This window comes from Mixophyes fleayi, chromosome 1 (assembly GCF_038048845.1).
Source record: "Mixophyes fleayi isolate aMixFle1 chromosome 1, aMixFle1.hap1, whole genome shotgun sequence".
NCBI classification, from domain to species: domain Eukaryota; kingdom Metazoa; phylum Chordata; class Amphibia; order Anura; family Limnodynastidae; genus Mixophyes; species Mixophyes fleayi.
In genome coordinates, this window is record NC_134402.1 from 396,696,218 (window position 1) to 396,768,306 (window position 72,089).

Consider the following 72,089-nt stretch of genomic DNA (forward strand, 5'->3'; position numbering starts at 1 on the left):
ATTTTTTGCAAAAATTTTTTCGGACCGCCACCGTACCACCTGCTCCCTCAAAGCGGGCCAGAAAGTGTGGCTGTCTACACGCAATATCAGGCTCAGACAGCCTTGCAAAAAACTAGGGCCTAAATTCATCGGTCCTTTCCTCATTATCAAGAAGATTAATGCTGTAGCATTCAGATTGAAAATCCCTGGTTCCTTGAGGATCCCCAACACCTTCCATTGTTCTCTGCTTAAACCTGTGTTATACCCGAATCAGTTCCAGTCTTCAAATTTTTATGTACGGAACACGAACAAATACATCATTCATAAGATCCTCGATTCTAAGAGAGTGCAGGGGCAGGTGCACTTTCTAGTTCAATGGAGGAATCGTGGGTTGGAAGAGCGGTCGTGGATTCCACAAAGACGGCTACATGCTGCTAAACATTTAAAGGAATTTTTCAAAATATTCCCTAAGAAACCTGGGTGTCGGGGTTCATTGACCCCTCCTCAAGGGGGGGGGTACTGTTATACATAAGCAATGAAGTAGGTAAGAAATAAGCCTGTTGTTAGTAATGGTGTCACTAGACCAATGCTGGAAACACAGCACTCTCCTGGTATTAGTGCTAGTAGCTTGTGTTAGACAGTCGCGGCGGCCGCGGGCACCGCCGCGACACTCATTACCTTCCTCTGACGTCCCGGCCGTCACCATGGCGACCGGGGCGTCACTTCCGGATCCTGGCCGACCTTTGCCAAGGCAACGGTCGGCAGCTCTGTGCCCTGCCGACCGTTGCCAAGGCAACGGTCGGCAGCTCTGTGCCCTGCGCTGCGTCCCGGCAACGGAGGAAGCCGGGCGCGCATGCGCAAAAGGTAGTATGTTGTAGTTAGACATCCTGGGGCTTGATTTAACAAGCCTGTGGGCTGATTAACGCCTGATACATTAATCAGGCAGGGGGCTGTGTGTGATTCAGAGCTAGGCTCTGATTGGTGGCCACTAGTATTTAAGGCAGTGAGGTCTGCAGCCTCACTGCCGGTTATAGTTCTGTATCCAGTCTGCTAGCCTGCTCCCTGCTTGTTCCTGTCTATTGGACCCTGTTACTGCTTACCCGTGTATGACCCTTGGCTTGAATTTGGACCCCGCTTGTGAATCTCGTGACCCTGACCTTTGGCTTGAATACTTACCTCCCTGTCTGCTTGTGACCTCTGACCTCAGCTTATTCCTTGATACCGTTGTCTGCTGTCGGCATCTGACCTCTGCTTGGACTCCACTCCGCTGGCTTGGGTTCTCCCTAGCCGGTGCACACTTCACGTCCTTCTGCCAGTCTGCAGCCCAGTCTGTCCCCACCATCAGGGGCTCCAGTGAATACCTGACTGGTAGAGTAGACTCCGGGTTGTGTTGTGCCGGCTAGCGGGGTTCCTAACAGCTTGTTGGCACCAGTTTTTAGGTGTACAAGCCAAACCTGCGACTGCTGCTGATGGTCTGAAGATAGTTTTGGAAAATTGAATAGTTGAACTATCAGAGTCAAATAGTTTCTGCAAGGCAGTGTTCATTTGTTGCAAAGTAAAGTACAGCAAGGTAAGAGTGACTACTGATGTTAGAGTCACACACAGCATACAAGTTATAGCTAACAGATAAGCAATCCTATAATCTATTCTAGAGCTCTTGATATTTATACTGTTTCTAAGTTATATTATTATGTTTTTATTTATAAAGTGCCGACATGTTATGTAGCGCTGTACATTGAGCGGATCATGACAGGATACAAATTATATATAATGCCATAAACAGAAGGTAAAGTTGGCCCTGCCCAAATGAGCTTACAATCTAAGAGGTATGGGGAATGATACAGTAGGAAGCAGAATAGCAATTATATTTGTTGGGGAAAGCACATGTGGCTATTGTTAAGCAGCAGTATTTTCAGCTTCCAATAATAAAGCAGTAATTGGCACCTGGAATTTCTGTGCCGCTACCAGTGATGCATTATAGTTGGAAAGAGGAGAAACAGCTGGAGGCAGACACAAAACATGAACAAGTCACTGTAGAAATCTTGAAACAGTCAGTTGCTGGCGACCATAACTGTCCTTCAACATTTATCTTAACAGAGTGTCCTTCCTCTGTGGCCCTACCATTGCACTGCAGGTACTCTTGGGGTTATCGGTCAGTGTGGAGTGACTGTGTGTAACCCCATGTTTTCATTTAGAGTCATGCATGATGCTGGAAATAGAACCAGGACAGTTGATCCCAATGTCCGGCAGCAGCTGCCGTCCCTGAGGAGGTTGTGACCATCAAAAAAGGAGGAAGAAAGATGGCAGCATGGAAATACTGCACTTGAACTTTCAAACTTATCCACAATCCAAAGAGAATGCTTTTTTTCCTGACTTCCCTGGGCTCCGTGATTGTCTCAGCCTTCCGTCCTCAGCTTTTTATTAATTCTTGCAAATCTGTCACCTGTTACGAACTCAGATCGATCAACGCGTTCCCTATTGCCCTTCTCCACTAGAAACTTTTTGTTTGCGTAGATCTTCCTCTAAGGGCCTCATCTATACTTTATATTCCATTTTAATGCCTAATAAAGAGTCACTCAAACTACTTGCGAGGAAAACATGTCTGAAACGCCTGAATTTGATGAATGGAAATCTAACCGAGAATCATCAATATGCACCTGCATAAAAAGTGAGCTTACATTCAAAATTGAAGAGGGCACAGCTGAAACAAGAAGAGCAACTGTGGTTCAGAGTGGAGATTGGGACAGTTGTGAGGGTGCGTTAGTGTGAATAGTAAAATTGGGGATAAAGAAAGCTCTAAAAAAATAAAAAAAATGGGTTTCCAGAGAGCGTCTAAAGATTTGAAGGCTGTAGGAAAGTCCAATTGGGTGTGGTAAGAAATTCCATAAGTGGGGAGCAACATGGGAGTAGTCTTGTAGACAGGTGTGAAAGGTGGTGACCAGAGACGAGACAAGGCACAGGTCAGAGGTAGATCTAAGAGGGCGATAATTTTGATGTATGAAATGGTAGAGATGTTGAGCATTTTGTAGGTAAGGGTGAGTGGGTTGGGTACCAGTGATCAGTGCTGAATATTCCGACACCAAGGACTACTCCAATTAAAAGCCGAATCTGTAAAAAAAACAATTTAAAGAGAAGCAGACTTACCTGCATACCGACATTGGAGATGTCCGATCGGCGCAAGACGCTGACTTCAAGTGACTCCGACTACTGAGGTGTCCGTCAGTAGACTAACTTCATTGCACTGTTTAAAGGGTGGTAATAGGGTAACTTAAGAGAGTTAAGTGGGTAGTTGAGGAATATTATAAGCTTCCCTTAGGAGGTGTGTACTCCGAGAATGCCTCAAGGTTTGAAGACAAGCAGGAAGCCTTATTGTGCGAAAGAGGGAATTCCACAAAATGGGTGCAGCCCTAAAAAAGTCCTGTAACACGGAATGGGAGCATGTGATGAGTGGATCAGAGAGGCAGATCTTGTGCAGGTATTGCTTTGGTAGATATTTTGAGACAAGTGAGGACATGTATGAAGGTGCGGTTTTGTTGATGACCTTGTATGTTATAAGTATTTTATATTGGTTTCGGTGAAAAACAGACAAGCAATGTAAAGAATGATACTTTATCAGCATAGATGTTTAAGAAAGGCTCTTTACTCCATAAGGCATGCCGATTTCCCACGTGACTAGCAGATGTAATTGCTACTAAAAACAATACTTTTGAATCTTTTGAAAGGAATGCCTTGCAGTGCTTCAAATGGATCCAAAAATCAAGGTAGGCATCCAAAACAATATTGAGATCCCATGTAATTTTTTCATTGCTGGAAAAAAAATGATAAGTCTTTGAGATGCCAACTTGACATCAAGAATACTGAGTGCATTTGTACTTTCAGTGTAGAGAGCCAGACAAAATCATAACATTCCAAAATAATTGGGATACTGGCCGACATAAGATCTTCTATCCCGTCTTTTGACCACAAATGAGAGAAGAATTGTTATTTCTTGCTTGAATTAGTATATTAATAACTTCCTTAGAGACAGCTTTGTGTTTTAAAAGTGACCGCTCGATCTCCATACCATCAAAGAGAGGGAGTCCAGATTTGGCTGAAGAAATGGATTTTAGAGTACTAGATCTGGTCTGCACGACAAAGGCCAAGGTTGTTCTCGAACCATTCTCCAAGTCACTACAAAAATGGGACAGCAAGGACAAACATGAAGGATTGTTACTACCTCCACCGCCTCTTTCTTGATTTTTCCAAAAATGCAAGCAATGATGGGAAAAGGAGGGAACACAAATCCTAGTTTGAAATTCCATGGTACTGATAGCGTGTGTATTCCCGGAATCCTGTTGTCTCTGTGATGGGAAAGAGATTTCAGATTTTTTTCTGACTACAGCATCAGAGCTATAATTTCTGACATCATTGTCCTGCTTTTGGTGTCTCCTTGCTTGCTGTTGAAAGCAACTCTATTGTCGGATATTTTTAGACATTTGAACTGTAGGCAGGACTAAAAATATTGATTTGCATGCCAAACTGCTCTTATTTCTAAAACATTCCCATGGAGATGGTTTTCCTTTTTTAGCCAGGTGCCTTGTATTATTTCTGTATGCAGATGAGCTCTCTAACCTGTAGAGCTGCAATCTGTTGAAAGTACTATCCACTCTGGCTTTGAAAGAGTCATGACTCAATTACTTAGTCTTGGAAATAGCAATCAGTTGAGAGACTGTTTTGTGGCCCTTGAAAGACGGAGCATAAAGTCTAGAGAATTTAAGTTTTGGTCCTACTTGTCTAGTAGATCCAATTGAAGGTTTCACATATGGCATCTTGCAAAAGGAAGAATGCCCATGATTGAAGAAAAAACCCCTAACAGTCAGAGACCGTTCATTGCTGAAACCTGCCTTTGAGACTAAACAATGGGTGACAGATCAAATCTTGACAAGTCTCTCTTTTGCAGTATCTTTCTGGACTACCATCAACAGGAGTTGCTGCGAGGGCCCAAGATGACTCTTTGCTACGTTGATCATCCAACCACGTTGCTGTAGGAAAAATAACACCCAAGATGTCATACTTGGACATGTTCTGATTTTGTCATGACCATTATATATTCTGGATACGGACACAGGGTTATGCCATGCTGAGAGCTGCCATAAAAACTACCAACACTTTGGTGAAGGTTCTTGGAGATGTTGAAAGGCCAAACGGCAGACAGATGATCTGGAAGTAATGACCTTAGAAATTGATGGTGCTGGATTGCAATACGGATGTGGAATATGTGTCCTGCAGATCTATTGTTGTAAGAAGCATCCTTTCCCTATTGCAGAGAATGACGTTGACCGACTCCATTTGGAAATGCCTAGCTTGCAGAAAACTATTGAAAATTTGTAAAGCCAGTACGGTTCCGAAACCTCCTGATGATTTTTGAACTAGAAATAGGTTTGAATAAAACCTTGTGCCTTCCTGAATTTCAGGATCAGGAATAACTTTCATTTTCAAAAGGCTCTGAAGACTCTTCTAAAGCCTGTTGCTCCAGGAGGGAAGATGGATTCTGTGACATAACAAAATTGTTCATTATTTTGAGGCAGAACAAGAAACTCTATACTGTAGCCCTTGCTGATTAGATTTGAGTGCAATGTCGGAAGAAATATGTAACTTTTTTTTGACACCATTCTCAGTCTTCCTCTCCATCAGATCTTTCAGGGAACCACCTAATGGAATTGTAGTTTATGATGCTAGACCTGCTATAACCAAACGAATTTTAGGAACCAGACTCCATTTGGACATCATTCTGAAAAGGATACATGGTTTTGCTTTCCTCTTCATATTATGTATTTATCCAAAGCTTGCCACTCTTTATAGACTAGATCCTTCAAAATTTTAGGAGTGTGAAAAACTCTGGCTTTCATCTGATTGTCTAAAAAGAGTATCCTGCAGTGTAATGGGGGCAAGGTGTATCATCCGGTGGTAGTCATTTTCCCAATGCCTACATTTCCTACATAATGTTAAACGACTAAAAAATACAGATACTTACAATCTACACGTTGTAGAGACAGACTTACCAGAAATACCCGACAGGTGTGGTAAACTGTGCAACAGCCCAAAATGCTGGCAGTGAGGCTTTGTATTACTTAACACAGCGAAAGATTGTCATTTTTAAAGCAGCAATGCCAGGATTTTGCCATTATGTCTATACATGAAAGCCTAAACTATTAGTAGCTAGAAAAATCTTATTTAGACTCCAATCCCCTGGGTGCATGTGTGCAGTCAGCTAGCATGTGTTCTGCTTTACTGCCAAGTTATGTTGATAACTCACCATCTCTGCCCATTGCCGTTTCCTCCTTGACAATTCATGAACACCATCAATGTTCTGTTGTCTGAATATACTTAAGATGTTTTTTTTTCCCCTATAATGTTATGTGCAAATTTTTTCTCTGATCATGCACCTTTCATTATTGTTTTCTTTCCAATGTGACAGAATGGACAACATATTTTAATCTATTATGATTAACAAATCCAGCTCTGAAAGGGACATTACTTGTCACTAATTTTGGGCTTCTCCACAGGTTAAGAGAACTCTTGGTTGTACCAAGAATATGCATACATAAAAAACACTCCCAACTCAAGGGCTTACCTGGAGCCAGTGTTCTTCAGAGCTTTGGAATTGGGCTCAAGCTCAATTTTGCTGAAGGACATAAGGCTGCTTACACGGTTTGAAATGTAAACAATGCACTCTCCATTTGGGCAGGGAAAACTTTTGCAGCAGTTCAGAGTCCCTACTGCCATTGACTGGTAGCGCAAGTGCTGACACCACGATAAGTCACGCTTTTCAAGTTCTATGCGCTCACTGGAGGCAACATGGCAACTCCAGTCACCATGCCCTCTTCAACTTACCCCACTGTCACTGGAATTAAAATCCAGGTAAACCCTCGAAATAAAAAATAAACTTATCTGACCTGTCTACAAGGAGTGGGAGGGCCGTTTGTTTAACCTTCCTCTACCAAACAAAACCTATAGTAAAGGCTGTCATGGAGTGAAAAAGGGGCAAACAAAAACCCCCACTGTTCAGTAAGCCCAAGAATCATTGGTATGTTTCCAACATTCCAGTTTGTACTCTAAATTAACATTGCAAACAATTAGGGAAACCTATTTGTATGCAACACATTTCTGTGGTTGATGCATCGCTTGCCCATTAGCACCCAAGCTGATTTTTCATAAGGCCAAGAACAAATCCCATCCCTCAAAATTGCCCCAGTAGTATTAATATGGATTAACACTAAATCAAGAGTATACTACTTTTCCTGGATCAGCCAAAGGCATCACACCTGAACATTTCCCAACCTGTTTAATCAAATCCGAGGATAGATAGTAGTAGTTTGTGACCACACGGTAAAACGATTATGGTGTTAGCTGGGCTGCATACACATCTCCAGTCAGCATTCATGTTGTCAATGTTTGCGTTTTACATGATCAGTTAAAACAAAGAGAACCAAGAACTTCAAAACACACCAATTCAAGATGCTCAAAGTTAACATTTTATTAAACAACTGATTTTTCTTTTAACATAATGGGGCAACATTGGCTCATAAATTAGCTAAAAATACCCCAAATCCATTTCTAGATATCTTTAATACAGCATGTATGGAACATTTGAGAAAAGTAAGTGTTTTGTGCAGGGTCACAGCCAATGTAAACTTCAGTTACTCTTTTGTATTGTATAATACAGTGTCACTTAAATAGCCCTGGAGAGACAAAATTAAGCTTACACATTCAAGGAAATACTAGGTGTGACAGCAGAATAAAGGGATCCTTCATACATTGAAACAGTTTCTCAATACCTTTCTCTGGCTGTGTTTTAAGTGGGGCAGAGATGTATTGAAAACTGCCAAGTTATTTGTTTTTCATTTTTTTTCCCCTTCTGTAAATGCAATCATCTGGTTCTAACTCTGCTTTGGCAAGGCAGCCCTGAGGAATGGAATGAGAAGCTGAACATGCGTCAAAATACAGCTGCCAGTTACAGGCGTGCCTGATGTCTGTTTGCAGGAACAAGATGTCTGCAACTCTAAATCCTGCTTCAGTTTGTGGGGCAGTTGTATGCATACCATGGATGTCTTGTGGTACATACAGGCTTCTGCTGCAGACTTAAGCTTGTAGTTCCTCTTGTCACCAAGAACCGCCAGATATGTTGAAAAGGGTCAAACAAATATTCCATTGTAATATTGAAGGCCCTTATTTTCACCAACACTATCACAAGCTATTACAATCCCATTAAGATCATTTCATAATTACATGTTCATAATACACGAAAAACATTAATGAAAGCAATTAAGTCAATCACAAACTCTGGAAAAAAAAACAAAAAACAAAAAAACGACAAGCACCCTTTATCACAGGGCGGTACATAAATGAAAGGTTTAACAGGAAAACAGCTAAAAAGGCTACAATAATTGATTGAGAAAATTGGAGAAAAACAAAATATTCCCAGTTTCAAATCAAATGTGTTCACATTTTCAACAGTCAGTGGCTATTGGTGGTTAGATATGCATAGACACATTCACCTTCTCCACAAAATAGTTGGGCCAAACACAGCTGAATTAAACAGTTAATTAAAAACTTTGTCTTTTCTAGTTGAAGACCATGGTTAAAAATAAATATTCTGCAGATAGTTCACCCATATCTGTTCAGTTAGTTTAGTAAGCTATTGGTGGTATCAATTCTGCAAAAGGTCTAAATTAGCTTGGATTGACTTGTTTAAAAAGAGGAATGTTAGATACAGCAGCCTCTACAGGACCAGAGGCAGCAATGAATATTTTTTGCTCTTTTCAAGTTCACCTGCTGCTGATAGAGGCAGCTGATTTTCTGGCTATATATCCAGGAGAATACTGCCTATATTGTCACTAGGAAGCAGTGATGAGGCATAGTCATTCAGTGATTTCACTGGTTATTAGTAAACAGATAGGCTGCATTCTGAATATTACTTCACCCCACAAAACAGCAGGAACTCTTTAAAGCCAACAACCGTGGGTTCAGCCTCATGCACAATAGATTTCAAATCAGAAGTCTTTACAGCATTAATACATTTGCCTTGTAAACCAGAAAGTCAGTGGCATAAGGAAAGTCATTAAATAGAACATGTTTTGAGATTGTTCAGAAACATGCCAGGTGGGAGAGAAGAGAATAGAGTCAAGAGTGCATAGTACTATGGCTTCTCTACATGACATCTAGGGCAAGGTCTAATAGGTTCAAAAAAATAGTACATGGCAAGTAGGACTTATCCATAGGTTTTCTGTTAATAGACCACAAAAGCTAAATTGGAAGCCATGTTTACAAAGACCGCTACAAACTTCTACAGATATGGTCAACTTTCATCACAAACAAGATACAAGACAAGCCTACTAAAGGACACTAGAGGGAACCTTTTGGTGCCTAAATAGCAGAGAGCAGACAATACCCTGGAGTGAGGTAGATAACAAAGTTACAGAAGGCCATTAAAGCCACAGATAATTGGAGCATTACATTACACAGAACTAGTAATAGACCTGTTGCACAAAGTAGTTGAAGGGAGAGGAAGGCAGTGTAGTCAGATGATACCCACAACAGTGCTCATCAAAACTTTTACAAAAAAAAAGTCCATGGAAATGTTTACAAATAAATTAATTGGATGAACTTTCATTTTAGGGTTTGTGGCACTTTACATTTAGTAAGCTTGTGACCTCTGCATACACTTAATGTGGGATGGCCATTTATGTGGCTAGTTAAGGCATTTCCACAAGCAGAGGATCCAACACAAGTGTTAATACAGTTGTTGTCCATTCTGAAATGCAGACAGGAATTGTAAAGACTTAGTGTGTTTCTTATAGACCTACATGAAATGCGGTATTCCAACCACTGCACAGCAGAGTAGTGCACTGTGATGACAAAACAAAGTTTAACAAACAGGTACATGACACTTAGTGTTACCATCACCTAATCTGAATTTAGGATTCCTCAATTGCACAAACATTCTGGTTTACAAAAGGACAAAAGCAAGCATGTTTGATGCTGGAGGCAATGTTTATTACAGATACTGACAAGCTTTTTTTTTGGCAAACATTCCAATAATCACATCTGTAAACATTATGTGTCCCTTTTTCATTGGCAGCACTTACGGGAAGGGAAAAAAATAATTTGGTTTATTCAGAATGCAAAAGGAAACCAACTATCTGTTCCCACATGAAAAATTATAATTGCAATTAAAGTAAACTGGTACATTGCATGAAATGCATCTTTGTGCTGTCTGATGATCACAGTATTTCTTAAAGTTAAATATATCTGTATTTTTAGTTAACTCCTGGTTCACAGGAGGAAGAAAAAAAAAAAATCTTTAAATATACATGTAGGTAAATAACTTTGCATATCTTAAAAATACTTTATATATATCAGTATATAAATAGGTTACCTACATGGTTACATTTCGTAATTTGTCACTCCAAAATGTTTATTGGTTAAACCCCATCACAAGTAGACCCCCTATACTGAAAGGGCTCTGCTAATTGGCCCTCCCTGCACTCCATTAATAATGCTGACAAATTCTTGAAATGAAAATGCTTTCGTTTTCCACAATAGAAATAGCAAAGTCATAGGAATATCCCTACAACACCACTCATCAGTTGTTTAAAACCTGAGCATTTGGCCTATTACATAGCAGCTTTGTGATTTCATCATGCATGCTCACACCCACGCAATCCTTGCACGCGTACAAGCACACTCCTAGACGCTGATAGGCCACAATGTGCTTCCCGTTGCTTTAGTAAGAGGGGAAGCAGTGTAGCTAATACTTAACTACACTAAATATAAACAGGCAAACACCTTAAGGCATCCTTTGAAGTTGGGGGGTATGATTTGAAAGTTAGTCAAGGACAGAAGATTTTATTTTTACATATACTTTTCTGTCCTCCTTAACCCTTTATATATTTTTCAAAGTTTTTTGTTTTTTTTTAAATACATTTTGTGCAAATTTTTTTGAACCTTCTACCAGTTAAAGGCAAAGGGTTTGCATTAAGAAAGGTCAGAAGACAGACATTTATCCAAAAGCACATCATTATGCTACATAAAACTTAGAATGCGCAGTTTGTCAAAATTATAGACACTGGAATTCCAGTAGCCATACCGATTTCCACAGATAAATATCCAAAAGGACAAGGAAGATAAAGCAGCTTTTAATTAAGCAGGATAAAGGAAGGCTGGGCACCAGGAGAAGAAAAAGGGAGAAAAAAAAAAGCTGCTAATACTGAAACTCCTGAAAGTTTCTTTGCTTTATCCTAGCGTAACACATCTGGAATTTTCAATAAATAACGTTAAGTATTCACATCTTGTAAGCAGAGCTTTAGTGCCAGGACTCTGCCCGTCGTTGGTCAAATTCTCCTATTAGTCTTTTAATGTGGGCAAGTTTGTTGTGCAGATATTCACATCTGTACTTTTCTTCATAATAGTTCGGACTTGCCTGTTAAAAGAAAATGCATGTGTCATTGTCAAGCGTTCGCAAGGCAAACCAGTGCATACATTTATATACATATACGCTTGTCCTTTGCATTAAAGTGGAAGGTTAGGATCTAGTCACCAGTATATAACCAGTGTACCAGCCCTTATTGGTGTTCTGGATTTAGCCCACATTGCAGAGACCAGAAGCAAGTTTTTTTTATACTTGTGTGGTAGTGATCTGAGGAGAACATGCAATATAATTTGTTTTTCTTCATGTTGGGTTTACTTTAAACCATGGCCCAAAGTTAATAGTCTTACTATACAACCCCACAGAAAACATAAAGGGGGAACCACATTCATGCTCTGAAACCAATGCATCAGAAGCCACAAAATCCAGCTATACTTAATGTTTAGGACACTAAGGTAAATGGGTTTACAAGGGTGTGTTACTAGACATCTTAAAAAAAACATTTAAAAAAAAGTTTGCAGTGCTCTCCCCACCACCGAATTTCTGGGTGCTCCACCCGGCTGCTTCTGCTTGCAACCAACCTCTTGGAGCCCAGCAGTCCTATTATAATAGAATAAACCATTGTTTCTCCTTTTAAAACAGATTCTATGGGGTAAATGTCTTATAGTCCGATTTTGTCCAGTCGCCGGAAATCGGTGCGTTTACAGCTAAAATTTAAAGCGGCGCTGGCTTGTAAAGGCAAGTTTGCCTTCACTGACCAATACGCATAGTATCATAGTATCACGATGAGTCATATGACCTCATTAAGAACCAGGCAAACACTAGTTGTAAGGATATATGACAGCAGGTTGTAGATAATCATTCTAAGAGTTATGTTAGATGGGGCAGTGTGTTCTTATGCAATTGAATTCTGGAGATTTTTAATAAAGCTTCCAATAAATTAAGTGACACTTAAAGACATGATACACTTACCTCTTTAAATTTTCTATACTCTTTGATAACCTCTTCATGTACAATCTAAAAAGACAGACATGGTTTGGTAAGCAGGAAAGTGGGGCCCACAACAAAACAAAATATTGTGCACCTGCAACAGTGTTAAAGGAAATAAAGCTTGCACTTTAAAAAACGGAGAGACACCCATAAAGTGGACAAAACCCAAAAAACAAACTTTCAGTCAAGTATATTGAGGTATTTCAGACATGGAACAGGCATAGCATGGAGTCGGTGATAAATAAAAATTCCACATTCTACCAAGGAAAAGAAAAAAATACAGTGGTTAGATTAAAGATTTAGTTTCAGACTTGAATGGGACAAAAGCAATACTATTACCATACCTGCTGTGAACTAATCAATGTATGGATTTCAAAAAGAGAGTATATAAATAGTGTTCAGACAAATATTGCCAAGAATAAACATACAAGACAAGGTAATAAGAGGACTTTCCAGGCAGAGCATAGCCAACAAGTAAACACTGGATGGTTTTATATAAGGGTACCACCTTTAGTACTTGACCCTAGAAAGTTACATTAAAGGTAATCTGCATTCAGCCTGCCAAATTAGATGAACTCACTATGTGACATAAAAGGAGAGAGGGGTTGTAGACTTCAGTTCATTAGAGATGGGGGTGGAGGGATAAGTAATATAAATTACAAACTATCAGCAGCTCAGCCAGATACCCTACTATAGCAGCTATTAGACACAACATATAACACATTGGTCAAAATTCTTAACTTCAGTGGGGGAGGGGAGAGATGTTGTAAGATGTAACATACCTTGTATTCTTTAGATCCAGGAGAAAGACGCTTCCTATGTGCATCAAGCTGCATAAATTTTCTAGTGACACTTTCTACTCTGGCATGTAAACTCCGGTATTCATCATATTCTGAGTTAAAGTCCTCTTTGTAACTTTGTCTCTGCTCATTAGACACAATAACAGTGTATTTTCTACAAAACAAAAAAAAACAAACATTGTATACGGCTTGTGAGGATCCCATTAAACAACATTTCAAACAACAAACGTTTGCAATGAAGATTATATGTGGCAGGGCAAATCTCTATTTCCCCAGTTCTGAAGTGGGTTGTGAAAGTATGAACAATCTACCTGAAAAAGTGACATAAATTGACAACAGTTGGCATCACCTGTGTGACCATATGGCTCTAGTCTAGTATATGGGAATGTAATGACTTTCCAAGATAAGCAGGGCACTACACTCATTGCAACAATCTGCCTTTTTTATAATCATTTAAACACTAAACACTAGTTAAAAAGGTCAACATAAAAGTTTCGGAACTTGTATCTTTCAGTTAATTTGCAATTTTCTCTGCCGACAACTTGTTAAAGACAGTATTTAATGCACATATAGTAACAATTTTCCAAGTTCAACATTGTTACAACAATGTACAGTTAGCAGTTGTCTTGGCTGCTTGACAGGTTCTTTTGTAGTGAATAGCATAGGAGTATCAAAGCTCTCAATTAGGCCTTAATTGCATACATTTTACTAGTCTTTACATGTAACTGGTGACCATTATATACACACACGCGTGTTTTTACCTGCATTACATGTCAAAAGCAATGCCAGTGGTAGCCTGCCCCTAAGTTAGCCCAAATCTGTGGCACACTGGAGTAAAAACTTTAATTGTTTTCCCTATCAGAGGATAGCAGGAATAAAGCACTGCTCCAAACTAATCCATGCCATGATTTGTACAAAGACAGCCCGTTCTCAAGGCAAGGCACACAAACCTTGTGTAGTTGGCTTTCAGAATAGGGGATATATAGATCTAGATATATCACATATATACACACACTGTACAACCAAGATCATGGTGCACTTCACATAGCTACTTACATAATGTAATCTGGTAACTCGGTGGTAGATGAAGGATCGGACGAAGTGCAGGTTACTTGAACATCTATATTAAAATAAAAAATGTATAGTTCAACTGAAATTGCCAAGACAAATCTCCCCCCCTCTTAAGTCTTTAAAATAGTACGAGTGGCGAGTCTCCTCCAAAATAAATCACTAAAATTGCAAGGAATGTCACATATGGATTGTACTGTATATAAATTCTGCTTTTCGTAAACAAGAGATCTATATCCTAGGACAGTGTGTAACAAATATTTCAGCTTGCAAAAGAAACATGACCCAACAATAAAGCTTATGGATCAGTAAGCCTGCAGTCATATTGGTCATCTGTGTGCAAGTAGGAACATTGGGGGCCTGAGTCATTAAGAAAAGGCAAGGAAAAAAAAAAAAAAATAATATAGCACACAAATGCTTGATAGCTTTATTTCTACAATGAAATATAATTATTAATCTAGGACAAGCCCTATCCCAACTATAAATCTCTCCACATTTTAAATTTAACCCCCCCTCCAATGCAACATTGTTTTGCCAAGGTGCAAAGTTACTCTTTTAGGCAGAACACTGGGCATTACTTCATACGTGACAATTGTGTTATGAAACAGCAGAAAGGCATTTGCAGTGTATATGCAATGTTGGCTTGGATTACATTTCAAGTTGCACAACTACAATACACACAAACTTCCGATTCCCATGTTTTTGGATAAAGCTTTCCCACCTAGTCCAACCCCCTGAATGTTCTGGCCATACTGAATTTATCAGCCATGTGTCAATTCGTTGCGATCCGATCAAGATTTATAAAACTATCTCAAGGCCTCTGGGAGCTCTACAAATTCAGGATGGGAAGGGTGTGTGGCTGCAAACTGCATCACTGTGCCCTTATCCCCAGCCACCATATGGGTGAATGGTCTATGGCTTCTCAGGTCCATAGTATAAAAACAAATTATGCACATGTACACAACTGACACCAAGTGATATATAAGCCAAGCAGTAACTGAAAAGATTCAGCAGAGAAGGAGCGGAGAGCAAATAAGATTTTGCAGTGTCATGCTTCGTGTAGTCTCCCTCAGTGCCAGCATCCCCATATGATGCATGAAGATAAGGCCTTTTACATGACGATGCATTTTAATTTTTCTTAAACAAAATCGTAAACTTCTGTTAGCCGTAATGTGATTAAACATTCAAGGACTTACATGGCTTAATACACAGCAGGAACCAGAGGCACCAAGTAGGAAAAAATTTAAATAAAACCCAAAACACTATTTTCAGGGATTAATACCACACCATGATTACTTCTACTGAAACAAGCACTGAAATATAATCAAAAGTTCACCTGTGACCACGGTAACAAGTCTACATATAGCAACAATATGGTGCCTCCTCCGACACGTTACAGGGACCTGTTGGACGTGACTAGGCAGATATGAAATCTACCACCTGGGGGTTAACATACCATAGCTGATTTGTAATAGAATATAAAGCTAAACATCAAGGGTGGTACATAAGAGTAATATTTGAGCAGTCAAATTGTAACCTGCATGAACTTTACATTTTCATAAACATTTAGTTGATTCTGTAAAAAAATACTGTAATATAATTTGCACCTTTCTTCTCATCTGGACTTGGACTCTGATCCATCTTTACAATCTCTTCTTTTTTTAGATGTACTGGCTTGTCTTCCTCCATGGGTTCAGGGTCCAGTTTTTTGCGGTCTTTATCCTTGTGTTTTTTTGTTTTCTTTGCCTTTTTGTGCAATGAGACGCTTTTATCATCCGTGGGATCAGAGCTTCCCAACTTAATTGGAGTTGGTAGAGAGTTATCCAGAGCAGTCCTAGAAGTATATTTTTCTTGCTGGTCCTCATAGGTGCTGCCGTTTTGACTGAAACTGTCCATGGGCAGATCTTGAGTCCCCCGACCCTCAGGGGTACTGGGAGAATTGGAGTTAGAGTTCATATTTTGGGGGTTCGAAACTGGAAGGCGCGTAGTTGGAAGTGGAGGAAGAGCTGGGGTGGCAGCAGAGGGTGGAGGGGGTGCAGGTGCTGGTTTTTCATTGGTTAAACCCAAATGGCCATTTAAAGTTGGATGCACTCTGTTTGTAAGATGAGATATCCTCTGCTTCTTATTCACTAACGGATCAATGAATTCCGTATCCAGAAAACGTTTCTAGGGAAGAATTTAATTAAAATATATTCATAGGCAACAATTGTTCCTCATTTGTTTCTCCTATGACAATGTTTGTTTGTTGTTTTTATTCAAATGTTTGCCTTTGCAAAAACAGGCATAGGTAGATAACAATGCAATGTATTAATTGTCGATTCCTGTTTGTATATATCAGTGCTGTTTTTCAAAATAGTTAAAAAAAAAAAACCCAGACCACAAACATCCCACAATTGCCACATTTGCTAAAATGGACAAGAGATTTTTAATCGGGAAGCATAGTTACAGACTTAATACATACTAGATTTTCATGTAGTATTCACTTTTCTACTCCTTGCATATACTACCTATTATTCAGCATGCCACATCATAATTTTTGTTCATGAGAGGAAGCAGATATGCTGCAACAAAATTCTGATTCAACGTACCACCAACTAAGGGGAAGAATTAAGATCGTAGCATTCACTCATTCACCATAACTTCAAAAAGGTTACAGTGGATAAAAAGGTTTTGAATATTTTTACACAAGCATCCTACTTTCAGTACGCTGAAGTACTGAACACCCTCTCTGAAAGATACACATTAAAAAGGAGGAGATGTTCCTTTTACCACAACCAATACCGATTCCCTCCTAATCAAACATAGAAGTGAGGATTAGGTGGGTGCAGGCACTTCAATGAGACAAAGTAAAGAGCCAACAAAATACCTGGAGAGTTGGAGATGTAGATGTAGCACCTCGAGAAGGAGATTCTGATTGACTGGAGCTGGTAGCATTCTGAGGCTGATTAAGTTTCCTGTTAAAAATGAAACCACTTATTTACATACATATATTTGATTACAGAGGTAAAGCAAAATTTCCCATCGCTGCAACCAATATGTTAACCCTCACCCACAAACTGTCACAATAGTCTAATACAAACATGCCATGTTAAAAACACCTACCAGTGATATTAAATAACAGAAATATAAAAAAAAATAAAAAAAAAAATTCTACCCCCACATACCTAGAAAGAACTCTGTCTAATAACTGTTTATCTCCTTCCAAGTATCCAGGCCACTCTCGCTGTATTTCTTTGTAAACAAAATCCTTAAGTGTATATGAATTGTCCTTGGTGTTCATATTGGCAACCTTAGAGAAAGAACAAAAAGATTGTTGTGTGACTACATAAAAAAAACCCAACAAAACACATTTACTCACTTTCTCCCAACACCCTTAAGGAGTTGAATGCAACACCCTGCACAATGCGTTGCCTGCTCAAATGTTACGCACAATATGAATGAATACATCATTTTTCCTGTAGAAATCTGAATGCATCTAGCACAATACAAAAAAAATACAACATGCTTAAAACATAAGACAGATACTCTACTATAGCCTTTGGGAATACTAGAAGGCTACTTGGGAAACAGCATTGTGCAATTAAGTAAATACAATAGATCAAAAAGGGGTCCCATAGATTGTAAGCTTGCAAGCAGGGCTCTCTTACCTCTTTCTATATGTATTACCCAGTATTGTTTTATTAATGTTTGTTCCCAATTGTAATACGCTAGGGAATTTGCTGGCACTCTATAAATAAATGATGAGGAAGATGGGGTGCTGGCACTAGTGTCTAAGGATCTGGGAACATACAGATGATACAGACTGTGGGCTCAACCAGTACCCAGTCTCAGTAGCATACATTTAGTATAAAAGGGTTGAATGACTATTAGTTCAGCCCACAAAATGACAACTACCTCCAATGACTGTAGTCAATGGAAAATATATTTTATATATTACCAAGTGTATATTAATAGGTACATTCAGAGGTAGTAGTACTAAATGATGACCCAAGTGCTCTACAGCTCCCAGCTCATATTAGATTACTCTGCAACACTGCCTTCTATAGTCTTCAGCTGGTCCCAGCCCTTTAAAAGGCTAGGCTAAATAAACAAAACCCCACAGTGAAACCGTATAGCCCAACAGCAAGGCATAATTCACTATGGATACATTCCAAGGTAATATTCATTTACAGTATTAGAATATCTGCAAGCAGCATGGCTGTAAGACTGCTGTTTGCAGCTGAACACCAAAAACACAAAACAAAACTGTTTATTAACACAGCATACATATTTATCAATCTGCAGGGCTTTTATAGAATTATTCTTAAATTAATCTTATATGTCTGGAATGAAACTAGGGACCAGATTTACCCTCATCACATTGTAATCTGGTTTTGCAAGAGCATTCCCTTTTCTTATACTGGGTGAATGTGTCCAGTAGTAGATGCTGTTGCAATAGTTAAATCTAACAAAACAAAATAATGTTGGGCTGTCTAACACGTTTGACAAATACAGATGCTTGACTTGAAGGAAGAGTATCATGGGTTTCAGAATGTTGCAAGTTAAGGATGCAGCGTAACCATTTCATATGACAAAGCCTATGTGCACCACTCAAACTCTCCATATATGGGCAGATCATGTTGCTTGACCTGAACAGGGCAACAAGGATGTCCGATTTAGCCGGCTATTTGGGCGACCAAAATAGTCAAAGCAACCAGATTACATTGGGTCCCAATTACTATATTGCTAACAATCCTAATCAAACTAGTTCTGGACAACAAGGGCAGGGCTTGATGATTCGTTACCAATTGGCCATCCAAATGATGGATTTTTTTAATGTCTTATGTATACATTTGGAAGAATGAAATCACAGTTTTAAACAGGACTGTCAGACTTCAAGTTCAGGACAGTGAATGAAAGGTCAACACAGGTTTGTAAACGGCATTTAATAATTTTGCAGTTATAGTTTATATTCACACACGCATATCTATATTGAGGAATAGTGGTTTCACAGATATTTACCTGAATTACCACATCAACAGTGAACAACATGTGTGTGTTCTGCAAGGCACTATTTAAGTCTGCATATTGCCTTAGAGAACTGAAGCTTGGATATTCGGAGCAGCAGTGGGCAAAAGATGGCCCGGTGAACCTTCACTGCGGCACAAATCGGCTGCTCCTGCCAGAACTGGGGCAGCAGACTTCGAAATCACATGACTTCCTCTGCACAGTGCAGGGAAGTCAATCGGCATTCCCAGCGAAGGGGGGAGTGCTCTGTGCTCTCCTGCCTTCCTCTGCAAGGCCCTTGGAGCCCGCAACCCCTCTCACGTTGCCTCTTACTGTCAAAGTATATAAAAACAGATGTCCACCCTTGCACCTTAACAATGTTACTCCATAAACACTGCACAAAGTGGTTCTTACAACACTCAGGGCAAAGATCCCAAAATATATTCAGAGTACCTCGGTGGAGTTCAAATTACAATTCTGTGTGCAGTGTATACCAGACTGATGCTGTATTTAGAAAGCAAAGGGCTACAGATGTTTGCTCTTCTGGTTTATGAAAACCGCATTACACTGCCTTTTCCTAGTGCAATGGCTCAGCGGCAGGGAAGAGTACAGGGTTGCACTGTATCATATGCTGCAGAGCACAAAGACTCAATTTATGCCATTTAACTCCTTCTGTCCAGAACCAAAATTGCATTCGTGTCAAAGATGCAAACCCTTCAGCTTTGCATTTGCAACACTCTTAAAACATTGTATCCAGTCTTTCTTGGTATTTCATTTAAGTTTTTAATTTTGTCACAAGACCAAGGTAATATTACACCATCTATGCCAGTTCCAGCTGACATGTAGCCTGTTCACCATTCAAGGTGTAGCACTGCCCAATAAGGTTGTGCATGGATTTTGTAACAAATGATCAGCTTGCTGTGGCTAAAAATAGAGCACAGCATGCCAGTTGCGTATGATGAGCTAGCACTGTACTAGAGCAGAAGCCTTGCTTGCCAACATCTGAGATGTAACAAATCATTCACCTTCCTTGTGTAAAAAGGCTTATGTTAAAGCGCTCCCAGGAAGCATTTTAAATGTTCAAAACAATATCCAGAAAAATTGTCCGTGACAGAATTAAAGTCTACATTTGTATTCTAACATTAGGTAAAATGCCAGTGGACAGGGCAGCAATGTCAGACTCTGTACATGGATATATGACAGCTGAGGCACATGGTATAGATTAAGAGCGTATGCATACAAGAAGTATTCAAAGGTATACCTTTAACATATACACAAATTTAACGCATGAAAAATTATAAACAAAAACCTGCTGCCACAAGCACACTGTTGACGTAAGAGTCTCACATATACCTGTTGCAGGATAACACCAAGGGAGTTCTTGTCTTTTTGATTAACGCCATCTTTATGTAAACGAGCGAGTATCTCTGGTTTCTTATATGGCTTCAGTGCCAGCAGATGAATCACCCTTTCCCTATATGGCCGTTGTGCAATACTGCTGCTGATATTAGTCTTCCGTATGGTGCTTGCAGGATTAATGGGCGTGGACCTTTTCCTTTCTGGTGCTGTATCTAGAATATTATTTGCTGGTTTACGAATCTGGACCCTCTTCCCTACAAGATCGAAAAAATACAAAACAAATGTCCAAAATCTGTTAGCAGCAAGGTGGTTATAGCTTTGTTTAAAAAGGAAAACGGTTCAGTGTTATGCTAGAGCATGGTACCCTCCCACATGCACTTGGCAGACATTGTGCAACAATAGAACAATAACGTTTGGAAGAAGTTTTAAAAGGTTAATTTCTTATAGTATAAGACAGCAATAGAAAACAGTGCATAATAGATGCTGCTGAGGTTACCAAATGTCATTGGCACAAATCCAGTATCAGATGAAAGAATCCTACCCAGATGCCTGAACTTTTATTATATACAGGAAGCAGCAATGCAGATTCTACAATGCAGCACTCTATAGACTGGAAGTCAGGCTAAGCCAGCAGTAAACACAGCTTTTTATTTGTGTTCTTAGTATTTATATCCTGATTTTTGGTTAATTCCCAAAAGTGTTAGATCGGTCGATCTAATAAATTACAAAATAGATTGAGGTGCACTAGGAATTCAAGAACAGCCTTACTGATGGTAAGAGGCAAGTAGCTATAAGGCTTAGGACTTCACTTAGCCTATTCTAACAAACCTTTATTGGTTGAAAATGATAATAAGACTATTTTTGTTGGTTTTTCTTCCCCACAAGCAGAAGCATAAGTGATGCACCCCTTTATAATTACCATTATATCATATTTTATTTGGTGGGGCTTATATGAATAAAATTTATTTCAGTGCTGATATAGTGACCGATTTAAGCTATTGAAGACATTTATGGATCACAATGTCTCGTAGTTGCTGTGTAAGCTACAATTTAGTCAGCCAGTACATACCTACAAATGGACCACCAGGCTTTATCACTTTTGTACTACGACTTCTAGTTTCTTCTTCTGCCTGGGTCATACGGTCTCTTGTTAGCTGGTAGGAGTCATTAGTGGCACATACTGTGATTTTATCTTGTATGACTCCCAAACAGTTCAGTTTAGACAAACCAGTGCTTTACAGAAAAGAAAAAACAACAAACTTTACATTTATACATTTTCATGCAATGGCCTTAAGGTTTAAACCAGTTACTTTCAATTGTGAAACATTTACATTAATAAACAAAATCCCCAAATGCTGCCCAAATGTATTGTTGGGTCAAGGTAAAGATTGTACCATATATAACGCACACTACACCAGTCATGGAACAGCCACTTGTACCACAGAATTTTAATGGTCTGTGCAGCGACTAAATCATTGCCCCAGACACGATTTATACTCTACAATGCAGATGAAAGCTCTACATCCTATACTTCATTACACTGCATAATATTCTGTGCAACTCAAACTTTACAGTGGAGAAACACAGCAGACTTTGCTTACCTTGACACCGTTTGCTGGATACAGTCAAAGCTGCCTTGAGGGTTATCTTTTCCCACATTTGACAGATAGAAGTTAAAGTTGTGCATTTCATTGGGGCAATCTGATTTTGGGATCTTGATACACTAAAGGGATAAAGGATAGAACTGGTGACATTATGGCAAATCCAAGTACACTACCAAACCTTAAGGTGGGTTGGGGGTGTTTTGGTGTGCAAGCCTTTTTTCCCGTATTATAAATATATAAGTATAGAATGTACCTGTAAGAAAACATGATTTGAGGGATATATAAAATTACAGGCAGTGTCACCATACATGACTTACATTTCCTTTTATAACAAGCCTTTGAGCTGATCTGAGAACACTAGTCAGAGTGGAAGGTTTTCACTGGCAAAAGGGTCAGATATCACAAGGCCTGTGACCATTTACAATGCTGCCTAGACTTGCAGACTCAGGCTACCAGTCAGGAAGAGGAGCCTTCATTTTGAGACTAAATGCATATCTACAAGACACACACTTCCTATGTAAGGAATAGTTCTTGATCCTAAGCCCCATCTACACATTAATTCAGATGTGGAATTATAGACCAAATATGGATAATTCCCTCCATTAGCCACTATTTGTGTCTTTATTTCACTTTATCAGTTGTAAGGGGTCTACTTGAAATTGGTAGGAATCTATAGAAATTTGCATAACAGATTTGTTTCTATAAATAAATATGGCATAAGACAAACAGAAAGAAAAAAAAAAACCCCAAAAAACCATTTAGTTGCCAACTACAGCAAAGTGTCCTCCTCTGAAATATTAAAAGTAGTTTTTCATTTTGCGGGAGAAAATTTAAGAACTGCTCCAAGAGACTTATAAGCACAGGCTTCAGAAATCAGGAGAGACACAAACTAAGCACCAATCTAAGATAGCAGGGTCTCTGTACAGGATTCCTGCGAGTTGTGCCTAGTGATTCAAATAAAGAACTAAATCCTAAAAACAAACAAGTGCTGTGAAACAGCACGACTCAAACACCAATGTAAATGATCTACTGGAAGATCTTGGCCAATGCTAGAATCCAAGTCGCTGCTTACGACAGATACAGCATTTGTCAATAATATCTAGACAAAGATCAACTTACAAACATGTTGCAAGGCAGGTGACATTGCTGGGGTATTATTCTGGAAAAACTTGTCCATTAAAAAACAGGACAACACTATGCATAGCAGGGCTGCACTGAGCTGTAGAGGGTACTGGTTTTATTAGAGGGTCCAGAACATGAGGTAAAAAATATATATCCACCCTACAAGTAAAATGAGACACCCTAATAAACAAATTCATATCTGTACAAAACACATGAAATGGCTACTTCACTATAAAAAAAAAAAAAAAATCCTACATGCCACAAGATTATTATTATTATCATTTATTTGTTACAAGAGCAAACTTATGCACAAAATAGAAGCAATATGATAACACAGTAATTATGTTTGTATTTAAATAGCTCAAATTATTTGCTCCAATTACTCTAGCTAATAAGATTTACTGGAAACAATAGATTTGCCCCCAACTGGGAGTCTGGCAACCTTTCATTCTGAAATACCCCAATTAGTCACTCAAACTACAGAACACCCTACATCGAACCTTTAGAGGCAGAAAAATAGAATTCAGTTCATATTAACAAGAAAGGCACTAAACACTGAAATGGTTTAGTGACAGGAACTAAAAGCCAACCATCCTTTAATAAGAATAAAACATTTTTTACAATAAAAATCAACCAGCTGTATCACACATTTTTTACCTTTAATACAAAAGTGAAGGTAATAACTAGAACAAGTATCCACTGTCATATATACAGCTTTATAATTGCGTAACCATTTCCTTTATTTATATTTGCCACATAACAAGCTCAACCATTTAATGACACGTACTTTTGGAGCAGATTGTAAAACGTGAGTGAGGGGTGCAGCAGAGGCTGGGGTCATTCACTTTTAAATATTGGATACAACAGTAATAATTTATCTTCCAGCAATGGAAAAGGCATCCTCGAAATTAAGTGCCTCCTGCTTTACTGAAAGGATCAGCTCGAAGAGAAGTGCAGGAGATAGAGGTGCATTACAACGTGGATGATGGACCATGTCCTGCTCCATCAGCCTTTGTAAAGCTCAGATCTGTCCATCAACTGAGAGACCAGTATTTGAAAGCTTATTTTACTCCTCCTTGCAACAAACAGATGGAAAGACGTATGCCACACCTCTACATTGTTGGCCCTACTGTTGGCTCTCTGGACATGCATTACACCCCTTATAACAAACAAGCCCTCAATACTAACAGTCACCTATTTTATAGTTAGAGGATTACCATATAATTAAGACTGGAAAGAGAAAAGTGAATATTTGATGAGAGGCACCATCGAAAGGTTATCTTCCACTCATCACATCCTCCCATTCTTGGTTACAGGATTTTTCAGGCTGCACCCACTTTGTGGAATTCCCTCCCTCACACAGCAAGACTTTCCTCTTATCTTCAAACCTTCAAGCGTTCTCAGAAAATTACCTATTCAGACAAGCTTATGATATTCCTCAACCACCATCTTAAATCTCCCTAGGTTACCCTATTACCACCCTCTACAAAGCTAAGACAACAACCTGCTAACCAACATTGCTGTGTGACTGAGCACACAGCCCACTCAATATATGTTTTACCTTTGCATTCTAGCTGGACCAATATGCATTATGATGTAGCACGTGCCCTTGTGTATCAAACTCCCATTGTCCCATAGATTGTAAGCTTGTGAGCAGGGCCCTCTTACCTCTGTCTGTATGCATTACCCAGTATTGTTTTATTAATGTTTGCTCCCAATTGTAAGGCGCTACAAAATTTGCTGGCGCTATGTAAATAAAGGATGATGGCCGGACATTATTTAAGCCTGTAGGCACAACACATTTGGTTCCTTATGCCCCTTCCAACCAATGAAATGGAGCGGGTTTAGTCAAAACCTTATCCCTCAGGATTAGCATTAGAATGATCAATTTAACTGGGTGTTATCAGGTAAACCTGAGCCAGACATTCCTTGTGATAAACGTCCTACACAATAAAGTAAGCATGATACATGCTTCTATAACTATGTTTCAGCGCCTCTGCAGCCAGACAGAGCTAAGGTTTGTCTTTCAAGGACAATGGATGAAAGTGTATGCTCAGATAACATTTCATTAATGTACACAGCATCACTTCAAACACTATGCTGTGTGTTATGCTGCAATAACCAGGTAGGCAATAAGCAAGACCAATGTGTTTCGCCACACACTAAACAGAAAACAGGTACCACCAGAACTGGTCTGGGAACATCACAAATATCCAGTGTATGCATGTTAAAAATATTAGTCACTTGTTTTCACAACAACTATTTTAAATATGTTACTGTACTAAACAAAACTACAGAGCACAAAGAATGAAAAAAAAACAAAACAAAGAAAAAATTAAAATACTTACTCCTTGTAGTCCCTGAAATTGAATGGATGGTCGTGCAGGTATCGAATTCTACAGGGAAGACAAATAAATAATTCAGAATTCAAATTTAATACAAATACACTCAGTGTCACAATCACCAAAATAAAGCTTTTAACATGTTTTCATTACATTCAAAGATTAAAGCTTCCAAATAACAATTGCCCAATGAACTAAGGTTCATCGGGCGATAAGAACTCACAGAACAGGAATGGTTGGCTGCCCAAGGGTTTTGTAGAATTGGAAACATGTCACAACTCTCAGCTCCTGGACATTTGCTCCACCCATCAAGGGGTTTGTCACAGATGAATGAGAAGCACTGGCCCAAGTAGATTTCTCATTTACTATAATGTTACAAGTAATTTACAATCAATACCTTTACAAAGTGGGGTTAAAGTATTGCTTTATCTACAAGTCTTTTATAACTAAACTCTATAGAAGCAGAAATACAGAAGTAGTAAACATGTGCCACGCACACCAATGTACGTTCACTGCTGAGACCAGACAGAGCCAAGTAGTAAGCAGAAAGTGGTTGGGTGAAATGATACAAGACGGAGCAATTTTTCCCATATTAAACTGCATTGAAATAACTTGGTGTACATATTACGTATTGAAAACTATGTCCTCATCCTTTAGGAAAAATGAAGACACCCACACTAAAGGAGATTTGCAATTGAAGATTTTACAATCAAACAAATAAAAAAAAAAAAAAAAAAAAGAAGTTATAGGCCTGTGCACCCTGATCTTATAGAAACAGTTGTATGGGCCTGAAGGGACCAGCAATCCAAACCAGAATCTGAAATGGAATGACAGAAAATGCCAAAAGAACACATCAACAAAATGTTTGCCAAGCCAGCTGAGCGCCATAGGATCTAGAATGGCTAGGAGTAGTGGTCCAGTTTGTAAGAACTACTGATATTCCCTTAAAGCAGTAATACCACTTTGGTTTTTTGTTTACATAGGAAGCATTTAGCCACCTTCCTACAGATTAACATATCCTGTACAATACCACTCATGGAGGGTAAACAATGGCTGCCACAGAGTCACAGCTCTCAGCACGTCATGTGACGACAGCAGGGGGAGGATGCCACAGCACGTCATGTGACAGCAGGGGGAGGATGCCACAGCACGTCATGTGACGACAGCAGGGGGAGGATGCCACAGCACGTCATGTGACGACAGCAGGGGGAGGATGCCACAGCACGTCATGTGACGACAGCAGGGGGAGGATGCCACAGCACGTCATGTGACGACAGCAGGGGGAGGATGCCACAGCACGTCATGTGACGACAGCAGGGGGAGGATGCCACAGCACGTCATGTGACGACAGCAGGGGGAGGATGCCACAGCACGTCATGTTAGTTACATAATGTGGCAGGTGTACCTAACCAGTTAATTAGGGGGGGGGGCCACTTTAAAATTAGGGCAAAATATATGAAGTACTGGGAGGAAAAAGCACTCATCTTTCATAACATTGTAGAGGTGAAGTACAGCCAACTGCCCAAGACTATTACCTTAGCATGTGAGTTGTAGTACAGACACACACTTTACTGAAGTTCCCTCACATGGAAACCCATCAGAAATGCTTTTCTGGAATAGCTGTTTTACCAGCTATAACCACCCTTTTTAGTCTTCACAACATTTTGGTTAGCAAGACTACACTTCACTTTTTGAAGTGCTCATAAAAGAAAAATATTTTTTCTTAACTAAACCCATCAACCTAGCCAGCTGGCCTATGTTTTAATTTGGCCACATGGCACAGATAATCATTCTACAATTAACTGGACCACATGCAGAGCAGTCAATGAACCCCCCCCCACCACACTTACATTTATGAACAGGTTATAGAGCCTTACAACCAATCTCCTTTCACCCTGAAGTTTAATAAGCAATCAACTATGTGGTTCATTTCTGAAGGCATCACATTTTAAAGACATTGTTCAGTGCAGCTCTATTAAAGTTGCACCACCACCTATGTAGAGGATTTTAGCAATGTGCCCCTCCATCTTGCTGGAGTCCCGAGACATACAACAATTTTCCTGTAATATTTGCTGTGTCTCTAGGAGGAATGGAGCCGCCCTGGGAAAACAGTTGTATGTAACAGCCAACAATGGCACTGGCTAATGGGAAGGGCATGTTACCAAAATATTTTCTGTAGGTGGTAGTGCAACTTTCTGCTGTTAGAGAAATATCTACATCCTATGGCTGTAATGTGATGCAGAGGGGTGAAAGACTCTTTATAGTCAAATATAAAATTATTTGATACACATTTCATCTCCGTAATGCAAGTTCTAAAGGAAAAACAAAAAAAACAAAACGCCACAAGTTCTTTTATGTCAGCAATTTGTAAATATCTTTAAAATGGAAAAGAGCATGCATACACAAGTCAAATACATGGGGGGGGTATTCAATTGACCGCAAGGTTTTTTTCCTGCAGTAAAAAAAAAAAAAATCCAGCGCGGGTTTTTACCTTCTAGAGCAACTGTTTTTAGTTAACACAGCATTAAAACTCATGCAATTCAATTGAAAAACAGGCAATGCTAGCCCCTGCGTGTTCATCATTGGTGCTTGGGAATTTTTAGGGGAGGGGAGGGTTTGATAGATAGGACTGGCATACATTAGATTGCATTACACAACCTTTCTATTTTATAATATCTACATACAGTACTTTTAGCATATTTTTTTATTTTACTATACCATGTCAAACCACATTAGTACATACATATTAGTACAAAAAGACACATTAGTGATCTGTGTTTATTTTTGTGGTTTCTTTATTTTTAAAAAAAATCAACTGTCATGTTATGCATGATCATAGTTTCTTTTTTTTTCATTACATGATTTCAAATAGTTTTCTTAGGTTTTTTTGAAGTGTTTAGCACACCCCAAAGAGGTGCGAGATAAAACAGCATATTGACCCTTTTAACGCACTGCGTTAAAAAAACAATTAAATAGCTTTTAATGCAGCTGCCTCTCACCCACCCTATACTTTCAATAGACCTTCTACTTGTGTGATCGGCCTGAGCAAAAAAAAAAGAAAAAAAAAAGAAAATTGCGCTTTAAAAATTGAATTGAATAGCGGGTAAAGTTAACACGCTTCAAAATGAAGAAAAACTGCGTTAAAATGATTTAACACGGTGTTAAAAAAATAACTCGGTCAATTGAATACCCTCCATGGAATGCCCGTTTCACTAGACTGCAGTATTTATACTTAGAAATGCTTGTGCAAGAAAGTAAAATCCCACAGCTGTCACTTCCTCCTCTAAGTCATACAGTTCTCATTGAAGAATTAGGATTCTCCTTCCTGATTTCTGGAACAAAACCTTGACATCCATGTATGATCTGATACTTCAGAACAGATCAGACAGTATTAAAGCTTACGCAAACAATCAAGGGGTTAACTCTTGTCTGATAAGACAGAACTGCATTAAGAAAATGTATCCTGAAGCTGTAATGTGTCTTCAAGCAATGTTAGGGTAATGCCATTTCACATATGCACAGAATAAAAGACTTGTTAAAGAGTTTAGAAATCAGTCACATCAGTAAGAACACACTTTCAAGCAACCAATACAATTAAAGGTTCCTGCATTGAGCATCACTGCACTCAGGTAATCCCTGCTGCAAATGGACGTCAGACAGTGATATTTTGCATCAGGTAACCAGTATCATGGAACTATCCAAAATTGCACAGACCTTTGCACATCAATGCTTAGGACCAATAAGTGACATTAAGGTCTGGTTCACACACAGGTTCTGGGAAAGTGGATAGAGACGCATGAGAACTAGTGTGCACACTACTGTACTGGTGGTAGGCACTAATACATGACAATAATGTTATGCCATAGTCTAAAAAAACAAAAAAATAAAACTCATGAAATTTCACAAAACCACTAAGTTTAATGCAAACAATTCATCAAGTTTTAATATGGTTTCAGCTGTTATTACATTTAACAAAATAACCAAGAATAAAAGCTCTTGCTTTAGATTGTACAGATTTCTAAGAACAGAATAAAATGAAAACCATGGCTGTTTACATGGGCCAGATCTCATAAGTCCACAAGAATGGTTTCAGCTTACATCTATTTTAAATAGTGTTTTGTATTAACTGTTAAATGTTGAAGAAAAATATATAAAAATAAGATTGCTAAAAGACAAGTGCACATTTCGACGACCATGGTGAAAACAGAAGGTACTGAGAATACCACACAAGGTAACAGCGACTCCTACGTGTGGCCTTACATGGGAAAATTGGGCTATTTGTAGATTCTGCTGCAAATGGGTCTTGCCAAGTCATATTTGGCACTTCAGGACAGCAGCCAAACAGCAATTTGTCTCCTTCAACAGATCCCAGACTGCTTCACATTTACGCTAGAGGGTAAGCTATAGCCTGCTGTATTGTAGACAAATGTTACTACAGGGGAGGTCAGGACTGTGGTACCAGAGTGTGTCGGGGGAGAAACCCTCCCCCCCCAGGTAGTCTGTACCATCACCATTCACCAAGCTTTTTAACCAATTGATGTAAACTAATTCCAGTGAAATTAAAAATAGAATACAGTCAAATTTATACAACTCCTGAAATTCATAAGAATATTGGAACATTTGGACAGTGACCACACACATCTGGAAAAGTACACTTGGTGGGAAACGTAGTCAGAAGTGAATTAGGATTTGCAGCCATTTTGAACCCACATACCCACAGCCATAAGGTCTAAGACTGGTGGAAGAATAGCAGTGTGACATTTAGTCACTTCCACCATTTCACAGGGTAAAAACATGTCAAGACGTTAGACTAACTAGAATATAAATATAGGGGAGTGATGCATTTGATGTCTCATTACTTTATGCTCCAAGTGCATTTGCCTCTTTCCTGCCATCTTTTCATCAGGATGTTTAATAGCAAAAAATAAACTCATTCAAGTCTTATCAGTCTGTGTGTAAGAAATGAGTCCACTCCTATTATAAACTATAATACAGGAATGCTTTTAATCTGCATAATGCACTATTACAGTTTCTCCAGTATAGGGTACTACATAATATTCATGACTTTTTAAGCTGGGATCATGATGAAGTCTTCAGACCTGATAAAGTATTAGCAAGTACATTTTCTGGTATGTGCATTGTTCGAACTAGTAGATCACCTGTTTTCATCTTCACACACAGACTGAGACCTGAGAAGCAACAGGGGCACAGAAGGCCAGTGGAGCCTTATATAGATTTACTGTTCTATAGGCCTAGGTTTTCTGCACAAACATTCAAGTGCTAAATACACAGATTTTAGACATTTTATCCACATAAAAATTTGACAAATCAGATTTGGCTGCTTTAGCAAAATATAATGGGTAAGTAAAAAATTTCATACAGAGCTCACTCACTTATTTACAGCAGTCATCACTATGGAATGCGCCAGAGTGGCACAATCTAGTCTGGTTCCCTACCAGGCTCTTCAATCTGCCCAAGCATTCATTTTCTGACAAGAACATGTTTCATGGGCAAATCAATAGAATTAGAGTACTCTAAACACATTCAGGTTCAATTGCTGGCAATGTGGCACATGCACATTGCCAGCAATTATGGTAGAAATCTCTGCTTACTCTTCCTTGCACCTCTATAGGTTTTACAGAAATCTCCGCCGCGAAACGTCTCATGGACATTTCGGAGACACTTTAGGGCCAATTGGACCCCCCCCCCCCACCCCATAGTATCCATTAGAAAGAAAGAACCCACACAATTAAATACTTTAGACTTTAAACGTAGAATTCCTTTCACCACTGTTTCCCCCTCTTTCAGGCACAGAGTTGTCCACATCTAGAATTTTCAAGACACTTCTCATACTACGCAGCCTGCTGTGCTGTTCAATCAAAGAGGCTTCACTGCTCAGACTGCACCACTGGAAACATTTATACTATAGATTCCCTACCAAATAAAGGGGAGGGGGGGGGTTTAATAAATGAACCCTGAAGTTACCATGATTTCCCTATTGCTTCAATGCAGGCTTAGGCCACTTCAGCCGTTTTGAAGCTACACACGGTACATAACAGCATATAGTACTCATTTAACAGCAAGCTCAATTCTGACTGAAGAAACCTTGATACTGTTCAATTTCAAACCTTAGCTTATGAAAAGTTGCCAAGTATACCATGATATGTAGATCACTTATACAACAGAGGCAAACATACATAATAGCAGTTAAAGGCCAACTGGTTCCACAGGCAAATGCCATTTCCCATAGTTTGAGTCAGACACTCTGCTGCACTGCATTACTTCCAAGAATAACTTAACTGAAAGCCAAATACACACCACATCAAGTCACATTTAAGAGTTAGGGCTGCACTTGAAGGGTAAACACTTAAATGTAATAAAGAATCAATGCTTCCTGAAAAATGGCTTTGTTATTTGTACACGAGAATCCATATGGAAACAAACCTAAATTAAAGTCATCATACAGATAGCTATGCAATAGCAATTCATAGCAGAACAACATGTATGCATACAGTTACCGATGTTAATCTATCAAGCCGCTGACATTTAGTATTGCTTAATATTTATAAAAAAAAAAAAACACACTGGAGCAAAAACCATCTGGATTTCCTGAACAGTTCCACTGGATGCTGAGGTGGGGGTGGAGAGCATGAAAAAAAGCAGCATTGCTAAGAGCTACTGACGCAACATCTCTAAAAAGAAAAGATAAATAAGCTTCAGCGCAGAGTGTATAAATTAAACAGATGCTTATCAGATCTAAGAGAAGTATTAGAAAACCCGCTACTATGTTATTGTGACATCTAAAGTAGCACATTACACAGCTTAAGAACTAGCTAGAGAGGAATCATCATTTTGGGCACAGTATTGTTTATCATTCAACCATCAAGGCAGACTTACATACAAGTCTCTTTGAATTGCCTTTACGCCACTGGAATCCCTGCTTGCTCCTATAAATAAGCCTGTCTGTACCCCACTCATGTTCATATTAGTGGTCCGTATAAAGAGCTTGCATGTAATCAAATCTTTAGCATTTTACTCTTAGCAGAGTGATCCAACATTCTTGATGTCTGGCACCTTTCATGTAATTAGTATTACGCCCACTGGTGACAATTGTGTCCCCATACCTTAATGGTACTAAAGCAGAGATTCCCAATTAAAGGATCAACAAAACCAGAAATACTAGTTGATTTGCCACGAAAGGGTGACCTGCTACTTCACAACTATGTTTAAAACGATCATTCAATTTCAAAGTTCCATGCAAAAGTGGTTTCAATGAATTGTGGTGTGCAAAGAAGAAGCACAAATCAAATCTTAAGTCAGAAAAGTCGTTTCAGGAATGGAACCTATTTCCACTCTTTCATGGAGAAAAAAAAACCCTGTTTAAGACTGAGGTAAATTTAAACAATTTGAAAAAGTGGAGATGTTGCCTTTAGCAACCATATTCTAGAAGGCATTTAGTACATTCTACAAAATGACAGCTTGAATCTTATTTGTTGCTATTGGCAGCCTCTCCACTTTTTCAAACCCACAGCTTGATAAATTTACCCCTTAGGATCTGCAAGCTCTATACAATATTCTCTGGATTCTCAATTTCCACATTAAAAACAAAACCAAAAAAACACAAAACTGACCATTTATGAATAATGCAGCTTTTAGCTGCATTTTGGGGCTATTACCCTCAATTTACTTTCCTTTGATTTTGAGCTTGAGGTCTCTTTTCTCCCACACTGGTGCAGCAGCAGAAATAACGCAATAGCCTGTAGTAATAGGAGCAGGAATATTGGCAGTGAAAAACTGTCTGCTGTACACAGTTATGAAATGAAGTGACATTTCTCATTCAAAAGCTCCCAAAGAAAGTTAGAGCGCCCCACTTGAAGTGACAGCCGTGTACATAACCTACGTTCAGAACTTAGAGTCAAGCAAAACAGTGGTCACCTGTACCCTATTGACATGCTCCTTAATCCATAGATTCCAGTAGCCAATAAACTCTCACCCGCAATAAAAGCTCATACTCTGCTTAGTAAGGAGGCATCTAAAGGAGAGTGGAGCAAACCCTTCTTGCACCCCAAACACAACATTAACTGCAATCACTTTTGTAAACAGATCACTGTACAAAAATGTGAGATTGCCCTAAAAGTAAAAACTGCACTAAAAAAACCAAAAAAAAAACGACACCAGTTAAAAGCAATCTCTTCTGTATTCTATATGTGGCTACCAGTATAGAAACAAATCTGCCAGGACTTTGATGCAAGACTCGTATCACACACAAACTCTGGGAAGTGATATTTCTACATATGAACCTTGCAGCATGTCTGTTTAAAATCAGATTAACCACCACAAGCACAAACTCAGATATCCGATTCTCACTAGAATAATCTCAAGACCCATTAAGTATATTATGCTGCCGAGTGTCTGCAAAACTCTATGTGCGCTTGAGAATGTTTGGGTGATATGTTCACTGACCTTTCCCTGCTGGGTAAAGTCTACATAGCATTGATAAGGGAACATATAATCAAGTGTCAAATATGCACTGACAGAAAATCTACAGCTGTAACAGCAACAAGAGAAACAAGATTTGACATCACTAGACTTTCTACAATGCAGCAGGTTGTACATGTCACAATGTATGTTTTTACAAGTTCTGGCAAGAGCCGATATACAGATACAAATACAATTCATGCAGCTCACAGCACCAAGGAAAGCGGAGACTGTAACCTGCCTAACTAGTATGCAAAACACTACTGATTAGCGAGTTTTGTTATAAGGAACAATTCGCATTTAAAAGAGATTGTTTCAGAGTGAAGCAGTCTGGGGAATCTCACTATCATGGAATTGGTGCTATCCCACAGATTGCAAGCTTGTGAGCAGGGCCTTCTCACCTCTGTTACCCAGTATTGTTTTATTTCTGCATTTGTTCCCAATTGTAAAGCACTACGGAATTTGCTGGCAATATATAAATGTTGATGAATAAATATTTTCTGTAACTAATGACAACCAAGCATTTGCCTTCCTTAGTCTTCCACTAGCCTCCAACAGCAATCTGTTTCCCAGTGTTGTCAAAATGAGCCAACATTGTCACTTATCTAAGCTTACACTACACCAATAATCTGATTGAATAAGAAGGTTATTGAGGAGGCTGTTATATAATGCATTTCAGTAGCAAATCGGGACCTGCAAATGGGTATAACAGAAATGGGACCCTTTTCAGTGAAATACCCTGACCAACATCAAAAAAACCACAAGTGAAGTGTGCACCAATTGGGAACTAATCTAAGGCCCTGTACATACTACAATTAATTTTAATGCACATTTCTTAAAGTAAAAAATAAACAAACAAAAAACGCCAAGTGAATGGACTTTCACAATCAAGTTTCCAGAAACATTAATACTTGGTCAAAAAGAATGCAGTTCTATGGGAAGGCTTGTTAAGTACATTATGCTTTAGGGAAACGTTTCTAGTACTGTTAAACAGGAGGGTGAATTACAAGGTTTTGTTTTTCAATGCCTAAGCAATAAAGGAGTGAGAGCCTATGACTGGTGTATGCATTGTCATTTACCATCAATTTTGCATAGGGTTCCAAGTTTTCACTAACACCTGGTCCCACTCTAATATTTAAGTGAAAAGGTAAAACTTAATTTTTCAGAGAGTCAAAGTCAAATGAACAAACTGACATTTCAGAAGCAGTAGGAGTTACAAACACAAGCATCTTTCAGTTTTGGATGCTATGGTATACAGAATATTTCTTTGCCATTATTCATTGGCAATAAAAAAAAAAAAGCTAAACAAAAAGGTATTTTCTCTGTATATCTGTTAACAAAGCATGACAAACATAATACCGCAAGTCAGATATAGTAGTACCCTTATTATATCTGGGTAACAAATAGTATTTATAGACTTCCCTGAGGATTTGGAAAGTGGTGGACACTATCAAATAGCATCCATACTATGACGCAATAACAGTAGTTCAATTTAAAAAGGAATGAACCAGGAGCTTTAACTTTATATACTGAAAGATGATTCCACCTACTGTTGAGGAAACCATGGGTATTCATCATTTATCTATATAGCGCTAGCAAATTGCGTAGCGCTTTACAATTGGGAACAAACATTTATAAGACAATACTGGGTAATACATACAGACAGAGATAAGAGGGCGCTGCTTACAGCTCACAACCTACGGGATTTCAAGAATGCTTAGAAACGGTGCAAAGACAACCAAGATTTACACCATTTCATAGCTCTAGATAACAAAAATGACTAACTGGATTACAGGAATTCATGTAAGAGTAAAAACATGGCATCCTCCACTATTTATTAAGTTATAACTCATGGACTTAATGCCTCCAGTGCAGGCAATGTATTTTATCAAAAGGTTATCCTGTATGGCTTCATAAAAAAATAAAAAATGGAAATCCAACATTCCCTTTAATGAGCCACATTGGTACAACTAAACCTAAACATTAACAAGTTTAGTTCTAGCCAATTAAGCGCAGTTTTACAGATTATTAAGTCACAGTCGAGACCATAAGAATATTGGATAGTAAATTATAACTCATTAAATTAGAACATATGTTCCAGTATACTCACTTTATAAGCTATAGAACACCTCCCCCACCACATGGGGGAGACTTAACTTAGACAACAACAACCTAAAAAATTGAAGTCCAAATATAAACCATGGAAGAAAATGCATTATTCCGATGGGTTTACACACGTCACAAGTTGAAAAGTTAATTTGGTCATGTGATCTGACATCACATGCCCCTGCCCCCACATACAAGCCAAACAATCCAGACAGTGTATTGGTTTACAGCTAGTCTGCAAAGCCGTCACAAACTCAAGTCCTTAAAGAAGCAGCCCCTAGGAATGGAAACAACCCAAAACACTTACACGATATAATTATAAAGATTGCTTAAGCAACTCTGCATGATATAGATATACATACACACATATACATACACACATATACATACAGTCTATAATTGATAAAAGTTAAATACTATACTCAAAGACCTGTGATTCAGCTGTCAACTTAACTTGCAGTGTATAGAACTGCCTCAGTTTAACGGTCAATGCACACCAAAGCTCAAGAACAAAATAGACATGTGTAATATGAATGTTACATGGAGAAGCTTCAATTATTGATTAACAGTGCAATTCTGCAGTAACCTCACAGCTATGTGTGCATAATCATAAAGGTAATAAAAAAACTACACTACAGTAAGATGTATAAAATACTTTAGGAAAGGCATTTGTTCTGTAGTGACACCTCAATCCAAAGTTTTTACAATTGGAAATAGTTGTTCATTTAGGAGAAGAGAAGTATTCTAAAATTTCATTACTACATTCCTGAGACCATGAATAAGTTTGAGGATGGAGAATTTTTACCAATATCTATACATAAAATATATACATATACACAATATGGAAACAGTAAGGTGCCTTACAATAAGAAAAAAAAAAAGAAAACGAAAACCCCAGGAGGTAAATGTATCATAGTGCGACTTGTACAAGTCGCCGGAAATCGGCGAGGTGACATCTTAAATTTAAAGCAGCGCTGCCTTGTAAAGGGAAACGTCGCCGCTTTAAATTTAAGCTGTCATCACGCCGATTTCCAGCGACTTGTACAACCCGCTCTATGATACATTTACCCCAGGTCTTTTTTGCATCATATTTAGCAATTGTCCTGCAACATTTTCTATTTCCTGACACGTCACCTAGAACAAAGGGTTCAAATGTTAACCAAGCCATGCAAGATCATAGTCACAACATTTACAGTGCATACAGAGAAATGTTGCAGCCTTCTTAAAGAAGCATTTTCAGAGTATGATGATAAATGCATTACTCACTCCCTATCAACCCAAACATTACTGTTGTCAGTCCAGACAATTCGGTGCATTTATCAGTGTGCCAATACCTCCGCTGATCACCTTGTTGCTGGCCAGCTGGCTGCCTAGCAGAGGAAATCTAAGGCAGCAGCGCCATTGCTTTTGATTACAGCCTCCTTGTTTAAATCTTTCCTGTTACAGAGGAAGCCAAGTGGCATCAAAAAGGTGCTCTATTGGTGCCCGCAATATGCAAGTTTAGGGGCTTTAATAAAGAAAGTGACTGGTGAGGGGCTCAAGTGGAAAGCCAAATCTGCTCGCAGTAATAGCAGTAAAAGTAGAGCTTCAAGCCCCTGAAGATAGTAATTTTTCTGTCTACACATTGAACATTCCTTGCGCTTTCCTGTTAAGGTCTCATTTTGAGAATTCTTAACATATAGATGTCCTAATTATACACCCTTCATATACTACATGACCAAAAAAAGAACGAGGAACCGAACAGCACATCCATATGCTCTTGTTTACCATCTCATTCCAAAACCATGGCCATTAGTTGTCCCCCTATGCTGCTATAACCACCTGTTCTGGGAAGACTTTCCACTAAAGTTTGGAACATGGCTGCAGATTCACATCAATTTAGGCACAAGGACATTAATGAGGTTGGGCTCGGATTTAGGGCAACAAGGCCTGACTCGCAGTCAGTATGCCAATTTGGTATGGAAGAGCTTAACAGGTCTGCCAATTTCCCCCATATGAGACTTATGAAACCATTGTTTGATGGACCTAGCTTTGTGCACAGGGGCATTGTTAACCTGACCCAGGAAAGGATCTTCACAAAGGTGAAAGTGCACAATTCTCTACAGTGTCATTGTATGCTGAAGCATTAAGATTTCACTCCACTGGAATTAAGGGGCCCAGTGCAAATCAAGAACAGCCCCAGACCATTACTCCTCCACCAAACTTTACAGTTGGCAGAACACATTCAGGTAGAAAGCGTTCTCCAGACATGCACCAAAGCCAGATTATTTAATCAGAGAGGGATTCATCACTCCAGAGAACACGTTTCCACTGCACCAATGGTGGCGAGCTTTACACCACTCCAGCCAACATTTGCCGTTGCACATGGTGATCTGAGGCTTGTATACAAGTGCTTGACCATGGAAACCCAATCCATTAAGATACACAAAACCGTTCTTGTATGGATATTGCTGCACAAGGTAGTTTGAAACTCTGTAGCAAGTGTTACAACCGAGGACAGACCATTTTCCTAGGACATACTAGCTGAGATGTTGTGCAGTGGAAATGTCTATGAACAATAGCAGCACTTGACCAGGACAGATCTAAAAGGGCAGAAAATTGACGAACTGATGTTGGAAAGATGGCATCCTATGACCGTGCTGTGCTACACTGAGTCACTGAGCGCTTCAGTACGACCTATTCTACTGCCAACGTTGGGACTATGGAGAATACTTGAAAGCAAGCAAGCTGCAAGGACAGCTATTTACTGATGTCCGATTTGCATTGAAAAGTTAAGATGCCAGTGTCATTTGCAAAATGTAATATTACTTGTGCATTGGATGCCAATGAGTACTAGGAAGTAGTGTTCAGAAAACTGCAGCACTACCTAATGAGGGTACAATGAGTGGATATGGGATCATTGAAAGCCATTTCAGAACAGTTTTGGTTCATGGTATTAGAAAGACAAGTCGGTATTAGGCTCTACATTGTAAAAAAATCAATCTATTCTAAAAAACAAATATAAGTTAAAAAATCTAAGCTGCAATTTCTTATAAAAGTGCTCTTCGGGATGAACATCTAATTTGTTTAATACATGGTGAAAATATACAGAATGTAATTCTCACAAGACTGGACAGCTTTGGCTAACTCGGTTTTTAATTGGTCATTCCAGTGAAGCAGAGGACAATTTGCCTATTCTTTGAAAGTAATCTGAGCTGCCTGTATTAAGTGGGAAAATGTGAGCTGTTAACATTGCTTTAGAAGCACTCTGGCAATATAGACAGTGTAGGAACTTAAAGACTGCCTGAATTCTTCATGCTGTTTACGTGAAGTGATTCACGCTGAATTCTCCAGGTCCCAGCTGACTGTGTAAGCAAGAGCCAAGAAGAACAAAAGTGAGCAACACAAGAGGTCACTAGGCCAACCAGAAAGTTTGATGGTATGTACTGTGTAAAGTACACAGTTGTCATACGTCAACACTGGTCATCCAATCCCATTATAGAGTTCCTATGGGAAATGAAACCAACCCAGTCTGCTATAAAAAGGCATGAAAATAAAAGGGCAGACCTATATAAATGACACCTATAACATTCAGAATCTGTAAGAGGTTTTTTTTTATGATAACTATATAAAGCAAAAATATATACACTATACTCTGGTCAGTGTAAACATGGGATCAGGAATCTTCTCGCTCACCATAGTGAGCGATGCCTACTAACTGAAGGCTAAAACCTTCAGGAATTTCAGCTCACAGTTCAGACTGACAACTCATACCAGGAACAGTAGATCCCTTTTATAGAAAACAAGAATTGCATAGTAAGCAGTTTCCTGTGTGGGATTTTTGGGGTATTAGGTCTCCTTTCTATCCAATAAAGCTTCCCTAATCAAGGCAAGCAGCAATGATTAATCCTGCCAAGCGAAACCCTGAGCACGTACTTAATTTTTATATGCAAGCCATGTGATAACACAGAAAAGGAAAACAAAAAAAATTATTTAAAGTGACAGCAAGAGGCTTCCAGGTAAGGTTTTACTGTATCATTCATAGGGAGATATATATATATATATATAAGTGTACATACAGATACATATATACTCACAAAAAAAATAAAGTAGCAAAAGTAACTCAATGTTGATAACATGGGTGGGCCTTAAAACATATGTCCCAACTAATCTGATCAGACAGGACAAAAAAAATGTTTTACAGGCCCAAGGCTAGAGAACTGAAGAGACAGCTCAGCAGAAATCCCCCATTTTCAGAGTTGGGACATAGATTCATTCAGTAAAGTGAGCCAGAGACCAGCTGGCACCGCAGAGGAAGTAAAGTAGTATGTATGTTTGTAGCTGTACTGCTATTTAAAAGCCAACGCTCTGAAACAGTACCAAATAAAGCAACATCAGCTTTCACATAAAATATAAATGGTCATTTACTTAAGTACAAGATAACACTAATGCTACTAGTACCAACTTTAAAAAAAATTTTTTTTAAAAAAATTAAAAAAAAAAGTTAACCAATTCCATTTTATATAAAGCAAAAACAAAGGTTCTCTTATGGGGGGGGGGAACGACGACCAATAAAGCGCCATCAATGTCGGAAAGCATTGTATACCACTAGTCTAAAATTCAACTGTTTATGATGAAAACACCAATGACAATTATAATTAGCAATGTAAAATATATATATATATATATATATATATTTTGTTTTAAAAGCATGACTGTTGAAGTTCCAGAACACTAACGAGGAAAGCCATCCACAGCATTTATGTGGCCAGTGGATGCAGCCATGGGAGGTGGGAAGATAATTAAAAACCGTTTAACCAGCTGTCTCCCACAAACCTAGACAGGAGGGGGATGGTTTCACTGCGACTGACAACACAGCACTATGAGCCACTACTCGGATTTTAATAGAAGCTTACTCAGCTTTTCTATACAGGTACGAGGCAAAGCATTAAGGTATAAACGCCCATGATATACCCAGCAGATACACTTACATCAACGAGATAAAACAACAAAATGACAACTGGGTAAACTTAAAAAAAAAAACTGCAAAGACCACAACCAAAAAATATAAAGTAATTCGAAAAAAAATTAGTTTATGATACATGGACATTTTAGAAGTTTGGAGCAAACTAGTCAAAGAACAAACAAAAAGGTGGAATCCTATTGAAAAACAAGGATCTGGGGGCTGACTGGGGAGTTCCAGTGCACTTTATAAAGTATGGCTGTGTCATCTGTGGGGAAAATACAACATGAAGTCAGTGTCTCCCATAGAGGCTGAGCATTAAAACTTACTTTCAGGACATCCAGATTATAGGATTATAAATAGATTGAGAAGACGGCTGATAGAAAGAGACACAACTAATAGGACGTGGTGACCCCCCCAAGTCTGTGCAGGAGGAGCACTGTGTACCTGGGAGACAAGGGACCAGCTGGTTCACATAACAGGGGTTCCAGTGCTCTCCTCACCTGCCCAGTAAGCTGTGCCTGGCCACCAGCTGACATGTATGTTACCCCCCAGCACTCAGCTACCCCCCACCTTCCACTCACACTCCGTATAACCAATTTAAGGGGTACTTTACCTGCACCCCACTTTTCACATGTCGCTTCTGACACTTACCTTAGTGTTCTGGTGGCTCTCCAGGGCTCTGAAGGCGGTCTCAGTGAGTTTAACGTGAAGCACGGTGACCTGGTCCTGTGTCCCCCTCCCGCAGGACAGCCCGTACCTCCCCTCCTCACTAAGAGCCGCCATCTTCCTCGCTCACTCCCTCTTCCCCTCCCGACTCTCACAGGAGCAGGGGGTTTTGTATATCACAGCCTAACTTGCTGCTGGGTGCACGAAACGAAACACGCGACGCTGATTGGCCAAAGGCTTCGCTCCGCCCCGCACATATAGGCCTGCCGTGCATATCTGACCCAGCTCTTTATAGCGAGTGATGAAGTTTTTTTTTTTTGTTTCGTTTCATGCGAGACGTCACCGCGTTAATTTGTAGGCGTGGCCACAAGTGACGTACACAATAGGGCTCAATATGACATAGATGGTGACGTTTACTCCCTGCTGAGCAGTGGGCTCCAGCGTGTCTGCTGTCACTGGACAGGGACTAGCAATGTAAATACCTATTGTATTGTAGTATTTTATAACCCACGGCCAGCTTCCTCCGCTTCACCCTTAAATAAGGGTGGTACATTCTTCCCCCTGTTGATTTGGGTTGCTGCACATTGCACTTTTAACCAGAGAACAGCAGGATAATGTGCATTAAAAGAAATAAGGTGGTTACTGTGAAAACAACTGAAAGTAACATTCATAATGCTTGAGAAAATACTACCTGCAAGATTTACTGGTGTATTTTCCACGAAGCATTTGTAATAGCCAAAGTTGCTCAGCATTTTAAATTTTTGCTAATTTGTTTATTAATATTTAGCTATTTAAAAAATGTGTCTTATAGTTGTATATAGAGCTAAAAGGGATCTAAACACTGAAAACATGGTGATCATAACTCTCTATAATCTAAAAGACCATGGGTGTGGGGGACAATGTATGAAATTTAGTAGTTGTGTTTTTTTTTTTCTCATAGTTACGCTTGGTACGTCTTAATTATACAGACGACACTCCGGTTAGCGCTGCCCGTACAATTTAATCAGATCAAAGCAGATTTCAGATCTGCTGTGGAGCTCATCCCACCTAAACCCAACATTGCTGCCTGCCTGTCTGTCCAACTGTACCTGTGCTCAGAGGGACTGCTCTTCTAATGCAACACAAAGGGGGGGAATTTAATTGGCCGCGTTACTTGAAAAAGTAACGCAGCCTGCACACTATAACTGTTATTACGGTAATAGTGCGTGTAAATACCGTTATTACGGTAGTTTTAACGTTGACTTTTTGCTCACAGCTCAGAGAGCCAGGTTGATATTACCGTAATAGCGGTGATACGTTTAACGCGGCGGTACTTCAGGGGGAATTATTCCCCCTGGGGGAATTCAATTGGCCACTTTACTCGTGAATGTAACGCGGCTTACGCACTATTATCGTTAGTGAGGTAATTTCAACGCTAATTTATGTTTGCAGCTCTAAAAGCCACAAGCAGAAATCTGCGTTAAAAAGTGACACACAATTGAATTCCCCCCAAAGTGTTCGAAATATTGCAACACAGGATAAACACACAAAAAACGCAAATTTGCTCAGTCTCATTTGATACAATGATAACTTTTTTCACATCTGCTTAAATGTGCTTAACTTGCATTAAAACACATATTATACACATCATTTTAATGCCAGTGGGTACATAGCCTTAAGCTTGCAGCATGCATGCAATTGTTTTTGTTTTTGAATGAACTAGTGTATTTATTTACAATGACGGCAATATACATTTAAGCAAACATGTTACAATCAAGTTATCTTTGAAATGATCACTTATATTTAGACTGTAGATCTCTAAAAAGTAAATGCTTAGCTCGCATTACATTTTCATGTGACAGACCAGAAAGACATTTGCAGTGCATGTGCAAAATAGGACAGTTGTAAGATCATTAGACATTATTTGCACTTCTTGCAATACACACTCTTCAATCAGCTTCAATCCAATCACTGTTGAATGAAAGTTTTCTACAGACAAGATCAGATTATTGATTGATCACAGGTCATTTGCACGTGTCGATTCTTTAACAATTTGATTAAAAATAAAGTAAGGTTTGATCAGCTTTACTTAGGCGCACAAATTTTTCACATCAAAATATATAACATTGATATTTCATGTTTATTGAATTGCCTGTAGACTAATATTTTATTTATAAAACCTAAACACTTTTTTTTCTCACGATAGTAGGGTTTATTTATTCAGATTGAATTTAGGTGCAAAAGTTTGCAATGAGTCATAGCAACCAATCAAGTATTTTCATTATTGTAATTTTTGAGGGGCAAAACCTCAACTTTTATGTGACATCACTCACCTACTCTTGGACAAGAGCACTTCATTTTATGGGAAAGCACATGGTTTCTGTGGGTCAATGTGACGTCTGTGATAGTGCAACAATTTGCTCCAGTTGATGGGATTAATTGTATGGAATGAAGGCATTCCTTAAGCTAGGTACACACTACAGGGTTTTTGTCCAATACGACCGCTCGTTCAAAAGTCGGGTCAGTGTGTGTAGTGACACAATGGTCGAAAGTCTGCCCAAATGGACGATTGTCGCCTCATTTGGTTGATCGTACTGTTAAATATTTTCGGTCCAATCTCATTTCCGTTGTGTAGTGTGTATAAACTTCTGACCGATCCACGACGGTGTGTACGAAATTGCAATCATTGCTCACAACAACATGGCTGTAAAAAGTCGCTAAAGGGACATCTGCTCTTCCCTTTATCGTCTGAAACAAGGCTAGTGTGTATGCAGTCCATGGACCGAGCGATCGGAACATCGATCGCATGTAAAATCGATCGGCATAAAAAGTTGGTGGAAAATTCTGTAGTGTGTACCCAGCTTTACTAAGTGCAGATCGGGGCGAACAAGTGTAGGATAATGACAAACCCAAAATCCCTCGTCCTATGATTAATTAAAGACATTAATGAAGCTAAACAATGAAGATAAAAGTTAAATTAATAAAGGTAGTGGTCGGTAACCTTTTTCTATCAGTGTGCCAGATAAATATATAAAATGCCACAGAGTAGTGGCCTCAATTCATGTTATTATACAAAGTAATGCCCCCAATTCATATTATACCACAGAATAATTCGCCCAATGCATATTATACCACACAGCACTGCCCCGAGTTCATATTATGCCATAGTAGTGCCCCCAGTTCATATTATGCCATAGTAGTGTCCCAAGTTCATATTATACCACACAGCACTGCCCCCAGTTCATATTATGCCACACAGCACTGCCCCCAGTTCATATTATGCCACACAGCACTGTCCCCATTTTATATTATGCCATGGTAGTGTCCCAAGGTCATATTATGCCACAAAGTAATGCCCCTAATTTTTATTATGCCACACAGTAAGATGGAAAGATCTGCTGCGCTGCTCTGTGTCGGCCATCTTCAGCTGCCTGAGTGAAACAGCTCAGGCGTGCCAGAATAAAGAGACCTGCATGGGACGTCTGGAACATGTGCCGTGTATAATATTGTTCATAGAATAACCAATGATACAGATGAAACTTTTTAATAGGGGGTACATCTTCCACAGCCAAGCAGCAGGCAGACAACTATAACCTTTTACACTGTCACATAAGCAATATTTCTGTCATCTGAGCAAGCTTAGTGATAAAAAAAATTTCAAGGAAATATTTTGTTAATGTATGATGTCTTGCCCGACATTCAGTGAGAACAGAGCAGGCAGGAGGGAGGAGGGCACTTGAGCTCCGTGAATTTAAATTGGGTTTTTTTACCCGGCTGGTGGACAAGTGGGCGGGGAATGCTTGACCGCCTTACCTACCCCGCTCGCCGCCGACACCCCTGTATGCACAATTTGGGAACCATTGGCATACAGTTTTAATAAATAGATATATTTCACTCCAACCAGCCCTAGCATTAAATAAACACATGACTATAGAATGGACAACATTTCATATCAATAAAATCATCAAAGTGAATTGTTTGACTGCATGACACTACCATATAGGGGAAGGTTTCCAGCACAACAGAAGTGTTCTCATGAGATATTACCTTTAATTATCCTTTTGTAACCTTATGCACTCATAAATTGACTGATCACTGACAATTTTCAGTGGCATCCAAAGCTCGGCAAGTAGACCTGTCCAAGAATGCTGGAGAGAGTCAGTGATTCAGCAGTATAGGGCAGACTGTGCTTATTGGGTTCATAATAGCATAAAAGAGAGTAGTTAGTAGAAGACTCAATGGAATTAATACATTTTAATGCACGTTTGCAGAGAAAATACACCTGGTGGTAAGCAGTGATGGTGTTTTAAAGAGTGGGCACTTTTAAAAATTTCGGTTTCAGGTGTGCCTGTTAAGAGGGACTATAATGTAACCAGATTTATATTTTAATGCTAATGAGAGTCTGGAAAAGACTGTAATTTGCTTCCCATAACTCCCTAACTTATGTTTCCTATCACCTGGCTATACACCTTTGAATCTAAGTAAATCATTATTTCACAAAGTACTGCTGCTGACCAAGGTGTGAGCTACTGGTGCTGTTCTCTGCTCTCCTTGTATAAAGCCAAAGTTGGGCTCCTTCCAGGCTCCTAAACCAAACTGGATTACCTGCATCAGACTTAACTCCCACCCCCCATCTAGTAGAACCACAGGAGTCCAATACAGTTCATGAAATACCTCTTCCATCGCCTACACCCAATTCATCACCACAGGTCCACTTTAAGACATCAGTGGGCCTAGGGCAAAGATCACATTAGTGAGCTCCCAATAAAAAACAAAGAGAAACTAGTGACAAAAGCAGGATGTAGCAAGTTTTTTTTCTTGAGAGCAAAGATGTTTACACTAGTACAAATCTGTCTTTTTGAAAGGGTTGTTTATAAAAGTGCAAAAACACAATGCAAATGCTGTTCACCATCCCTGTTCATGAGTGCTCAAAATGTTGTACTGTAAATGTTGTACAGTAGAAAGGCATTTTGATTCATTTGAAGTCAGAATTATTTTGTTTTTCAGGATAATTTAAATGACCTTTCACGGATGGAGAAGGTGCATTTAGACAAGCGTATCACATTTCATGGTTGGTTGTATTACTTGCATAGAAACTTGAATTCTTTGGCCGGTTAGAGGTGCCTGAAACCCAACCGTATCCTATACATTTAATAGGATGCATTTTGCACTTTCACCTGCTTTTTTGGAGGAAATCACATTCCATGTGCACTTTGACCAATATAATAGCCATTCAACAATGCAAAGTGGTACATTATAAAGACTTTTCAGGGAGTAAATGTACCAAGCTCAGATTTTTCCGGCGGGTTTGAAAAAGCAATCAGATTCTAGCTATCGTTTATTTAGTACATTCTACAAAATGATAGCTAGAATCTGATTGGTTGCTATAGGCAACATCTCCACTTTTCAAACCCGCTGGAAAACTCTCAGCTTGATACATTTACCCCCAGATGTTCTGTCTATCATGATTGATTTAAGACGTAATTTAATCTAAATCGAGCTGTATTTAAGAAGAGTCATTAAAAAGTTTAACTTAATGAAGGAGTTGTCCCAAAGTGTATGTAGGTTGGTCTTTGAAGTGACGGCTTTAGTCCAGACAGTCTTTTCAACTAGAACTTTTTAACTTTACTTAACCTGAAATATTAGACTCTCCCCTTTGAAACAAGGGACCTCTTGTATTTCTAGGACACCATGGGGCTGAGATAGAAGTTAGAAGCAATTCATACTCAATTACTAAGAAGTGTTATGGTGGGATCAGGACATTTGTCACTCTATTTAAATGGCCCCACTTATTCTTGTCCAATCTGATGCAGTGACAGCTCTTCATTTTTTTCAATATGTAGTCAAACTTGTCCAGACTGTCAGTATTAGATCACAGTTACATGAAGGTGCTGATGGGATGAGTATTTTCCAAATGCTATTTCTTATAACCTAACTAACAATTCTTCCAATAGAACACCTCCAGCTAGCCCCCTTCTCCCCAATGATAGGAAGTCAACAGTAACTCATATAAACCATACAATACAACAGTGGTATGCGGAAGAGCACCTCTGAATGCACAGCACATTGAACCTTGAGGTATATGGGCTACAGGAGCAGAAGACTACACCAGGTTCCACACCTGTCAGCTAAGAACAGGAAACTGAGGCAGTGGGGACAGGCGCATCCAAACTGGAAAGTTGAAAATTGGAAAATTGTTGCCTAGTCTGAAGAGTCTTGAATTCTGCAGCAACATGCAGATGATCAGAATTTGTCATAAACAACATGAATCCATGCCTTGTGTCAATGGTGCAGGCTGGTGGTGGTGGTATAATGGTGTAGGGAATGTTTTCATAGCACGTATTAGGCCCCTTAATATAAATTGATCATCTTTGAAATGCCACAGCCTTCATGAATATTGTTGCTGAGCATTAGCGTCCCTTTTTGGCTACAATCTACCCATCTATTAATCGCTATTTCCAGCAAGATAATGTGCCATGTCACAAAGTACATGTCTCAAGCTGGTTCCCTGAACATATCAATGAGTTCACAGTTCTCCAATGACCTGCACAGTACCAGAACTCAATCCTAGATCACCTTTGAGATGTGGTGGAACGGTTAGATTTGCAGTATGAATGTGCAACCGACAAATCTCCTGCAACTACATGATGTTATCATTGTCAACATGGGCCAGAATCTCTAAAGGATTTTTCAGCACCTTGTTTAATCCATGCCACGAAGAACTCAGGCTGTATATATATTAAATGATATTTCAAAAAGCTGTAAATATAACACAGTCCTAGTGACAAATATTCAATATACTGCCCTTTCTGGTGACCACTATCCAATGCAGGTGATATACTGAACAGAACTACTCTGCAGATGCTATTGTGTAGTATCACATATAAATTTCAGTGTACTGTGATCTAAGGACTGTTAGTCGATGAATGTGGACCATTCCGAAAAACAACATTTCATTGCCAATACCTCCTTATTGGCAATATCATATTTCTCCTCTGTGTTAATAGCTGCATCCCCATGCTCCATTGAGTCTTAGGTCTGGCAATGGCAACCGGTGTCCTATTGGTGAGAGGACTGGGGAGGTACCTCTGTCACTCACCGGACTGTTAGTGCCTCTAGGTTGGGACATGGGTCTCTCTCGCTCCTGCCGGCACCTCTCCTGAGCCGCGGCCGTCCGCCATCTTGACTAAGATTGCGCATGTGCAGAAACCCTGAACTGTTAATAACTCGCCTCTAGTCTCATTGGTTAATTAATCACCTCTCAGTACTTAAGGCACCTGTTGCCCTATTACCTTTGCCTGTTCTTGGTTCTCATTCCTTGAGACTCTGAGGTGTTTCCTGTTTCTGCTCGTGTTATCCGTTTGCTCTGGACAAGTCTCCTCTCCACATCGGTAGTAGAACTTACCCGCTGCAGACTACTCTCGCTACCTCCGTTACCTGCCTGCTTCTGGATAAGTCTTCTCTCCACATCGGTAGTAGAACTTACCCGCTGCAGACTACTCTCGCTACCTCCGTTACCTGCCTGCTCCTGGACAAGTCTCCTCTCCACATCGGTAGTAGAACTTACCCGCTGCAGACTACTCTCGCTACCTCCGTTACCTGCCTGCTTCTGGACAAGTCTCCTCTATACATCAGTGGTACAACTTGCCTATTGCAGACCACTCACGTTGCTCCGTTACATGCCTGCACCTGGACAAGTCTTCCCTTCACATCAGTGGTACAACTTGCCTATTGCAGACCACTCACGTTACTCCGTTCCATGCCTGCACCTGGACAAGTCTTCCCTTCACATCAGTGGTACAGCTTGCCTATTGCAGACCACTCATGTTACTCTGTTCCACGCCTGCACCTGGACAAGTCTTTCCTTCACATCAGTGGTACAACTTGCCTATTGCAGACCACTCACGTTACGCCGTTCCATGCCTGCGCCTGGACAAGTCTTCCCTTCGCAACAGTGGTACAATTTGCCAATTGCAGACCACTCACGCTATTCTGTTACACATCTGCGTTGGACAAGTCTTCTCTACATATCCGTGGTGAAACTTACCAGCTGTAGACCATTCATGTTTCCTTGTGATATAGCTACTACCCTGTATGGTACCTATTAGCTGGACTAAAGTCTACAAGTGCCTCTGTATTGTAGCTGCAAGTCGCTGACTCTTCTATTATATTGTTGATTGGCCTTTGCCTAACGTTATCCAGTTATCAAGTACTGGCATGCTATATGCTACCTGTGTGCTAAGGCACTTGGACTCTTTCCTCATTTTATCCTGTTTACTAAACTGCTGTACCATCACAGTTCCACGGTGCCAAGACTCAGCATTTATAATATTGACATTCCTTTCCTCTATTCTACTGTATGGTTCCACTGATTCACCACACTACCCAGAGGTCCGCACTTCTGGTAAGTGTAGCTACACCTGGTGAATTCTGGGTAAAACTCCTAGTGCCCGTGACAGCCTCCTTAAGCATAGCTTGTTGCCAATTAATGACAACCAGCATCTATTCACACTGCCAGTGTCTAGCCGGTTACTAGGCAGCATTAGCTGCCTAGCTAATCTCATGCAATTTGAGCTTGTTGCACTTGTTTAAGCTGGACTCCTCTAATTGACCTTTATGTGCTTAAAAAACACTTCCTGTGAATCAATTGTGCTGGCGATAGGTTCTGTTTGAGCTAGTGTGCTGTTTGTATTCTGATCTAATTTTTCTTCTTATTGTGACCTGGCTTGTTTTTGGATTTCGTTGGCCTGACCTCTGTCTACCCTGATTGCTGGTCTGACCTCTGTCTACCCTGACCTTGGCATATTTAGGAGATTGTGTATTATCCTCTGCTAGCACTAACCTCAGTTTGTATTTCCAAAATGATGTAGGATTTGGGGGAAGCAATCAAAGCTTTGAGTTTCATAATGACCTGGTTCAATATCCAATGTCCATTTGAAGTTCATCAGTATAAAAAGCAATAAAATTAATCATCAGCACTCAAATAAATGAAATATTACAAAAAAATAAACAGTGGAATAAACTAAGTATGCTGTTCCCAAAAAGAGGGGGTGCTTACCACTCTAATTAATAGCCAGTAGAGCATGTTATGAGCGTTTTATCGCTATCCAATAACGATTGTCGAATCCCGATTTGTGTTTCCAACGCACAAAGATTTATTCTCAAAAAGTAGCAGAATATATTCAAGCGAAATAATAATAAGTACAGCCGTTACTTATCGCAGGCGCTCTGGATCCAGTGAACAGTCATTCAGGTCTGAAGTCTGTGGTCAAGGTGACTGAACACTACATGAGAGTTACTGCTTATATGCAAACAGAGATACAGTGAAACAATGCAGGTGGTATAGCTTGCTTCTATTGGTCCAGGCATCAGGAGGGTTCAGGGGGTTACACATCATAGGCGGATTCAATCTAAGGAATCCAAAGGTGGGGGTCTCTCCAGGGGATGAGCTCTGTTCTTCCCGCCAAACTGCTCTGTTCTTCCCGCCAAACTCCAATTACAATCAGTCCATTAGCATTTGACAGTTAATATCATATTAAAGGTTTATTCCCTAACATCAATAACTAGAGTATGCAATGTGCGATCTCTTCGCTGAATGCACCGAACAGCTGCTGATGTAAAGGGGATTAATATGATATTAGACATGACACATTTCTTTTAACCTGAACCATATGTATCACTAATATGCATATAACTTATAATATTACACATAAACACTACTATATTTCGACATAAATAACTATGTGTTGCAACTACGATTAATGTGTACTATTTACAAATGTGTGTGTTGGTGCGAATGTATACTAAAGTGTTAAAACTGTTATTGCCACGTGTTGCGGCTGGATGCGCCCTTCCACGCCGTAGCGTGCTCTACGCATAATTTCAGACAAAGACGATCAAGTTTGCTCGATATCAATTGAAATGACTTTATCCAATTTGCTGACTTCGACAAGCAGAAAAGAAAAGAAAGCACAATTTGCTCTCAGACATCCATACAATACTAATATACAAAACATATATAACTTGCTTTCCCTAAAAAAACTTTAAAAAACAATGAAGATGAAACTAGTGTATTCCTGGACAAATGCGTCAGCTGAAGTATTGCCTCTAACCAATGCCTCCATTCTTCAAAGGCTCATTTATTGAAAAGAAGTTCATAGTTACCAACATCATAATCTTGTGGGAAATAAAGGCACAGGGGTGTAGCCTTTTATCAACAGGACCAGTTATTCCCAGCACTGATATTGAAAAAGTATACTTCCATCATCATCATCATTACCATTTATACACCGCCACCAAATGCGCAGCATTTTTGTTATTCACTGTAGTTCCTGACCCATTGGAGCTTACAGTGTAAATTCTCTAAAACACATTTTTGTCAGCAGCCAGTTAACCTACCAGTATATTTTAGGTGTGTGGGAGGAAAATTGAGCACACAGACGGGAGAACATACAAGCTCTTCACAGTTAAGGCTTTGATTGTGGATTGAACTTCAAATCAAACTTAATAATAAAAAGCTATTCAGGAATGGGGTGACGGAGCAGTGGAGCAGTGGTGAAAGCTGTTTTCAGGGCAGTGAAGGGTTCCAAGGTTTGGGGGGTCTAAACAGATGTGTCGGCACCTTTCTTGGTCAAGGCACTAATGAGTGCAATGAAGCAAGAACATGAATAAATAAGTCTTCTATAGTAGTTGTAAAAACCCAAAAATCATTGGATAGTTTTGAGATTAGTGAGCTGAACCCAATCCTGAATAGCCTGGAGCTTACCACGGAGAAGGTTTCAGAAGAAAGAATTATGTATCCTAAAAATTAAGCCTTTGCAAAGACAGTTTCGTGTTTTCCCAGCTTAGCAAATAACTGGCGTTCACAGAGTTTCTTAAGAACTTTAATAACATGAGCCCAATTTTTTTCTAAAGAGGAAGAACAAAAAAGGATATTGTCAACATATACGTGACAAATTTGTTAAGGAAATCCCAAAAGAGGTCAGTGGATAGATCTTGAAAGACTGCAGGGGCATTGAATAGACCAAAGGGCATGACAAGGAATCCATAGTGTCCGGATTGTGTATTAAAAGCGGTTTTCCAGTCATCTCCATTGATAATGTGAATAAGATTATAAGCCCCACAAAGGTCTAGATCTGGAGTAGAATTTAGCTCCATTTAGCTGGTCAAACAATACAGAGATAAGTGGTAAATGATATTTGTTTCTGACAGTAATTTTTGTCAGGCCGAGGAGCCGCTGAATGCACTGAGAACACCAGCTGGTATTTGCCGCTGAACTAGGAGGTGCGGAGTCTAACTACCCCTGGTTTTCACCAGGGACCCTCGCAAGGAGGTTTGGGTTTAGCTGCAAGGGGTACGCTGGTCGCGGTCCACCTAGACAGTTACCAGCGTGGTGAAGAAGGGTCAAGACAGTCCGGGTCAAACCAACGGAGACAGGCAGTACAGTGGGAAGATCCAGAAGCAAAGTCAAACAGGTCTAGGTCAGGGGTCACGAGAATCCAGAGAATGGTCAGCAAGCCAGGGTCAGAAACCAGGAGAAGAGTCAGGGAAGCCGGGTCAAAACCAAAGAATAAGTAACAAGGAACGCTGGAGGAATCAGGGAGACCAAAATGGAGACCTGATACTCTGGCACCTTAATGGTGCCAGAGTGAGGCTTAAATAGATACCGATTGCAGCTAAAAAGATGACCTGCCGGGAGCAAAAAGAACATAGCGTCCCATTGCCTAGCAACGGGACAAGGCGCGCATGCGCCTGACAGCAGGTGACTGTCCCCGCTTTGAGGAAGAACAGAGGGAGAGGGGGGGGGCTCTCTCTCCCCCTAAAAGAAGGTTTGCCCTTGTCCAGAAATTTAGCAAGGAGACGAGGAGCAGGGAGATCGGCCTCATCCAAGATCTGTCCTCTGGGCCATGGCCCTTCCAGTGAACTAGGTACTGAGTTTTACCACAAAGAGAACAGGTCTCCAGAATTCTCTCAACTTCAAAGTCTTGATGGACGGTGATGTGACAGGCTCCTTGTTGAGGACCAGGGGGTAAATGTATGAATCTCCGGATTCTTCATCTCCGGCGTGTTCAGCCTCTTCAGCGCTTAAATTTAAAGCGGCGCTGCATTGTAAAGGGAAACTTCCTTTTACAGAGCGATTTTACATGCGATCGATGATCCGATCGCTCGGACCATGGACTGCATACACATTAGCCTTGTTTAGGACGATAAAGGGAAGAGCGGACGTCCCTTTAGCGACTTTTTACAGCCATGTTGTCGTGAGCAATGACTGTAATTTTGTACTCACTGTTGTGGATCGGTCGGAAGTTTATACACACTACACAGCGGAAACGAAATTGGACCGAAAATATTAAACGGTACGACCAATCAAATGAGGCGATAATCGTCAATTTGGGCAGACTTTCGACCATCGTGTCACTGCACACACCGACCCAACTTTTGAACTAGCGGTCGTATGTCGGCTGTTTGAGCCGATTATTGGATGAAAACAGTGTAGTGTGTACCCAGCTTTAGAAAGGCATCTCAGGAGACAGGAGGACCCCCAAGAAGTAACTTGAGCGCGATGCCAATCAAATTGAGGAGAGTGCGTCCTCAGCCAGGGTAAATCCAGTATGATGGAATTAACGGATTGCAGAATAATCAGGAACTTAATCCACTTCTGATGAAGAGCTGCTACCAGCAACTGAACTGGACTGGTGATACCATTGCTGACGCGATTGCTATCCACTGCATTCAGAACCAAAGGTTGCGGCAAAGAATTAAATGGAATAGGGAGTCTTGACACGAGATTCACAGAAATGAAGTTCCTCGCGGATCCAGAATCTACAAAGGTGGTACATACCAGATATTCGGCAAAAGTCTTCAGGGTAACTGACATCAAGAAGTTGGCATTTCTGTGGGAGCAGGGAGTGTGAGAACTGGATCCTAGAACGGCCCTCTCCTCCCGCCTAGGAGGTGGCATTTCCCGGTCTCTTGGTACAGGCAGATAATAAATGCCCGGCCTCTCCACAGTAAAGACAAAGGTGGTTCTTAATGCGGCGCTCTGGTTTATCCCGGGAAAGACGAGAGTGTCCGATCTGCATGGGCTCCTCCGCAGAAGAAACAGGAGACTGAAAATGGGGAGCCAAACGAGAGGATAGACAGCGACTTTGATCCCTCTCTAAGGAGCGTTCCTGCTGGCGAATGTTCACCTTGATACTGAGTGAAACGAGATCGTCCAGATTGGAGGGAAGATCCCGGGTTGCTAATACGTCCTTGATCTGATCAGAAAGTCCTTGCCAAAGGTAACCACCAAAGCCTCTTTATTTCATTTTAGCTCCAATGCTAAGGTCCGAAATTCAACAGCATACTTTCTGGCAGAAAGGAACACCTGTCGTAGCGCCAGAAGGCTAGAGGCGAGAGAAGATACACGTTCAGGTTCATCGAATACCCGATGAAAATTCTCAATAAAGACAGCGGAATTGTGAAGAGAAACATCATCCCTCTCCCATAGGGGAGAAGCCTGTCCGGAAAGGAGGGAAATGATGTAGACCACCTTAGCTCTTTCAGAAGAGAAGTTCTCTGGGGTGAGTTCGAACTGGATAGAACACTGGTTCAAAAACCCTTAACAACCTTTGGGGTTACCGTCATACTTCTCGGGAGTAGGAATGCGCAGGTTTCTGATGGTGGTGGCACTCGTGCTAACAGTGACAGAAGAGGCTTCTGTAGAAGGTGGCTGTGCTGGGTATATATATATCTGGTTTCCAAAGCTGGAGGTCAATAATTTATACACTTTACAGTATAAAAAGCAGTGACATCAGACATATACAGTATTAAGGTCCACATCCATAGGTCAATGGTTAATGACCTCCCAAGAACTGAAAGCTTCATTGGCTGATTTCTTTGGCCATTGTCCCTTGAGGTAGGGGTCATCTTTCCATGTGTGGCCAGGTGTCAATCCTCAGGCTCCCGCCTCTAGACCTGTATGAACTGGTTCTTTTATGGCATATATGGAAGTGCAATTTGCTGCATGAAATCTAATAATAGTTATGCCTAGAGTTGCGTTGTGTGAACGCTTCATAAACACAGAACCAGGAATGTTCTTATGGGATTGCAAATAGAATAAGACCCGATGTGATTAACATATTGTAAACAATAATTACCTTCTTTACCACATTTTATTTTATATAAACTGAAAAAAATAGATTAATCTTATTTTCATGTTGTTATTTGCCAAGATTGGATATTAATCGCACTACAAACAATGTTAGTGTACAGAAATTGCTGATTACCACCTTCATCCAGTTATTTTACTTCAACAGTACAGGACGGGGAAGGGTCGTAGTTGATGTACAGTAAGGGCATGCAAAACTCGAGCGCACGGTGCCATGTCCGAGTGAAACTTTGGGCATCTCAAAGTTACTTGCTTTTCTGCGGTATCTCTTGTTCCAGTTACAGGGCTAGTAAAATGTATTTTATGTTCAGTAGACATCCCAATAAATACATTTCATTGTAAAAAAATATATATACTCATTTTTTGTTTTTAACTGTTTTCTTATCAATGTTTATTTTATTAACAGGTAACATTAATTCAATAGTTATTTTTTTCTGTGCCTTTTGTGAATGTATATTACACATAGGCATTGGATGTACCGTGCGGTGTCTTGTGTAGTGGAGCACAGCAGACCTACATCTGAATTCATCAGCGCGTGGATCTTCAGATCCGTTCCTTGTTGAACTAAGGAGTACACAGAACCGATTTACGTGCGTATTTAAACAAACGCACATTGCGCTCAGAATGTTTGCCTTGATGAATCAGTCTCATTGTGCACAACAGCAATCTGAAATATTTATAAAAACTACTGTATATACCTGAACTATTTCCATCAGAGACAGATATAGTCTTTCTTTAGTGTGGGACAGAGGCGGAAATATTGAGCTGTGGGTCCCAGTGCAGGGAAGCACAGAGGAGGGAACCAGGGCCCACAGCTTGCTAGTTCCCCGTGCAGCAGGCCCCATTATCTCCCTGGGCCCCAGTGCACCGCTCCTGCTGCACCAATAGTAGTTCCGCCACCGATAATAAGATTCTGGATTGTGAAGACAACTACTTAATACTGAATATTATTGTATGTGTTTAAAATCTTTCTCTATATAAATGCAATTTATGCTGATTGTTTTATACCTGTTTTAAACTAATTTAATATCATATGTATGAAGGAAATAAATAATAAGAATATTTTAAAGTACTTTTTGGGGACTTGAGTCGTATAGGTTTTTTTAATATTAGTATTAAAAGTGAAAGTAAATTGTGCTTTATTTTCTTTTATGGTCTTTTATGTATATTGGTTTCATCAATAGTTTCCATATCTACTGTAACTTGCTTATAGATCTCAATTTGGGTGTGGTACGTGTTCACGATGCTAACAGTGTTAACAGCTACATAAATAATCCGAATGTAAAGACAGCGACATGTTAAAAACACAGTTCCAATGTGAGGAGAGCCCGACAATTTGAAATGACGTCACTTTGAACCGCGACTTATTTAAAGCGGCAATGCAACGGACCCGGCGTACCTTGGAGAATACATGATTATATCTGTCAGCTATATGGTTCAACAGATCTTATTTGGGCAGAGGTTTAATGTCCTGGACCACCGCGATAAATGCAAAGATTTTTGGCATGTCTATGTTTCTCAACAAAACCAAGAGGCATCCTAATAATTTTGTTTTGCATGGGGTCAGGCGAAGCATTTGAAGTGTCTTGTGTCTTGTGGAGTTTTAAGAATTGTGCTATAAGACTGACGCATACTGTTACCCCAAATATTGACAACAATCTCCATTGAATGTCGAACACATGTGAATGTAACATTTTGCAGCAGGAGAATATTAATTGCTTAAGACATAAAGGTACTTTTGTAAATCTGTTATGAGCCCTTGCTAAGTATGAACTACGTTTTTGCAGTTCAGTAACTTTAGCTTGGTAAACCGAGGCTGTTGTTTCAGTGCAGCTAGCAGACTTGCTTCAGAGGACTCCATGTGGTGGCCAGTGGAACCTTTGATGATCTGAAGTTAAATTGAGAATCCACAGGCAGGAGCAGAATATAGGTCAAAAGGCAAACTTACCTTTACAATCCATCGCCGCTTTAAATTTACCCTGCAAAGTCGACGATTTCCTGCGACTTGCAGAAATCAGAACTTAATACATTTACCCCCAAAAGTTGGTAGCAAGGCAAAGGCAGAGTAATGTATTAAGGAGGAAGTGGAGGGGACTGGTTTATTTAGGAAGTCAGGTAGCAGACAAGAGGGATAACTGGGACAGCTGAATATTAATTATGCTTGGCCTTAAAAAGAGAAAAATATTTCTATCGCACAGATTAAGGAATGACCCTCTATTACTTTATACTTTAGGAAGATTCCTATTCTCACATAGAAGGGTGCTACCACTAACACATATGATATATTGAACAAACAAAAAAAGCTATTAGTTTTTATGGTGCACAATAATTCCTATTCATTTTTGTTTTAGCACGACATGAATGTCGTGCTAAAACAAAAATGAATAGGAATTACTGTGCACCATAAAAACTAATAGCTTTTTTTGTTTGTTCGATACAGCTGAATATCAGTCAGAAGGCCTGGGTAGAAGGATCTGTTGTTAAAATGTAATTTTTAATAAATCGATATGATTGTATCTTTATTCGTCTTTGACACTATTTTAGTCTTTAAATCACTCTCTGCTACTTTGAATATTAATTAGCGTCCTATGGAATAAGTATTAAGTGAAAGGTTTAGAGTTCTGGAATAAATCACTTTAATACCATCAAATCCTTATTAATTTACGACTAAATATGACTTCACTAATTGTAATATTTCTGTTTAAGATTTACCTGTTTATATTGACCAAAAAAAGGCAAATGTCAACATTGCCTGAGGGACCGAAAACAGAGACAACATTTCATCCGCCCAGAGAGAGACAGAACTTATCGCATATTATAATTAACTTCTTTTTGGAACATTGTATAAACACTGTAATTACTTATATAAATGTATGAACTGATCCCATTGTTCAAATGGTATAAAAACTTCCCTCTTACTGACTATGGTCAGAGGGTTCAGTAATGAAACTCTTGGCTAATGTTAGCAACGCTGCGTAATTCAATTTTAAACTAATGTTTTATTGAATTAATGTATTTGCATTCCCTTTAAGCAACTGGACCTGACAATCAATTATTTGTTTACTTTATTACTGACCAACCGCAAAGATAACTCAGTCAGTAAAGATGCAAACTCTTGGTAATATTCTCCAATTAGCATACCATGGGTTCTCACATTCACCTAGCAGCAAACCCCAGCCTCCAATTTAAATAACAGTACAGAGGGGAGTACTTCTTTCTGATACTACCAAAGTGCAATGGAAAAATATTACCGGTCTTGTTAAATTTGGGTGACTCCTGAAAAAACTAGGAGGCATGGTAACCCTGTTTTTATTACTAATGAAATATGATGGAGAGCTTACAATAAATTTTTTGCTGCACAATGTTATACTGAAAACAATGAACTTTCATGCCCTAGCTATAATATTGTCAAGTGACTTATTATATTTTATATTAAATAAATTAAATGCTTGATTAAGTAAAACAGTAATATTCAGAGACTTTCTGAAGGCTCCAGTTTAAATGTCAGCCTGCTTTATAAACAAATCACTTTATGTCACTGTGTCCTAGGTTCAAAGTTGGATTGTTTGATTAGGGACATCCTGTCAGAAAAAGCCGGCATAGAGCAGTGTTTCAAAGCTGTATACCAAGGTAAATAATAAAGTTAAAACTTATGGTTTTTCATTACAAATTTAGTTTGTCTTGATTATCTTATCTTGGATTTGTAATGCAATATTAGTAAATATGCTCTAAGGTTTATAAGAAACAAAGGACCTCATTTAGAGTCCAACACAAAGTCCGTTTAAGAAGTGTAGGAGTGGGAATGTGCCATAGCTTAGTAGGGTATTACGAGTAGCATGCAACCCCAGTCACATCCCACTCATAATACGCTATCGAGCTGCGAACAGTTCCTGCAGATAGCTAACTACTTGCGCCACCTAATTCCTGCCGCACAGCTTTAGGCCTTTTTTGACGTGTTGCATCTGCGCCTCACCGCGACTAGGATTTATTTACATGGTCACGCCTGCACAATTCCGCGTTCCTGCCATTCTTTCGTAGCGAGTCGCAAGCTGTCGCAAGTGTTAATTGCTTCCAAGATGCAGGTGGATAGTGTTTTTTTGTTGGATGCGCCTAAAACGGACTTTGCGTTCGACTCTAAATGAGTTCCATAATATATAAATATATCTGTTCATCAGGAACTATTGACACATCAGACATAAAGCATTCAGTGCCTCAATGATGCTACTAGTTTTTAGTAAAATTTCTGTTTCCACTGTGTGAAGATAACAGGTACACTTTAAAATGAATAGTTCCCAAAAAAGTATTTAAAGGGCCTCTAAACATAAAAAAGTTTACTTATATAAAAGATTTACTAAGAACATTCACAAGTATAGTGTTTCAATAAGTTATTTTTGTTTATGTAGATATTTAAGATAAAGTTCTAATAGTAGAGGGAGATATTTTTCTAAAAACAGCAGTCTTGCTGTCAGTTTTCCCATTCAAGGGCAATACACAGAAACTTTTCTCAGCCTGAAATTGCTGATAAACAGAGATCAATAGCAGCTTGTACTCTACTGTATTGCAAATGTGAATAGAGTGTAAGATCTGTGAATGTACTGGAGCTTTTATGTGGACCACAGATGCTGCAATATTACAGGAAATATTGGGCAATTGGCTTGATATTGCTACGTGTGTGTCTACAAAATAACCACAATTCACAATAGTGATCATATCAAAATCGATAAGATCATTATTTGGCATGTTGATAAATATAGTTTGAAGGTGACTGATATTAATTGTGTATGTAGTTATCTTCTGACCACCCAAACATCTCTGATTCTAGCAGTGATCCAGCCACTAGGACCAAATGTCTGGATCTCATCCAACTTGGTCACCCATGTGTGTTATGAAATTGGACAATGATCCTGCCGTTAGGCTCTTTGAGCCATGTGGCTGGTATATAAAACAACGGGTATGCTAGTGACTGCTATACAGTGGCGAGAGAATTTTAGTAACTTATACAGAAAACAAAGAACATTCTAGTGGATGATATACCAAACAGAGCATTCTAGCGACCAAAACCAAAAGGAGAGCATTTTAGTGACCGATACTGCAAAACAGAGAGCGTTCTAGTGACCGATACTCCAAAACAGAGAGCCTGTTAGTGACCGATACTCCAAAACAGAGAGCATTTTCGTGACCGATACTGCAAAACAGAGAGAATTTTAGTGATCGATACTGCAAAACAGAGAGAATTTTAGTGATCGATACTGCAAAACAGAGAGCATTTTAGTGATCGATACTGCAAAACAGAGAGCATTTTAGTGATCGATACTGCAAAACAGAGAGCATTTTAGTGACCGATACGGCAAAACAGAGAGCGTTCTAGTGACCAATACGGCAAAACAGAGAGTGTTCTAGTGACCGATACTGCAAAACAGAGTGCATTTGTAACGTATCAGGTGCAGTATTCAAGTGCCAATCAAGACTGACGCTAGCCGGCCAGAGGTGCGGAGTCTAACAAGCTCTCCGGTGTTCAGCAAGGACCGCCGCAATTTGGGATGGGCTTTACTGCAGATAGGTCGTAGATCGCAGTCCACTGGTCAGCTTCAAGATGTAGCACTGTGGACGGTGGGAGAGAATGGAATGCAACAGTGGCGGAACTACCATTGGTGTGGCAGGTGCGGTGCATCGGGGCCCATGGGGATAATGGGGCCCGCTGCATGGCAGAAGCAGAGGGTCAGAACTAGCGAGCTGTGTGCCCTGTTTCTCTCCTCCCCGCTTCCCTGCATCGGGGCCCACAACTCGCTAGTTCCGCCTCTGGTATGCAGGTAAGAGATAGCAGAGTTAAACAATTTGGATCAGGATACACAAGCTGGCGGTGAAGCACAGAATCAGAAGATAGAAGGCAAGGTCAGTACATGCCGGGTACTGGCACACAAGAAGGCAGCGAAGTACAAATTTAGAAAGCAGGAGCGGAGTCTGGACAAGCCAGGTCTGATACACGTTAAGTAGACGTTAGTCAAATGAGCCATGAGTCAGTACACCGGAATCAGGAGATGGGCAGGAGAGTAGTCAGCCAAGCAGCGGTCTGGTACACAATTAGTCAATAGTATGTGGAGGGAAGGAACAAGGAAACTGAAGCTGGAATAGGAGTCAGATAACCTACAAGTTGCTCTGACACTGAACGAATGTCAGAGCAAGGCTTATATACTAAATATAGGATTATATTGGTTTATATATTTCAAATTCCCTTGCCTGATTTGCAGTCCGCTGCTACCAGGAAGCGCAGTTCACTGGAGCGAAGAGAGGTGAGTTTCGTGACAGCATTCCAGTGCTAACTCTATAATGCCAAACTATTCTGGAGACCATTATACAATGTGGATCCTGAAATCTCTGGTGGCTTTATAATGCAGTCCCCTTCTTGTATCAACACAATGCATATATACATATAACCTCAGAACTCTGAGGTTGGCAGACAAAGCAGACACTAAATTAATTCCCTGAACTCTTATAGGTGGTTAGCACTAACAAATAATTCATGAAAATAGTGGGAGACCTGACAATCTGCAAGTTGTAGGATCACCAGTGTCATATTCAGTGTAACTGGAGTCACTGGGGTCTGTTATTACGATGACAGTTTGGAAGTGTTCAAATTCCAACTGTATTTTTCAACATGACAGAGAAGAAAAAATAAAAAAAAAATATCCGGAACTAGAACACTGTTGATCCCTATTCACATTGCCTCAAAAACCTGAGTTATTGTCGGGGCTGAGTGTGAACGGGGTCCCCTGCATCTACCCGGGTCGGATGACTCGGGAAGTGAACCCGGGTTTTTTGAAGGAATATTCCCGGGTCCGATCCAGGTAGATACCAGTCTGGATGGCGAGACCTGGGTTTTCAACAAAAACTATTAAAACATATACTATTGAAACATCGCTTCACCTCCCCCCATCACCCAACTCTGGTGCTCCTTCAGCCCTACAACCAGTGAAGAAGTTCGCTCCTTTATTCTTTCCTCTCCACCCTCTACCTGCCCTCTCGATCCCATCCCCTCTCACCTCCTTCGCTCTCTTTCTGCTACTGCCTGCTCTTACCTAGCACACCTTTTCAACCCATCACTCTCCTCTGGTGTAGCACCCTCCTCTTTTAAACACGCTCTTATCTCTCCTATCCTCAAAAAACCCAATCTTGACCCCACCTCTCTTGCTAATTATCGCCCTATCTCTCTTCTCCCCTATGCCTCCAAATTACTTTAGCGAATTGTCTGCAGCCGCCTAACCAGGCACCTCACGGACAATTCCCTCCTTGACCCTCTCCAATCTGGCTACCGCCCCCTCCATTCTACCGAAACTGCCCTGGCCAAGGTTACTAATGATCTCCTATCAGCCAAATCCAAGGGTCACTTCTCCGTTCTCATCCTCCTTGACATCTCTGCAGCCTTTGACACCGTGGACCACCCCCTCCTGCTGCAAACTCTTCTCTCTCTCGGCCTCTCTGGTTCTGTCCATGCCTGGTTCGCCTCATACCTCACTAATCGCTCCTTCTATGTATCCACGTCTGGTTCTTCCTCCTCCCCATACCCTCTCCCCGTAGGAGTCCCGCAGGGCTCTGTTCTTGGCCCTCTACTCTTTTTTCGCTCTACGCTTCCTCCCTTGGTGCTCTCATCTCCTCCTTCGGTCTTCAGTAACACCTTTATGCTGACGACATTCAACTCTATATCTCCTCTCCTGATCTTTCCTCCACCCTCCTCGCTCGGGTATCCGACTGCCTCTCCACCATCTCCTCCTGGATGTCCGAGTGCTTTCTCAAAATTAATATCTCTAAAACTGAACTCATTGTCTTTCCTCCGCCCCCACACTCCCATCCCACCATGACCTCTCTATTGTCGTTAATAACACCACCATCTCCTCTGTCACCCAACTTCGCTGCCTGGGTGTCACCCTCGACTCCTCTCTCTCTTTTGCCCCCCACATTCATTTCCTTGCCCAAGCCTGTCGCTTCCAACTTTGCAACATTGCCTGCATCCGTCCTTTTCTCTCTCAGGATGCCGCCAAAACTATCACCCATGCACTCATCATCTCACGTCTGGATTATTGTAACCTCCTCCTTACTGGCCGCCCCCACTCCCGTCTCTCCCCCCTCCGCTCTATACTCAAAGTGGCCGCAAGACTCATCTTCCTCTCACGCCGCTCCTCCTCTCTCTGCCTTGCCTTACACTGGCTCCCCTTCCCCTACAGAATCATTTTCAAACTCCTTACCACCACTTACAAGGCTCTCTCCAACTCTTATATCTCTAACCTCCTCTCCATTCACACTCCTGCCCGCTCCCTGCGCTCGGCCGAACGACCGCCGCCTCTCCTCCACTCTTATCACCTCTTCCCACTCCAGAATCTAAGACTTTTCCTGTGCAGCCCCCCTTCTCTGGAACGACCTCCCTCATTCCATCCGTCTCTCTCCTACTCTGTGCTCCTTCAAATGTGCACTCAAAACTCACCTCTTCCTCAAAGCCTACCAACCATCTACTTAACCCCCATCTCCTCCCTTTAGCTCGTCCTCCCTTCTCTCCTCTTACCTCAACTGGCTCCTCTTGTGCCTGGTCTGTTTACCCTCCCTTAGGATGTAAGCTCGTATGAGCAGGGCCCCCTCCTCTCCTGTCTCCATACCTGTTCTTCCGCTCTGTCTTTACTGCATATGACTGGCCGGAGTTTCTGAAGTATTGGTACTTTTTGTTCATTTTTCTGTATGGTTTCACCCTGTCTAGTCCACTGTTAGTACTGTGTGCGGCGCTGCGGATACCTTGTGGCGCCTAACAAATAAATAATAATAATGATAATAATAATAATATACCTGGATATTGCCAGGTCGACAATGTGAACGAAGTATCAATCAGCCAGATATACCTGCTGCTGTTAAAGACAATTGCAAAGTCACTTTCGAAAAACGCAGAAAAGTAAACACAGCGCTGGGAATATATTGTAACAAAATATCTACTATATCAGTATTATAATTATATATAAAAAGTATCAGATTGGTTTGTGTTTGTTATTACTTTATAAAGTGTCAATATAAACACTATAAAGAGAATTGTCTCTAACACAGTATATAGTTACATTAAAAAATATATTGTCACGGGCACTAGGAGTCTTGCCCAGGAATTCACCAGATGACTGGGCTTACCAGAGTAGTGAAGTTAACACAACGGTCCTCTGGTAGCAGGGTGACTAGCGGAACATATATCACAGCAGATGGAGAGAGAATGCCAATAAAGAATAGGAAAGTCAGTGACTTGCAGCTATCTTGGTCAGTGGATCAGCGACTAGCTGATATTGTGGAAAGGCAGATTTGAACACGGAGATCAGGATGGACGTGAGCAGATGCGGGGAGGTAGTAGGGAAGTCAGTGGTCTGCGTACAGCAAGTTGTACCACTGCTATGGTGAGAAGACTTATCCAGGTGCAGGTAGGTAGCAGGGAAGTCAGTGGTCTGCGTACAGCAAGTTGTACCACTGCTTATGGTGAGAAGACTTGTCCGGGTGCAGGTAGGTAGCGGGGAAGTCAGTGGTCTGCGTACTGCAAGTTGTACCACTGCTTAATAGGCGAGGATGTGTACAGGTGTCGATGAGTGGAGGCATACAAAGGATAATAGGATGCAGACACTGAGAGCACAGAGGAACTTGATCCCAATAGATATGCAGCGTATCCAGCAAAGTATATAACGGTATGTGGCGCTGCTTGGTAGAGACTTGCTCAGCACAGATATGCAGGCCAATAAAGGATAGTCAATCAGAATTATGCATATAACGACTGAGTAGTACGGTTAATTCCAAACAGATATGCAGCGTAACAATAACAGTCTATAGCGGGTATGGATACCGCTGCTGAGAGTGGAAACTTGCCCTAGCGGATATGCAGAGTAAACGTAGAAAGTCAATAACAGATAGGCATACCGCTATTCAGTAGAACAGTCTGTCCACAGGAAGATGCAGGGACTGCAGAGACACTGAACGGCAGAGACGAGTGTAGGAACCACAGGTGAGTAGATCCGGTAATCAGAGTCCAGCTGAGGACACAGGCAGAAAACAGGAGACTGTAGCAGGTATGGAAACCAGCGATGAGTAGCACAGGGAATCCACAGGAACTGAAGACACTAGTAGTACACAGGAGACAGTAGCGGGTATGGAGACCAGTGTTGAGTAGAACAGGAATAGGCAGGAAACTGAAGACACTAGTAGAACACAGGAGACACCTTCAGAGACTCACAGGGAATGAGACTCAAGATCAGGCAATGAGGTAATGAGCACAGGTGCCTTAAATAGGGAGAGTTGCCTGATCAACCAATTCGATTAAAAGCAACAGTCACAAGAGTTCTTGGGTGCTGCGCATGCGCAGTCCATCAGGATGGCGGACGCCACGGTTTAGGACAGGTGCCAGCAGGAAAGCTAGGAAGCCACGCACCAGCGTAGAGGGACTCACGGTCCGGTGAGTGACAGTACCCCCCCTTTTAAAGGTGGGCACAGAACACATGGAGCCGGGTTTGCCCGGATTCTTGGAATAGAATTTTTTTAGAAGAGCTGGGGCGTTGAGATCATCTGCCCGGATTCAGGAACGCTCCTCTGGACCAAAGCCCTTTCAATGTACAAGGAAACGAAGAACTCTTTGCGAAATTTTTGCGTCTAATATATGAGTGATCTCAAACTCCTCCTCTTGATGAACTTGAACTGGCCGAGGTGCTGAAGGAGGAACAGAGAAACGGTTGATGATAAGAGGCTTGAGTAATGACACATGGAAGGCGTTGGAGATACGAAGGTTCTTAGGTAGTAGAAGTTTGAAGCAGACTGGATTTATCACTTGAGTGATCCTATATGGACCAATGAAACGAGGAGCGAACTTCATAGATGGAACCTTCAAGCGAATATTTTTGGTAGAAAGCCATACACGATCTCCAATCTTAAGTGGTGGAATAGCCCGCCTCTTTTTATCCGCAAAGGACTTGTATCTGGCAGATGTCTTCTTTAAACAGGTTTTAACCTGACACCAGATATCTTTGAAGGTCTGACAAACAGTCTCCACTGCAGGAACTTGGGTGGGAGGGAGGGCAGGAAATTTCGGGAAAGACGGATGGTGACCGTAAACCACAAAGAATGGACTTCTTGAAGATGACTCGTGATACATGTTGTTATGGGCGAATTTAGCCCATGGGAGTAAATCTACCCAGTTGTCTTGGTTGGCTGAGGAGAACATCCTAATGAAAGTTTCAAGATCTTGATTGACTCTCTCGGTCTGTCCGTTTGATTGAGGATGGTAGGAAGATGAGAGTGATAATCGAATACCCAAGGTTTTACAAAGGGCTCGCCAGAATCTGGAAACGAATTGCACTCCCCTATCCGAAACAATCTCAGAAGGACATCCATGAATTCGGAAAATCTCTTTGATGAAATGATCAGCCAGAGTAGATGAAGAAGGTAAACCGGTCAAAGGAACGAAATGTGCCATTTTCGAAAATCGATCCACCACTACCCAGATGGTATTACACTTTTTACTTGGAGGAAGATCGGTGACAAAGTCCATACTAATATGGGTTCAAGGTTTGGAAGGAATGGGTAGTGGTTGCAGTAATCCCGCTGGTGTTCTGCGGGGAGTTTTAAACTGGGAACACAGCTCACAAGCGGCCACAAAGTCTTTGACGTCTTTCCTCATAGAGGGCCACCAGTAGCTTCGAGAAAGGATTTCTAAGGTCTTGCGTTCACCCGAATGTCCAGAAAAACGTGAAGAATGAAACCAAGACAAAATTTTCATCCTAAGAGATGGAGGCACGAGGGTTCTCCCAAATGGTAGCACCTTGGTGGACGAAGTGGCCAGAGACACACACTTGGGGTCTAATATAGAATGGTTAGGACCATCTTCAACGTCTGAGGACGTCACGAATGCCCGAGACAGGGCGTCTGCTTTTTTATTTTTGGAAGCCGGTTTGAAGGTTATAATAAGTTCAAAACGGGAAAAGAAAAGAGACCATCTTGCTTGACGGGGATTCAAACATTGAGCTGACTGTAGATATGACAGGTTTTTGTGATCCGTAAAAATGGCTACAGGATGACGAGCTCCCTCCAGTAGATATCTCCACTCCTCTAATCCTGCTTTTATGGCCAACAACTCCTTGTCCCCGATGGTATAATTCCTCTCCGCGGGTAGAAGACCTCGGGAATAAAAGGCACAAGGATGGTATTTTTGTTGCTCCGATCTTTGGGATAATATGGCCCCTAAGCCAACATTAGAGGCATCTACCTCTAGGAAGAAGGGAAGCGTCACATCAGGCTGTCGAAGAACAGGAGCGGAAGAGAAGGACTCTTTGAGAGACTGGAAAGTTTGAAGGGCCTTGGAGGACCATAGCTTAGTGTTAGCCCCCTTGCGGGTCAGGGTCACTATAGGAGAGGCAATGGACGAAAAACCTTGAATGAAGCGTCTGTAATAATTCGCAAAACCTAAAAAACGTTGGATTGCTCGGAGAGTAGTTGGCTGGGGCCAACGTAATACAGCGTTCACCTTTTCTGGATCCATCTTAAGACCGACTTCGGACACAATATATCCCAGGAATGGAATCTGGGATAACTAGAATGAACATTTCTCTAATTTGCAAAATAAAGAACTTCTTCGGAGTCTGGAAAGGACCTCTGCCACATGTTGATGATGAGTGGGCAGATCCTGGAAAAAAAAATTAATATGTCGTCCAGATAGACGACGACACAGACATACAGCAAGTCCCGGAAGATCTCATTCACGAAACCCTGGAAGACAGCGGGGGCGTTACACAACCCGAAGGGCATAACTAGATATTCATAATGGCCATCCCTGGTGTTAAAAGCTGTCTTCCATTCATCTCCGGACTTGATCCGGATTAAATTAGAGGCACCTCGAAGATCCAACTTGGTAAAGATCCGGGCTCCCTTAATGCGATCGAAGAGCTCGGTAATTAACGGAATAGGATACCGATTTTTGATGCTAATGGCATTGAGTCCACAAAAATCTATACAGGGACGTAATGATCCATCTTTCTTCTTTACGAAAAAGAACCCCGCTCCAGCGGGAGAGGTAGAAGGTCGGATAAATCCTCGCTGGAGGTTCTCCTTAATATACTCAGATGTAGCTTGAGTCTCAGGTAATGAAAGTGGATACACACGGCCCCAAGGAGGATTCTTGCCAGGTTGTAAATCAATCGGACAATCCCATGCCCGATGAGGAGGAAGGCGTTCTGATTGAACCTTATCGAACACATCCGCAAAGGAAGCATACTGTGGGGGGAGACCCGGAGGACACGGTGAAATGGTAGACTGCTGTATTTTGAGCGGAACAACTTGAGAGAGACAACGATGATGACATTCGGGACCCCAGGAAGTGACTTGAGGAGTGTTCCAGTCAATCTGAGGGGAATGAAGTTGAAGCCATGGAAGGCCTAGTACGATGGGACTGGTAGTAACAGGAAGGATCAGTAAAGAAATTTTTTCCTGGTGTAAGGCTCCAATTTGAAGAGTCAGTGGAGACGTACTTTGAGTAATGAGACCATTAATTATACGTGACCCATTGATAGCAGTAATGGCAATGGGTACCTTTAAGGAAATCACTGGTAGAGACCATTGATTCACTAGGGAACTAGAGATAAAATTTCCAGCAGCTCCAGAATCTATAAGTGCTTGAGAGACAAAGGATTTGGTAGCAAAGGAAACGGTGACATCAAAAGCACAAACTTTCACATTCATAGAACATGGAGAGGACTCCAGGGACCATAACCTTACCTCTCCAGAACTGGTTAGGGCCTGGCATTTCCCGATTTCCTAGGACATGAGTTCAGCATCTGAGTAGAGTCAGCGCAATAGATACAGAGTCTATTTTTTACTCTTCGTTCTCTCTCCTCTGATGTTAGTTTAGAGCGACCTACCTCCATAGGTTCTACTGGAGGTGGAGAATGACGAACTTGAGATACTGAGCGAAGAGGCGCTTTGCAGGAAGTTACTCTCTTGGAATCTCTCTCACGAAATCTCATGTCTACACGATGGCAAAGGGAAATCAAATCATCCAAGGAGGAGGGTAATTCTTGAGAGGTCAGTGCGTCTTTAATTTTATCGGAAAGCCCCTGCCAGAAGGCGGCGATCAATGCTTCAGTGTTCCACTGAAGTTCAGAGGCAAGTATCCGAAATTGAATGACATACTGAGCTACAGTCCGAGATCCTTGGCGTAGTCGGAGGATACTGGAAGCTGCAGAGATAACACGACCAGGTTCGTCAAAAATACTTCGAAACGTAGAAATAAACATGGCACTATCTTGCAATAAAGGGTAATTTCTTTCCCACAGAGGGGAGGCCCATGTGAGAGCCTGTCCGGAAAACAAAGAGATGAGGTAGGCTACTTTGGAACGATGAGTAGAGAAGTTATGAGGTTGAAGTTCAAAATGAACGGAGCATTGGTTAAGAAAGCCCCTACAGGTTTTGGGATCTCCATCATATTTAGAAGGAGTAGCCAGGTGTAGCGTGGAAGCGATGGACACCTGGGATGGCAGATACTGTAAGCTCAATGGTAGCTGCTACATTTTGCACAGGGGTTCCTTGGGAGGCTAAAGCCTGACAATATTGCAACAACTGTTGTTGGCGAACATCTTGTTGTTCGATTTGGGTGACCAGATACTGCAGCATCTCTTTAGCTGTTGGTTCCGATCCTGGGTCTGTCATGGCCTGATCTTACTGTCACGGGCACTAGGAGTCTTGCCCAGGAATTCACCAGATGACTGGGCTTACCAGAGTAGTGAAGTTAACACAACGGTCCTCTGGTAGCAGGGTGACTAGCGGAACATATATCACAGCAGATGGAGAGAGAATGCCAATAAAGAATAGGAAAGTCAGTGACTTGCAGCAATCTTGGTCAGTGAATCAGCGACTAGCTGATATTGTGGAAAGGCAGATTTGAACACGGAGATCAGGATGGACGTGAGCAGATGCGGGGAGGTAGTAGGGAAGTCAGTGGTCTGCGTACAGCAAGTTGTACCACTGCTATGGTGAGAAGACTTGTCCAGGTGCAGGTAGGTAGCGGGGAAGTCAGTGGTCTGCGTACAGCAAGTTGTACCACTGCTATGGTGAGAAGATTTGTCCAGGTGCAGGTAGGTAGCGGGGAAGTCAGTGGTCTGCGTACAGCAAGTTGTACCACTGCTTATGGTGAGAAGACTTGTCCGGGTGCAGGTAGGTAGCGGGGAAGTCAGTGGTCTGCGTACAGCAAGTTGTACCACTGCTTAATAGGTGAGGATGTGTACAGGTGTCGATGAGTGGAGGCATGCAAAGGATAATAGGATGCAGACACTGGGAGCACAGAGGAACTTGATCCCAATAGATATGCAGCGTATCCAGCAAAGTATATAACGGTATGTGGCGCTGCTTGGTAGAGACTTGCTCAGCACAGATATGCAGGCCAATAAAGGATAGTCAATCAGAATTATGCATATAACGACTGAGTAGTACGGTTAATTCCAAACAGATATGCAGCGTAACAATAACAGTCTATAGCGGGTATGGATACCGCTGCTGAGAGTGGAAACTTGTCCTAGCGGATATGCAGAGTAAACGTAGAAAGTCAATAACAGATAGGCATACCGCTATTCAGTAGAATAGTCTGTCCACAGGAAGATGCAGGGACTGCAGAGACACTGAACGGCAGAGACGAGTGTAGGAACCACAGGTGAGTAGATCCGGTAATCAGAGTCCAGCTGAGGACACAGGCAGAAAACAGGAGACTGTAGCAGGTATGGAAACCAGCGATGAATAGCACAGGGAATCCACAGGAACTGAAGACACTAGTAGTACACAGGAGACAGTAGTGGGTATGGAGACCAGCGTTGAGTAGAACAGAAATCAGCAGGAAACTGAAGACACTAGTAGTACACAGGAGACACCTTCAGAGACTCACAGGGAATGAGACTCAAGATCAGGCAATGAGGTAATGAGCACAGGTGCCTTAAATAGGGAGAGTTGCCTGATCAACCAATTAGATTAAAAGCAACAGTCACAAGAGTTCTTGGGTGCTGCGCATGCGCAGTCCATAAGGATGGCGGACGGCCGCGGTTTAGGACAGGTGCCAGCAGGAAGGCTAG

The 72,089-nt window shown here is 40.7% G+C and overlaps 1 protein-coding gene across 1 annotated transcript; it reads right to left on the bottom strand.

The window, feature by feature from the left end:
* Positions 1-7,470: 7,470 nt before the first annotated feature.
* ELL2 (elongation factor for RNA polymerase II 2) lies at positions 7,471-42,019 on the bottom strand. Its single transcript, XM_075181199.1, has 12 exons — positions 41,838-42,019; positions 25,664-25,711; positions 22,191-22,312; positions 21,659-21,822; positions 20,584-20,843; positions 17,409-17,533; positions 17,111-17,198; positions 15,852-16,410; positions 14,233-14,296; positions 13,159-13,330; positions 12,359-12,403; positions 7,471-11,440 (listed from the first exon to the last, which is right to left on the bottom strand). The coding sequence occupies exons 1-12, from the start codon at positions 41,967-41,969 to the stop codon at positions 11,324-11,326; spliced, it is 1,896 nt and encodes a 631-aa protein (XP_075037300.1). The 5' UTR covers positions 41,970-42,019; the 3' UTR covers positions 7,471-11,323.
* Positions 42,020-72,089: the final 30,070 nt, after the last annotated feature.

What these genes read in the sequence shown, in the direction of transcription:
- ELL2 (XM_075181199.1), bottom strand. Translation starts at nt 41,969, where the DNA reads ATGGCGGCTCTTAGTGAGGAGGGGAGGTACGGGCTGTCCTGCGGGAGG. An exon ending in AATTTCAGGGACTACAAGGA is followed by an intron (nt 22,313 to 25,663) that starts GTAAGTATTTTA and finishes TTATCCCTTTAG; the next exon opens with TGTATCAAGATCCCAAAATC. An exon ending in AAGTCCAGATGAGAAGAAAG is followed by an intron (nt 14,297 to 15,851) that starts GTGCAAATTATA and finishes ATTTTAATATAG; the next exon opens with ATGTTCAAGTAACCTGCACT.